This window comes from Engraulis encrasicolus, chromosome 18 (assembly GCF_034702125.1).
Source record: "Engraulis encrasicolus isolate BLACKSEA-1 chromosome 18, IST_EnEncr_1.0, whole genome shotgun sequence".
NCBI classification, from domain to species: Eukaryota; Metazoa; Chordata; class Actinopteri; order Clupeiformes; family Engraulidae; genus Engraulis; species Engraulis encrasicolus.
In genome coordinates this window covers 15,027,228-15,097,227 of record NC_085874.1, presented here as the reverse complement: position 1 = coordinate 15,097,227, position 70,000 = coordinate 15,027,228, and the positions used below count along the sequence as shown (strand labels likewise).

The 70,000-nt window shown below is 43.2% G+C and overlaps 3 protein-coding genes across 6 annotated transcripts in view; 1 reads left to right on the top strand and 2 right to left on the bottom strand.

Annotated features, from left to right (window-relative positions):
- The window catches only part of pkib (protein kinase (cAMP-dependent, catalytic) inhibitor beta), a 46,719-nt gene extending 43,407 nt beyond the window's left edge, over window positions 1-3,312 (bottom strand). For both annotated transcript variants that reach the window (XM_063222373.1, XM_063222372.1), the window contains exon 1: window positions 3,157-3,312. The gene's annotated coding sequence lies outside the window, so the exon portion shown is untranslated. The remainder of the gene's footprint in view (window positions 1-3,156) is intronic.
- A 13,451-nt stretch (window positions 3,313-16,763) lies between these two features.
- serinc1 (serine incorporator 1) lies at window positions 16,764-44,314 on the top strand. Its single transcript, XM_063223091.1, has 10 exons — window positions 16,764-16,875; window positions 23,853-24,014; window positions 25,368-25,561; window positions 28,623-28,702; window positions 30,286-30,423; window positions 31,495-31,664; window positions 31,902-31,992; window positions 34,173-34,320; window positions 40,131-40,358; window positions 42,914-44,314. The coding sequence occupies exons 1-10, from the start codon at window positions 16,837-16,839 to the stop codon at window positions 43,050-43,052; spliced, it is 1,389 nt and encodes a 462-aa protein (XP_063079161.1). The 5' UTR covers window positions 16,764-16,836; the 3' UTR covers window positions 43,053-44,314.
- Window positions 44,315-45,050: 736 nt separating this feature from the next.
- On the bottom strand, window positions 45,051-55,690 carry hsf2 (heat shock transcription factor 2). 3 transcript variants are annotated; one of them, XM_063223087.1, is made up of 12 exons: window positions 55,504-55,690; window positions 54,623-54,731; window positions 54,315-54,442; window positions 53,956-54,080; window positions 50,179-50,254; window positions 49,919-49,980; window positions 49,609-49,690; window positions 48,401-48,525; window positions 47,729-48,004; window positions 47,201-47,303; window positions 46,632-46,701; window positions 45,051-46,132 (listed from the first exon to the last, which is right to left on the bottom strand). In XM_063223087.1, exons 1-12 carry the CDS (start codon window positions 55,594-55,596, stop codon window positions 45,747-45,749), a joined length of 1,635 nt encoding a protein of 544 aa, XP_063079157.1. In that variant the 5' UTR covers window positions 55,597-55,690; the 3' UTR covers window positions 45,051-45,746. The 3 variants fall into 3 exon arrangements, with proteins under 3 accessions (XP_063079157.1, XP_063079160.1, XP_063079158.1); XM_063223090.1 differs by having other exon boundaries at window positions 45,051-46,129; XM_063223088.1 differs by having other exon boundaries at window positions 49,609-49,687.
- Window positions 55,691-70,000: the final 14,310 nt, after the last annotated feature.

The window sequence follows — 70,000 nt, the reverse complement described above, 5'->3', positions numbered from 1 at the left end:
CATTTTAACCTTGTTGATTGTTCAAAAACAGCGGATGATTCATATGCCACAGATGCAAATAGATTTTCACAAGCCGATCTGAACAAAATCGCCGTGCTGTTGCAACTGCTCAGTATCCTATATAAATAAACAAATTCTGTTGTTCTGAAAAAACATAGTCACATGGCGAGCTCAAAAGGCTGCAATACTTGCATGGCTTTGCAGAAAACTCTTGGATGACATTCATAGAGTAGGGATTTCAGCTCTGAGGTCAATTTTAGATGAAAAACAACAAGCTTTCAGGTAGTGATTTTGGACAGAAAACCCCTCAGTCCAGTAGTAGACTAATACTGTTAGTTAAGCCACCACAGCCACCACACTGTCATGGGCCATTTGAACTCACAGGGCTGACGTAGAGTTAAAGGGGATTGGATGGGAAAAGATGGCTGTCACACAGATCTGTGTGTGTGTGGGATGCTGAAGGCAGTTATACTTATGTATGTGTGTGGGTGAGAGAGAGAGAGAGAGAGAGAGAGAGAGAGAGAGAGAGAGAGAGAGAAAGAGATGTGTGTGTGTGTGTGTGTGTGTGTGTGTGTGTGTGTGTGTGTGTGTGTGTGTGTGTGTGTGTGTGTGTGTGTGTGTGTGTGTGTGTGTGTGTGTGGAGGGGAATGGTTGCGGTCATGCGTGGGGGTCACACAGATTGGCGTGCAGAAAGCGGGAAGATGTGAGTGGATGAGTCTGTGCCTGTGTGTCTGTGCGTTTGTGTGTATGTGTGTGTGTGTGTGTGTGTGTGTCTGTGCGTTTGTGTGTGTGTGTGTGTGTGTGTGTGTGTGTGTGTGTGTGTGTGTGTGTGTGTGTGTGTGTGTGTGTGTGTGTGTGTGTGTATGTATGTGCGTGCATGTGTGCGTGTGTGTGCGTGCGTGCGTGCGTGCGCTATAATAGTGCATTGGGTGGGTTTGAGTGGGTGGAGAGGATGGGCATGGGGCATTGGCAGTATGGTGGGTGGTGGGCAGTGCAGTGTAGTGTAGTGTGACGGGGAGCCCAGCCATGGCTTCGACTGTGCCGCGTGGCCGGGCAAACTGTGCCCAAAGCGTACATGAGCTGCAGAATGGGGCTGCTAGGCAGTGTTGCCAGATTGGGCGGTTACCCGCCAAATTGGGCTACTGGGGATGGCCGTCTGCGGGTGAAAATGGGGAAAACTGGCCATTTGGCGTTTTTTTTCTGCCGCTTTATGCCTATAGAAATCAATGTCATTTGCTGAACTTGGGCGGAATTTAGCGCATTTTGGTGGTTTTTGAGAACGTTTTGGGCGGGATTTGGCAACACTGCTGCTATGTTGTCCCCGCCAACTTCTGCTGTCACTACCCATAAGCATTAGCATCCCATCTACTTTTAGCATCTTCCACGGGGAGGCAGAACCGAGCAGTTTCCTCTTGACCTGACGACCACCCACCCCCACAGCCCCCCTCATCCATCTCTTATCATCACTGACTGCCATAACAGTACACATTCCCTCCTATTAACCCCTTAAGACGCGGCTTTATACATTTGTTGTTACCAGTATGGTAATGAACAAGTCGTGGTGCATTACTAAAGGCCCTGTGTTGTGTCATAAGTTAGTATTGTAGTGCTATGGTAGTTACATTTCAATGACTATTACAGCGTGCCACAGGAGGTATGGCGTGCATTAAGGGGCTATAACCAATGAATAATGCAACATCCACAATTTGCAGAATGCAAAGCGCTTCCTTCAATAATAACCTATAGAGTGGTCAGTGTAAAACCCCCTCTGTGACTGGAGCATGCTACTCCATATTTTCCATGTCTAGTGACATTTTCCTGTGTAATGTTTTAGGTTACGATAAAAACAAATTCTCCATTCCCGTGCAGGCAACTGAAGTATCCTTCAACAACAGGACTACACACGAGAGAATTGTAATAGCTTAACACACACAGGTGGCTGTAAGTGAAACAGAGAGGGGATGGGTGTGTGAGTAGGCCTACTCTCAGTGACATGAAAACACGTGAACGGAGTCGCCTTCTTGAACAAAGGTGAACACCAGAAAACATGTTTCCTGTCTGCCATGAGTTTTCTAGGACAAAATGATGTCAGTATGGCCTATACAATATTGTATGGGTGAAATCTAGTGATGGTGTGGCATTTCTCTGTGATGTCGGCTTAAATAATTAGCATTCTGTTGACATTAAAATCCTGTCTATAGCCAAGTCAAGATGACATGGGAGACCCAGCCTCAAGCATTCGTATACCAACTCACAAGACCAGATGATGCCATGTCAAGCTGAAAACAAATAATTGATCTTCTTCAATCGATTCCTCACACTTCCCCATAGCCAATGGACCCCAAAATTGTGGTCCTCCTCCCCTACTGCCACCACAGACAGTCATCTCTCCAAGGTCAGCCAACTACTCAGCTGTCCACCTGCTGTACCCCCCACGCCTTTCCTAAATACCTGTTCTCCTCATCTTGCGAAATGCGTTCATTAGGCTATAGGCTACCTCACCACCCAGATTCAGATAGGCTATTAACCGTGGGGATGTGTGAGGTCGCATGAACTAGTCTGCATGTCTAGCATACGTGTTTTTTATTTCGAATAGCCTACTTTGACTGCATACTGCTTTTAAATAAATGAATGTCTGTGTTGGATTGTATTGCAATTGGGTTGATCAATCCATCGACATCCAGCATATTCTTTTCTAGACGGGACAAATAAAAACGGTCGAATATGCAGTGGCATGCCATGGTGCTCAACAAGACAATTGAGATTTCTTTGAAAATGCATTTGTTGCAACAACCCCTGTGAAGACCACGTCGAATGGCTAATATTGATGGATTCAATACCGTGCGCCTCTCAGTCAACTGACAGAATAAAAAAACGCATTCCAAGTTGCGCGCCACCGACACGTTTTAATTTACGTTTAATTAATTTACGTAGGGGATGCTAAATTGATTGCCATTCAATGCCATTCATTGGATTAATTGGTAGAGATGCAGAATGGGAAGGCAGCCTCGGACAGGCTATGTAACAATGCATCTGGATTTCAGAGCTCTCTCCCTGCAACTTGCAACCTCAATAGCCTGTCTGTGGTCACAAGACAATACTGTAATAACAAAAGGCGCGTACAACACCGCAGTAAAAAGATAGACAATTGCTCACCCAGGACATTCAGAACAGCAGGTGACAACCGAGATGAGATTTCTCTCTCCGATTCAGAAAACAGAGCGACTATCCATCAGGAGGACACTCGGTGCTCCGTCCACACTCCTCGTGAAGCTCTCTCACTCTGCCTGCCCGAGTCTGAGATTAGTGCTAGTAGAGCACAGCTACCCCCACGACCGTGACATCACAGGCACGTTCTTTTGCCGTGGACGCGCAAGAAGCGCCAAACAATGCATTGGTTCAAACGCACATGTGCTACGCTTTATCTATAGACTGCCACAAGCTACACTTTCTGACGTGAATGGTCGATGACTGTCTGGTCACAAAAAATGACTTCTCTCATGAGTTTGTGTTTCCTCGTTCTAAAAATGTCTTCCCATCATCCACCATTGTAGGCCTATCCGAGGCAAATGCTTGACCATGCAGGTAATAATAATGCATGACATCACATAGGCAGGCTGTAGTCCAAATATACAATACAAGCCGCAATATCATAAAATGGTAACACATTGGATGCATAAAAAGCATTATAAAGATTTACATTATCACATTTTTTATTGTGTCCAAGTTTATTCGTGCTTTATAAAATATCTACAAATAATGTGTTCAGGATTTTACAAACCTTTTAACAGAATATGTTTTATTCATTTACACAGGGGCGGATTAAGAAATTATGACCCCCTGGGCCAGACACTGTCTTGGCCCCCCATATCCCTAAAAAAAAACGCATCTTGATCCAGGTAATTGGACGCTACGATACACCCCAGCCCCCAGCAATTTCCTCCATTCTAATCAATTTCAGGGCAAGGAATGGCAAATCCCATCTGACTCACTCTCTCAAATTTGAGATGTTGAGACAAAGTTATTGTCACATGGCTTGGACCTGACTTGGCCTGTGGGACTATGCCAGTTAATTGTACACTATATTGGCTGGCACATGAAGCATCTTGGAAAGATTATTATTGCGAAGGCGGTTTTGAAGACCGGTTTGGGTCGTGGCTGAGGGACCATGTTGGCCTGGCCCCTTGGGGCCTCTGGCCCACTGTGGGTCGAGGCCATGGGGCCAAGCTGGCCTGGCCTCTTGGGGCCTTGGCCCTTTGGCCCCCTTGGGCCCCTGGACCTGGCTTGGCCTAGGGACATCGTATACTATATTGGCTGGCACATGAAGCAACTTGAAAAGATTAGTGTTGCAAATGTGGTTTTGAAGGCTGATTTGGGTCGTGGCTGTGGGGCCAAGTTCGCCTGGCCCGTTCGGTAGGCCCGTTCATTAATCCACCCCTGCATTTACAAAATGTAAATAATATATATATATATATATATAATTTTTATTTATTTTTATTTTTTTTATTATTATTATTTTTTTTTTTTTAAATCACGTCATGGGGGCAGTCATGGGTAAGCGGTTAGGGCGTGAGACTTGTAGCCCAAAGGTTGCCAGTTCGACTCCCGACCCGTCAGGTTGGTGGGGGGAGTAATTAATCAGTGCTCTCCCCCATCCTCCTCCATGACTGAGGTACCCTGAGCATGGTACCGTCCTGCCGCACTGCTCCCTTGGGGCGCCATTGAGGGCTGCCCCCTTGCATGGGTGAGGCATAAATGCAATTTCGTTGTGTACAGTGTGCAGTGTTCACTTGTGTGCTGTGGAGTGCTGTCACAATGTTGTCACAATGACAACGGGAGTTGGAGTTTCCCAATGGGCTTTCACTTTCACATAACGTTTCCCACTCATATACTCATTTATATGTTTTTTGTGTGTCTTTTCAACTTAATTGATGACAGGACAGTAGGAGAGGTTGACAGGAAGCGAATGGGCAGAGAGATGGGGAGGGGTCTGCGAATGACCCGGGCTTGAATCGGCAGGCCACAGGTGTAGCAGCCCAGTGTTAAGGGCCCTGACCGCTGGAGGGGAACGCGCTGGAGGTGGCTACGGGCCTGTGCTGTCTGCTGACGGAGGGCATATCGTCTGGGCTTGTCCTGGCCCCGAAGGTAAGCAGGTCCCCCCTACATTCCATCCACACATTAGTTCACACATTCTTAAGGACACATTAATGCACACATAACATTAGGAGCTAGACAGGGATCTCTAACTACCTAATACCTACCGTTAGAGCCATGCTAGGGCCATTGTTCATCATTAGTTGATTATTTACTATGTTTTTATAATGCCTTTTTAGTTTTTATACATCCATTAGGCCTAGGCTATTATAAACTATACCCATAAATGATACACAATTTAAAAAAAGAAAAAATACTACAACACGTCGCAATATCACTTTTTGGTCCACTTAAAGAGGACTGAGTTTGGTTCACTCAAAGGTGACTAGGTCTGGAAATACCCTATACAACACAACATTAGTCCAACTGAGCAGTGATTGGGTATATGTGGTGTAACGGAGGCTAACTAGCACAGAGTTGGCGTGGAACGTTGGTAAAACCTCCCTCCGATAGCCTCATACAGTCTCGTGCCGTTGGGCCGAGAGACTAGTCTCTTGGCCCAGCGGTATCGTACTGTGTCTCCCATTGCCGAACCGTTGTAGTTGACGAGGTCGCACGTTCGATCCCCGAGGGGGGTGAACAGGTGCAAGATGACCTCCGTCACAGTGGTGCCGCTGACCCGGGATGGGAGTGAGGTTTAAGGGGGGAGAGTGTAACGGAGGCTAACTAGCACAGAGTTGGCGTGGAACGTTGGTAAAACCTCCCTCCGATAGCCTCATACAGTCTCGTGCCGTTGGGCCGAGAGACTAGTCTCTTGGCCCAGCGGTATCGTACTGTATCTCCCATTGCCGAACCGTTGTAGTTGACGAGGTCGCACGTTCGATCCCCGAGGGGGGTGAACAGGTGCAAGATGACCTCCGTCACAGTGGTGCCGCTGACCCGGGATGGGAGTGAGGTTTAAGGGGGAGAGTGTAACGGAGGCTAACTAGCACAGAGTTGGCGTGGAACGTTGGTAAAACCTCCCTCCGATAGCCTCATACAGTCTCGTGCCGTTGGGCCGAGAGACTAGTCTCTTGGCCCAGCGGTATCGTACTGTGTCTCCCATTGCCGAACCGTTGTAGTTGACGAGGTCGCACGTTCGATCCCCGAGGGGGGTGAACAGGTGCAAGATGACCTCCGTCACAGTGGCATATACTGTATAGAGATGTACAGGATCCAAGATCCGGTTCCGGTTCCGGGTCCGGCAGGATAATAGGGTTTTTCAGACTATCCGGATCCGGCAGTATCTTAAGCAGTGGATCCGGTATCCGGCAGTTACCTAAAAATCAGGATGGGGCATCTCTACTTTTTACGTAGCCTAGGCTTTTCAGTCAATCTTTCACCACCCCAATCGCTGCATGGAGAGAAAGCCCTTTGGAAGCGGCCGTTGAAGGCAGTTTGCGCCAACGTAATAAAAAGGGCCCATGTGTGCGAGTTGGCTATGTGTTTCAACCCTTTCGTAGGATCCGGTATCCGGTTCCGGTTCCGGCAGGATCTTAAGCAGTGGATCCGGTATCCGGCAGGATGCTAAAGATCAGGATCTGGGGCATCTCTAATACTGTATGTGTATGTAATCAGGGCTGGATTAAGATGGCCAGGAGCCCTATGGCTTATGTCAAATCAAGTCAAGTGTACTTAATTGTAAAAGTTCGAAATTGTGTTTGACCAGTCTCCACATTACCACAATAATCTCTCTCTCTCTCTCTCTCTCTCTCTCTCTCTCTCTCTCTCTCTCTCTCTCTCTCTCTCTCTCTCTCTCTCACACACACACACACACACACACACACACACACACACACACACACACACACCACCACCACCAACAACAACAACAACAACAACAACAACAACAACAACAACAACGTACATATTCAGACATGAATTGGCATTCTGTCTCTGACACATTCACTCACAACACACACACACAGCGCAACACAACACAATGGGTTCCTCTAGGCCACGGGCTACAAACTCCTGATGGCCATCACAGAGGGAAAATGTCATGACAATATTAGACGGCATCATAATTCCATGCTAGGAATTTAAAACTCTCGACATAGTAGATGAATTTTTCAACATCATATCATCCACATCTAGCCTGTGCGCACTAGTGTGTGAGAATAATGAACTCAAGGGAGATTACATGCACCTGCCTGGCTTAATCGGTGTTGCCTAAAATAAAATGGCAGGCAGCAGAGGCTGCTGGAGACACACTTAATTATGCAGCGCGTTTGGCGACAGCTAGTGTGAAAATTAATTTGCCAAGGTGTAATAGTGTCTTTTAAATATGCATGTATTGCTTAAGATAGCACAGGGAAAGCATACTTCACCATTAGTTGCTTGTTCTCAACATGGGCTTTGTCTTACAGCATTGTCAAGTCAAGTCAAGAGTACTTTATTGTCAAAAATCTATGTAACAGGGTTAACACAGAAGTTTGAAATTGCGTTTGACCAGTCTCAAATGTGCAGTTTAAACTAAACATATAAACATAGGCCTATAAATAAGACATTGACATTACACGCCCCCACGCGCACACACACACACACACACACACACACACACACACACACACACACACACACACACACACACACACACACACACACACACACACACACACACACACACACACACACACACACACACACACACACACACACACACACACAGCAGAAGCCCAATCAGTGGTCATACGGTAATGTGAAGTTGTGTAGATGCTGTGGCATGGTGAAAGAAATGTTAATGAAATGTATGTCAATTATACACATTTTTTACCTTCTGTTCATCTTTCTATTGAGTTTTAAGTTGGGTAAATTCATCTTAACAAAATAATGTCAAAACTCAAAACATGAAAACATGAATTGTTCCTTAGTGTCGTCCAGAGAGAATAGGCCTCATTGTAGAGCATTAGAATTAGAATTAGAGATTAGAATTCTCTCTCTCTCTCTCTCTCTCTCTCTCTCTCTCTCTCTCTCTCTCTCTCTCTCTCTCTCTCTCCATACACACGAGAAGAGCTACACATCCCTTTCCAACAGACATTTCAGTTTTTTTCCCAAGCTTAATCTGAAATTACTTCAAAAATATGGCAACACTTTACTTAAGGGATACATCTATTAGCACTAATATATACAATATCCCTGTATAAGTAACTTGTAAGGCATGTACAAAGCAAAATCAAACATTTGTTAGACATGTATTCGCACATGTCTTGTTCATGCACAATAAGGGATTTATTACCAATTTAACCTTAGTAACCTCACCTTAGCGTTTGCTTAGTACATGCCTTACAAGTTACTTATGCAGGCATTAACATTGTATGTATTAGTGCTAATAGATGTATCCTTAAAATAAAGTGTTACCAAAAAGATTATCTTAAACAAAGGCCTATATAAAACATGTCACATTTGAAACACACTTGTTTGAAAGTCCATTATTTTAAGAGAAAAAAACCATTTCATATCAACTGTGTAATATAACAACTCTGTCATAACAACTGTCACAGCTAATGAGTTTTTAAGTTAGGAAAATTCATCTTAACAAAATGATTATGTCAAAACTCAAAACATGAAAACACGAATTGTTCCCTAGTGTCGTCCAGAGAGAATAGGCCTCATTGTAGAACAAAATTAGAATTCCCTCACTCTCTCTCTCGCTCTCTTTCTCCCTCGCTCCCCCCTCTCTTTCTATCACTCTCTCTCTCTCGCTCTCTCTCTCTCCCTCTCTCTCTTTATCTCTCTCTCTCTTTTTCTCTCTCTCTCTCTCTCTCTCTCTCTCTCTCTCTCTCTCTCTCTCAAACATAGGCCTATATAAAAAATATGTCATATTTGAAACACACTTGTTTGAAAGTCCATTAACAAGTAGCCTATTTTAAGAGACAACTCCATGTCATAACAACTATGTTGTAACAACTCTGTCACAACAACTGTCACAGCTAATGAATGACACATTTGACGAAGGCGTACCACAGTTGACAACCATTTTTTTGTATTGTGTATCAGTATTGTGCTAACTGCAGACCTCAGAGATTTCACCACAAGATATGCCTTTATCAATTCATATTTGATATGCTTTATCTGTATACTATATAAAATCAATTTCTAGATCAGGTTCTTGATTATGTTGAAAAACAGTTGACGGACAATTAATCCTCTTCAACACCATCCAAAAGTATGGATTAAAATATTGAGGAGGTGAACTCAAAACTTACAAAAGGTCTTCACATTACTATCCAAAGAGGTAATGACATTTATATTTATATTCATATCCATATTATATTCATATTGATATGACCAAATCATTGCTGATTTATTTTTGTAAATATTTTATTTAAAAAAACAACGTTTTTTACTTTTCAATATGAAGACATTGGGATAGGACAGCATAAAAAACAGTAATATGCATTCATTTTCTCAGAGAAAAATTACGTTATTTGTTGACTTATTTGTAAATGACCCATAAAGTCACAGATGTCACAAACACTGCCAGACTCCACTTTGCGTCATACCCCAATTCACCTTACTCGTTATAAATCAAACACAAACCCACAGCCTCACGTGGCTTATTACGTAATTAAAACACTAATATGATATTACATAGTTGCAGCTTTGCAACATCATACTATTAGTCAACAGTTCAGAGTTCCATGCACAGCTCCTAGGTCCTAGGGGTGGCAACAGAATCAAGCAACTTTTAAGGAGGGAAGCGTACTGGATTAATGAACTGTCAACTATTGAACCATTGGGACTGATTGAAGCACAGGACTTGAGTTGTTTTTTGTAAATATTGTGTAAATATGTTGGTATATGTAAATTGTGCAGATTTTCATCTTGTAACATTTGAACTAACTGAAATGAAATGACTGGAATTGAGTATGGGTTTTACTGATGGTCTTTTTGATATAATGTTGTCCACACTGGATGGGATTGCTCTGCTTTTCTATTGTAGATAGTTCTATGTATTATATGTATTATATGTTGCATTTGAAAAAGATGACTTTAAGAGAAAACCATGTGACACGATGTTATTTAAGCCACACCTGACAGAGCCCAGGTAATACCTGAGCGAGCCTGATGACGCACTGAGGCGAAACGCGTTGTTCGCTCTAATAAAACGAGCATAAAGTCAAGAATGTGTGCGGTAGACTTCTTTCCTTTGAAGTATCATACTATTAGTGTTGTAATAATAATACACAGTACTCACGTCTACTTTATACAACTCTGCTTTCCAGTACCTACTGTTCATGTCTGTAGGTTTAACTGAGGTAGTGCTAATTGCACATGAATGGAGAGTATACCACGAAGGCTAAATGCAATCATGACGGTGCCTAATATGGCTAGTGAATTAGACTAGTGTGTTGCTAATCTTCCCTGAGTCCCTCTTGTGGTGTGTTCCTAATCTTCCCTATTCACTTCCTTCATTAATGCAATTGGTAACACTTTAGAATAATGGATGCAAAAAAGCATAATAAAGACTTAATAAATAATTAACTATTGATGAACAAAACATTAACAAACGTTTGTAAATGACTAGGAAATGTAAACAAATGCTTGTAAATGACTAGGAAATGCTATGTTAATATTTTATATTCATCAAACATTTACAAGTTGCTTGTAAATGAATAAAATACTCTGTTATAAGGTGTGTAAAATCTTGCAGATATCATTTGTAGATATTTTATAAAGCATTAATAAAGCTTAGTTAATAATAAAAACATTTGTTAATGTTTTATTCATCATTAGTTAATTATTTACTGAGTCTTTACTAAGGAACATTATTATAAAGTGTTACCATGCAATTAGAATGTGCTATGGGTGGATGGAGGGAGAAACCCTTCAGTGCGAACACTATGGAGCCTTAGCGAAGGAATTGCACTCCCTATAGAGAAACCTGTAAGAGACAGTGACAGATTGCATAATAGGCTCACTGAGTGTCTTGAAACATAACATTACAGTTGAAAATGTCAGTAGCCATATGCCTACAGCAGGGCTCTAAATTAACTTTTTTCATCACCAGTCAAAATGGCAAGTAGATATTGATCTTACTAGCCAAACACACACTCACTAATGGGTCAAAGTGGCTAGTCAGTTGGTCTTTTCTATCAGCCAAACTGAAATGTCACCAGCATTTGGCTGCTTGGCAGGTGCAGGCCCTGGCCTACAGTATGGTTATCCTAAGTAATTGGCTTTGTTTGTGGTTGTGGTGATGATGATGATGATGATGATGATGATGATAATGATGACGATGATGATGAAAGTGAAGCCAAAGCGATGATGATGATGATGACGATGATGATGATGAATACAACGATGACAATAACGATGATGATGATGATGATGATGATGATGATGATGATGATGATTACAACGATGACAATAACAATGATGATGATGATGATGATGATGATGATGATGATGATGATGATGATTACAATGATGACAATAACAATGATGATGATGATGATGATTACAACGATGACAATAACAATGATGATGATGAGGCTATTCTGTACAGTAAGATACTGTATACCTTGCCATAATTACTATCACTGAAATGTTGAGTTTCCTTCCACATGCTAAGCTTGCCCAGCGAGGAGGAGAGGATGTCATGGATCAGCGTGTTACGTATCCAAATCTGATCTCTGATGCAGGGCCGGCCTGAGGCAGAAGCAAACTATACAATGGCTTAGGGCCCCCATGCCACCAGGGGCCCACTTGAGCATGCAGCAAACTTCCAGTAAGAAATGAACTTTCCACCATTTTCTCTAGTCACATATTTCTCTTATGTACCACTTACTGCCTCAAAGGAAAACAAAGGAGTCATTATATAACCTATTGGGGGACCCCTCAGTGACTGTGGGTACAATGTCATTTGACTTTTAGTTGTAAAAACCCTACAAAAAACACAGAATATAATGAAGAGTAATAGTTCTGAAACAAAACTAAGATATTTCTTTGTGATAAAATGCTTTCTGTTTGAGAAAATTTGCTCCAAGAAGTGCAGTGCATGATGGGTACACAATCTACTACAGACAGTATAGCTTTGCCTTTATCTCCTACCACTCGTGCAAGTAAATTAAGCTTATGAAACATCTGTTGATGATGAGTAGGCGGTGCTATGGGCCCCCCGGATGAAATTTTGCCCAGGGCCCCATAAAGGCTTGTGCCAGCCCTGCTGATGGCTCAACAGATGGCTCTCAATTAAACAGGAAGTGGCATCTTGGGATATCTTCTCCTCTGCTTACCCTGCACTCATGCCCTTCACTGACAATATGGCTATTCTTTCCCCAATCTTAGAGATGACAGCTTTGTATGGACCAGGAAAAAAATCATTGTAAAGAGCCCCCAACCCCTCACCCAACATACAATGTAAATACAAGAAAATCCTGCCCTCCTTCCCACATTCTGGCAAAAAGCTGCCTGTTCTTTCACACTTAATACAGACATCTTGCTCAAGTCAGGATGCGATGAACACTTTGAGGGCCTCATTGTATCAACGTCTTGAAAACGATTCGCGTGAACACAAGGTTTGCCCTGCCTACACACCGCCATGAAAATGCCTGCGATGTGAAGTAACACACATTCATCCGAGCATGTGCAAGCTGGCATAAACAATGAAATAGCATGGTCTGTATTTACACGTGTAGCATTTGTAATACGTATGATGTGTGTGCAAACAAATGCAAACATCATGCTGAGTTGCAGCAGAGTTGCAGTGCAAACGTTGTCACCATGGCAACAGCTGCTTGAAGCATAGGCTCCTGTGAAGGAGCACGGACAGGTCCAGGGGGCAACTCGAGAATAGAACTCGAGTTTATTTTCCAGTGCGGGCTTGACCGGGATATAAGTATGGTATTGTTGAAAACAATGACATGAGTATTGAATGTGCTGTGTTTGTTTCTGTGGAGGTTTTTCAAGCCTTTATTTTTAGTTTTATACGACAGGACAGTGAAGGTGATGACAGGAGGCGAGTTGGGTGAGAGAGACGGGGAAGGGTTGGCAAAGGGCCTGGGTCGGAATCGAACCCGGGTCGGCCGCGTAGTAGACAAGTGCCCTACCGTTAGCACCACGGTAGGGCTTTGAATGGGCTGTGTTTAACAAGAGCATGCAGACTGCCTTGTGGGAAAAGGAAAACTGAATAACCCCTGCATATGATCGCCCACACTTCTGCACCTGTAGGCCCTACTGTTGTACGAGTGATGGCTTGCACTAGATATGGCACTTGTTATAGGCCTACATTTGCTGTTATAATAATGGAAATGAAGTCATGTTACAACATAAAAGGCATGTTATAAAAGGCTCTGTGTAACGTTACTGATCTTATTCGATATACAGTAAAGATATCATTTAGAGTATTTAGATAGTTGTTTTATATAGGTAGGCCTACTTTAAACTCAGTAAATTGGTCAATTTCCAAATTAATGAATTCTTGCAAGATTTAGGATAAACATTTAAATTGCTGGCCCACCCAATTTCACTGTCATATCAAATAAAGGCAAAGCCCTCCAACTTCTGAAAAACAACCCGTCACCATAAACCCTTCTCCACCAATATTCACACTTGGCACAATGCAGTCCGAAATGTACCGCTGGCAACCTCCAAACCCAGACTCGTCATCAGATTGTCAGATGGAAAGGTGTGATTCATTACTCCAGACAACACATCTCCACTGCCAGAGCCCGGTGATGGCATTCTTTACACCACTATATTTGACTCTTTGCATTGCACTTGGATGCAGCTGATGGGCCAAGGAAACCCATTCCATGAAGCGCTCTGTGTTCTGTACTTGGGCTAATCTGAAGGTCAAATGAAATTTGGAGCTCTGTGGCAATTTACAGTGCAGAAAGTCTCTTTGCACTACACGCCTCAGCATCAGCTGACCCCTCTGCGTCAGTTTACATGGCGTACCACCTTGTGGTTGAGTTGCTGTTGCTCCCAAACTCTTCTATTTTCTTATAAAGCTGACAGCTGGATGTGGAATAGGAGTAAGGACATTTCGTGACTAGATTTGTTGCACAAATGGCATTCTATGACAGATCCTTGCTGGACTTCACTGAGCTCCCGGGAGTGGCCCATTCTTTCACTTGACCAGGCCAAAGTGATTAAGACATCTGATTCTGATCATTTGGATGAGTGAGCAAATATTTTTTGCTAATATAGTGTAGATCTTCACAGGGTTTAGAACAGGGGTCCCCAAACTTTTTTTCTTATTTATCGTTCCTGACTGTGATCAGGTGCCGGGATCAGTCATGTGGCCACTAGGCCACTGCCTGTTATAGCCATAATTTCTAGCACAATATAGTTAATCATTACAAGTGCTTTGCAAAAGAAGTGAGTACTTCACATGTTTATCAATTTGAAATACCACATGTTTTTGGTATTGCTTTTAATTTCTATTAACCATGTAAAATTAGCAAGGACAGGTCAGAAAAATATGGTGATTGACAGTTTATGAGTGATACAATAGTAATGGTAGGCCTGTTTACCGTGAGATGAGAAACTACTAAGACAAGAAACTTTTGGTAAAATTAAACTGTAGGAGGGCCTGTCGATAAACAAAAAAAAATATTTTTAAAATATATTTTGTCTTTTTTTTCTCTGTGAGGATTGCTTCTTTGGGCCAGTTCAAATGGTGAGGTGCAGAGAGGTGGAGGGCCGGTCAAAGGGGCATGGCGGGCCACACACGGCCCCTGGGCCTTAGTTTGGGGACCTATGCTTTAGAAGGTAGCAAAGTTTAAACAGATGTGCTCTGGAATATTCTTGCACATTGCACAAAATTGCCGTGTGTATCAGATAATGTATTTTTGTATGTATTATGAGTATTTGAGTTTTGTGTATGCACCAATTTATCCCGATAATCACTGCTGTCCATCTGTTATAACCTCCATTACTGCTCCTGATGTTCTAACAAAATAGTTGTCTAGCAGGTTAGGCATGAAGGTTATCATGATCATCTCTCAAATAGAATTTATTTTATGGCATGCTCCTTGGAGCACATTCTCATTTCAGTCAAATGTAATAACAATAAAACAAGTAGACAATCAATAAAACAAATGCACATACTATTGTGCAGAAGATCTTTCAGGGGTTAAGAATGGCACACAAACTGTTGTTTTTGATGTGTTCAAGAGCCTAAGGAATGATTGACAGTTCTTTCTTTATGTCTGTCTTTCTTTCTTTCTTTCTTTCTTTCTTTCTTTCTTTCTTTCTTTCTTTCTTTCTTTCTTTCTTTCTTTCTTTCTTTCTTTCTTTCTTTCTTTCTTTCTTTCTTTCTTTCTTTCTTTCTTTCTTTCTTTCTTTCACCATCGTTTCCTGTTTCCAATTTTCCAAGAAATTATTCAACTCAAAGGTGAAATGGGAAAAAAAAGTAAAATAAGCTTATTTCGGGATACGGGCATGCTGCATTATGCCAGCTCCAAGCACTAAGGGCAAACTAGTATAGACTTGAGTCAGGACATAGTGTTGATTGTCCTTATGGAAATGTGATGTTATGTCTGCAGTACCTTTCATATCACCGTCTCTGTCTCTGTCTCTGTCTCTGTCTCTCTCTCTCTCTCTCTCTTACACACACACACACACACACACACACACACACACACACACACACACACACACACACACACACACACACACTCGCACACATGAACGCATACGCGCGCGCACGCACACACACACACACACACACACACACACACACACACACACACACACACACACACACACACACACACACACACACACACACACACACACACACACACACACACTTAGAAGTGGATTTAAGACAAAGTGACCCTGTGGGCATAAGCCTGAACCCCACCCTCACATCTCAATTTCAGGGAGGGTGATTTTATTTGTTTTTATAAACCAAAAAGCTGTTTCATGATATTGCATTTTTACAAGAGTGCTCATCCTCGAACATTTGATGCACACGAAAGCAATTTGCATCCAAACTGTGATGCCGCAAGAGGTCATTGCAAGTTGCTCACGTCATTTTCACTGACTCCTGATGCATGCCCTGTTTTACAGAGCCTCATTTTTTCATGGATAGAGGTGCACTCACTTTGTTTCATTATGGCAGTATTGTTAGGATACTGCAGTTGAAAGTCATGATGCTAAAACATTCCCCTCCCCCCTCTTAGTTTACTTGGGCCTACACACATGCTTCATTGTCCAAAAATATTAATCAGTAGAGAGTAACAATAAAATTTGATTCAATCCAATTTGAATATTGAACCATCATGACATTGCATTGTAGTGAGTGCAGCTTATCTGTCTCAGCCGATAGCTAGACTTAAGATTTTTGTTGACTGTAGCACATGAAAAAAACCCGTCCAGGCCTAGGCCAGTAGTCTATATTTTGTCTCATTATTATTATCTCTTCTAGGCCTATTTTCTATTTTCACATAGCTGCTGGGCTATTTACCATTAGAAATGTGCAATCCCAGAACTTTGTTTGGCGCCAGGTGAATATATGATTGATATTTTATTATTATATAGCCTAGAAACATTTATATACAAATGATAGGCCTATTGATTGATTTCCAATGCATAGGCCTTCAAGTTAGGATGTGAGTCATACTTGGGGGCGTTGCCATTTGGGATTGAGCGGAAGTAGAACTAGAATCAACTTGTAAACAGCAGTGTAGCGGTGGCAAGCAGCATCCATTTTTTACTGAAGAGAAGTCTGTTTTTTAAGCTGTCAACATGGGGGCCGTTTTAGGGCTTTGTTCCATGGCAAGCTGGGTGAGTTACGTTTGTGAAGTAAAAGACGGGATCATTGCCGTTTAACCGTCTTTTCTCCCCCTGAAAGACTTTGTTTCTGTCCTCATACGAATTCTTCAAAGGCTTAGCAGCTAATATCAATCAACCTCTGTGGTGCTATGCTAGCGTCGGATGTTATTGGTTTTAAACGTAAAAAATAACGACTCCAGCATTTCCCTCACCTCTTTATATGGGTTTGATTGTTTATTGGCAGTCTATAGTATTCGGTAGAAAGTATGTCAATGTGAAAATATGATGGCTGAGTAACGCAATTTTATAATACGCCATTACATTGCCATTTCATTGTCTACCACCAAACAGCTAGCTAGCAAGAAAGCTGAACCTAGCATGGTAGCATGCACCGTTGCCGATGACTTTGTATTCATGACAGTCAAAACAGGGTGGATCCATCCCGCATCCATGGCATGCATTACAAATGGGGTTTGGTGGTGATCATAACATATCGTCCATATGAACGTTATGATGTATCGCAAGTGCGATTGGAATACAACGATTAAACTGTCGGAAACCATCAATAACGAAATGGCCTTAACTGGCAGTGTTGCAAGTGTTTTCCACAGCGGCTACCTGGTTGTTGGTACCATTGATATAAACGTTTATTGTGGCACCAGTGGGGCCTACGGAAAGGGATTTAACGAAAATAAGGATACACATTATAAGCAGTGGTTTTACATTGGCCATCGATATCTCTAATAGATTTAATTTGATCAATTGGAATGACTTCCATGTTACACGAGAATGACCGAACGACATGACACGAGGCTGTCAGCCATCGGTTTATTGAATTAGTCATCGACATTATCAGTATTAGTGTCAAATATCAGTTCGTGGAATTGGTGCGTGTTTATAAACTACACTGCTGTGACCAAGCAGCATCGTGGCATTAATTTGCTTACGATGCAGGTTGACGCACTGTGAACAGCACGGTTGTGTTCTGGTAAGTTTATAATAATGACACGGACTCTGAGGTAAGTATCATCACGCAAGTCGTGTATTGCCGGAAACATTACAAAGCCCTACTTCCGGGGTCGGTGTATATCATATTAAGAGTCACAACTAAACTAGACCCCGTAACATCCTCCTTTACAAAATAAGACAATTACAATGGCCAAGGACGATCTGAACATACTGGAGGTATAACGTTTTCCATGTTGTAAACCTGTAAGGAACTTACTGCAAGATGTAAAAGATACACAACATCAATACTTACTGAACACATTGCTACATTCAACATACTGCATATTCAAATGACAATCATATCCTCAAACCTATTGCATATTGGTAGCCTATTCATTAAAACAGTTCATATTCAAGAACAGTGCATATTAAAATAGTGCAAACATACACCTTAAAACAGTGCATATCAAGGACAGTGCATATCAAAACAGTGCATATAGTCACATTCATATGTTACATTCATCTGTTGTCTTTTCTTTCTTTTTTTGGGCTCGAGCATGCATATTTTGCGGATTGTTTTTATTTTATTTTTTGCTCCTGTAATTTTTTTTTATTTTTTTTTTTTTTTTTTTGAACTGTGAGCTGTTGTGTTATGTTTTTTTTGTTTTTTGTTTTTTTGGAGCTCCTGTATTTATTTATTTTATAAAAGTGCTCGAGCATAAAATCATTCACAGGTTCAGTAGCATAAAATCATTCACAGGTTCAGTCTCTGAGGAGGCTTGGACAGCCTCCCAGCCCTAGTGTACGTGCCGACGTGAGGAAGCGGCTGCTGCCCAGGTGGGGAAGCAACAGGATCCGGCGTGGTAGGGCTGGACACAGTTGGTGGTATTTGGGGCCCCGATGCGGGCCCTGAGAGTTGCACTTCAGGTGCCGATGTGTGCGCGGGCCCCTGGATGTCCATGGCCGCCGATGAGGGGGTAGGCTCTGCTACTCGCAGATCCACTCTGTTGCGCCGGTAAAGGGTACCTTCGACGTCCACCAGGTAGGAGCGTGGCGCAACCTGTTGAAGACAAGTCCCCCGTCTCCAGCGACCAGATGCATCACTTGGTAGAGGCTTCATCCTAATCGACTCCCCGATCTCCAGCTCAGGTAAGTCTTTAGCGGTGCGGTCATAGAAGTGCTCTGCAACTTGACGACGGCGGCGTAGCTTCTCCGTGACGCCCCCAGGCACACTTGGCTCGAGAAGCTTGTTTGTAACAGGAATGGAGGTTTTGAGCCTCCTGGACATGAGGCGCTGTGCGGGACTGCTGTCCATGTTCTCTGTGGGTGTGTTTCTCCAGTGCAGAATGGCTTTCCAGGGGTCTGCCCCATCTCGTGCTGCTCTGCGAAGAAGGTTTTTTGCTATTTTGACAGCAGACTCAGCCTTCCCGTTTGCTTTTGGGTGTCTTGGCGAGGAGGTCACATGGTCAAACTCCCATTCGAGTGCAAATCGCTTGAACTGGGAGCTAAACTGCGGGCCGTTGTCTGTGATGACCTTGTCTGGCTGTCCATGACGAGCAAATTGGGCCTTGCAGCGCTTGATGACTGTGTCTGCCGACAGGTCTGGGAGCAGCTCAATCTCCCAAAAGTCGGAGTAATGATCGACGATGAGCAGGTAGTCCTTTTCTCTGTGTGCGAACAAGTCCATGCTGACAATTTGCCATGGCCGTGTGGGTAGCTCATGTGAAAGCATGGATTCTTTCTTTTGTCTCTGGCCAGCCCGCTAGCACAGTTGACTTGAGGGACTGCAAGCATTTATCCCTATCTGTGTGTCGCCTGATCTGTTCAAGTCGTTGGTCACTCACATTCAAGTACTCTGCCTGGTTAATGTGCTGTGCATCGTCCTGTTCCTGCTGCAGTGAACAGATGTCCTGGCGAGTGTAGGTCGTGCCGAGGCCTGAGCACTTGGTCGTTGCCCTGCTGAGCGTGTCACTGATGAACATCTCCACCCCGGGCTTGTAGACAATTCTCAGGTTGTAGTACTGCAGTGTCAAGAGCATGCTCTGGAGCCTCTTTGGCGCGCTCAGGAGGGGCTTGCTGAAGATGGATATCAGAGGCTTGTGGTCGGTCTCAACTGTGACGAGGTCACGCCCATACAGGTAGTGGTGGAATCTCTGACAGGCAAACACAATGCTGAGACACTCCTTTTCAATTTGTGCATAATTTCTCTCTGTAGGGGTGAGTGCTCTGGATGCAAAAGCGATGGGCTGACCTTCCTGCATGAGGCAGCACCCCAGCCCACTCTGGCTGGAGTCGCTCTGCACCGTGACTGGTCGCGTGACATCATAGTACCGTAGTACCGGCATGGATGAGGCTAGGGACTTTAACTCGGACACTGCTGCGTCATGCTTGGGGAGCCAGTGCCATGGGGTGTCTTTGTCCAGCAAGCGCCGCAGTGGCTCGCAGACGGCTGACAGGTGTGGCATGAACTTTGCTAGGTAGTTGGCGAAACCTATGAGACGTTGTACACCCTTCGCGTCCTCTGGGTTGGGCATGTCCAATGGCCTTCACTTTCTCAGGGTCAGGCTTTAAACCCGGAGGCTGACAGAATGTGGCCATGGAAACGTACCTCTTTCAGCTTGAACTGCAGTTTTGTCAGGCTTAGTCGGAGTTTCACCTCCCTGCAGCGCTCCATCACCGCCCGCAGGTTCGCATCATGGTCCCTCTCTGCTTCCTCGTCGGAGTCACCACACCCCACAACTAAGATGTCATCAGCAATGGGTTCAACCCCCTTCAGCCCTGCTAAGAGTTCATGTTGCTTGCGCTGGTAGATCTCTGGAGCCACAGAGACCCCAAAGGGTAGCTTCAGCCAGCGCTTCCTGCCCCAGGGTGTCCAGAATGTGGTCATGAGGCTGCTCTCGTCATCCAGCTTGCACTGTAGGAACGCATGCTTGGCGTCCACTAAGCTGAAAAGCCTGGCCTTTGGCAACTTGTACAGGACATCCTCAAGCGTGGGCATGATGTAGTGTGAGCGTTTCAGGGCTTTATTCAAGAATTTTGGATCCAAGCAGATCCTCAATTTGCCTGGCTTTTTCACAATGACCATGTTGCTGATCCAACCAGTCGGTTCGCTGACATCCGCAATGTGACCATCCGCTTGGTACTGGTCCAGCAAAGCTTTCACATCCGCTTTCATGGCTATGGGGGACGTTGCGGGGCGCACACTGAACAGGGTCGACGGTCGGGTCCAACTCAAAACGAACTACCCCAGGCACGGCTTCTACAGGTGAGTTGAACACATCCCCATATTGCTTGGTCAGCTGTTCTTTGGTGAAAACCGAGGGGTAGGTGTGCTCCACTGCATGCACCTCTGCAGGGCTCATGAACTTGATGAGGCCAAGGCGCTCGCAAGTGGTGCCTGACAGCAAGGGCTTTGAGTGGTCTTGACCACTTCAAATGTCACTGGGTGTGTCTGGCCTTTGATCACACTCTCGGTTTCAAAAATTCCCATGGAGGTTAGCATGTCACCAGAATAGAGCTTTAGTCTGGTTTTTGCTGGGTTTCAGTGCAGTATTGGGTGCCAGTTTCATTTTGTCAGTGTAGCTCATGACATCACAAGTGGCTCCAGAATCGAGCTGGCACTGCTGCGACTTCTGATTTATTTGCAGTGTCACAAACCATTTTTTCCCTTTTGCCTGCACTGCTCCAATTGACTCGTGCATGTAATATGTCAACATCATTGTTTGAATCTGAATCGGATAATTCTTCTACACAGTGCAGCTTTTTGTCATTTCTCTTACTCTTCATGCACATCTTTGCAAAGTGATTTTGTGTGCCACATAATTTGCATGCCTTTCCGAATGCTGCACAGTGCTGCCTGCCTTTTCGGTGCGTGTAGCCGCAGTACCGGCACATCTCCGCATCTGTGACCGAAGGGGGAGAATTGCTCGGTTTCGATTTGTTTGGCCTGAACCGTTGCTTGGCAACCGCATGGACCGCGTCTGCGTGCGATGTGGCGTCGGTGGACACTATCATTTTCATTCGCCTGTCTGTCTGCTCTGCGGCTCGACACGTCTCGATGGCACTGACAAGTGTTAAAGTCTTTTCTCTGAGCAGCCTGCGACGAGTGCCTTCGTCTGAAATGCCCAGTACGATCTTATCCCGAATCATTTCATCCTTCAACTGCCCATACTCGCATGTTCCCGCCTTCTCTCTCAGCCTGGTAATAAAGCTGTCAATACTTTCCCCATCTTCCTGTTTACAGCGCCCAAACACATATCTCTCATAGATTGTATTCTTAGCAGGTTTAAAGTATTCTTCCAGACCGTTGAGTATGGCTACAGGATCATTCTGCTGAACAGCGGTAAGATTCAGGTTATAACGGTAAATGTGTCTGCACTCACTTCCCATCACAGTTCGTAGCATAGCCGCTTGCACATTCTTCGGTCTGACAGATAGCCCCGTGACAAGTGAATAATCTTCAAACTCAGCCCGGAAACACTTCCCAGTTGATGCTCCACTCACCGGTAAAGCTCATTCGGTGACGGCGGGGGGATGTTGGGGGCCATGGCTGTGTTGGCGGGCAGCGCTATGCCCTGCTCGGCGGCTGGCTCGGCGGCTTGCTGCTGCTGTCCCTGCGCGGGTAGGTGGCTTGGCCCGGCGGCGTTCTGCAGACCTTCCGCGGGAATAACCGGCTCACTTGTGCCTTCAGACATGGTGGCTACGCTGACTGAAACTGTACGACGCTTACGTTTACGACGCCTCATTCAGTAACGAATTCACTTCTTACTTTTACTTCTGACACCATGTTCTGGTAAGTTTATAATAATGACACGGACTCTGAGGTAAGTATCATCACGCAAGTCGTGTATTGCCGGAAACATTACAAAGCCCTACTTCCGGGGTCGGTGTATATCATATTAAGAGTCACAACTAAACTAGACCCCGTAACAGGTTGTGCTATTGCGCAATTACTATTGTAAACAAGCGATCACATGTCGGGATGGTGAAATTTATTTGATGTCAGTGATGCCCCTCTTGCGAAAGTGAAATGTTTCAAGATCTCTAAAGGTACGACACTATAAACCAGCGGTCTATACTAAGAAGCTGATTCTTAAACCAGGTTAAGTCAACTTTGTGGTAGAGGTAAACCATCTAGAAGAGCATGGGTGTCCTCATTTTCTTAAATAAATGATGACAGCAGGTACATCTATTAGCAGTTTTACAACTTCCTGTAGGTTAACTTAGTCTGATATATAACTTAACCATGTTCTTAGTATAACCCCCAGGAGTTACAGTTTTGTCCTTAGAGTCATTGTAAAGCCTTGGGTGACACATGGGCCAAATTTAGAAGGGATTTGCTATCTAAAGTTTCTTAACTAAGCACTCAGCTCAACCACATTCGTGATCAGTGAACCTTAGGAATCCCCAAAAAGAACTTCCTTTGCCTCCTCGGTGTTGCAGCCAAGCACACCACAAAAATAGGCTCCTACAAATAGGACCGGTCTTAATTCACTTACTATCAATGTAGAGCTTTATGGAACCAATCTATATAATAGGGGTTTTTGTAACTTGTTATGCAGTTTAACTACTACAGATATACTGTACATGTAGAAACAAAGTTGGGCCGTGGACTAACTGCTCGCTCTGAATGATGGTCCTTGGGCCAGAACCAGTTGAACGCCTCAGGGTAATGTCACATGAAATCAGACATTTTGGGACCCGACCAACACACATTTCAATCATGAAATGACCCCCATGTAATAGGCTACAGGAGGAGCAGACCATATTTGGCGGACTGGACTCTTTGTCCTTGAACCAAGTGAATATTCTGTTATTGTTTTGTTCGTTTTTGAAAGAACATTAAACATTTATTAAGCAATAAGCCACAAGGCCGACGCTCGATTGACCACAGCTATCAGCCAATCAGAATCGAGAACCGGACCGCACAGTGATAGATTGACCATTAAATCCATCAACTTGCTCAGTCGAATCCTGTATTCCTTTGCACTAACCTAGTCTCCCCTTTTCTCTCCTCTCCGCCCCCGCTGCGCTGCCCCCAGATCCCCTGCCTGTGTGGCACTGCGCCCTGTCTGCTGTGCAGGTGCTGCCCCAGTGGCAACAACTCCACGGTGACGCGCCTCATCTACGCCTTCTTCATGCTGATGGGGGTGGCCCTGGCCTGCATCATGCTCATGCCGGGCATGGAGAGCCAGCTGAAGAAGGTCAGACACCACACTGCACCACACCACACCACACACGGATACTGTTGTATAGAGTAAATAATGCACTTTTTAATGTAGGAAATCATGCATAATGAGATAGTAGTAGCAGTAGTAGCAGAGACGGTTTAGGTAGGAGGAGACAGGTCAGTGGTGTAAGCGTCCATAGAAATTAACGTTGAAGATTCGTAACGCAAATATGGCTTCTACCCGAACATCTCCCGCCTTTCTGGTAACAAGAGCCAATGTGCCTGCTGAACTGCGTTGCCATTGATCCAATCATCTGGCTGCATCGGCGCACGTGAAATGTTGCGCATGCTCATTTGTGAAAAGCTGTTGCTCTCGTGCCGTTGTGGAACTACTGCGCCTGCGCTCTGTCAAAAAAAAGGTGAGAAAAGTGGCTTAAAAAGCTTAATTTTGACTCGTATGACACAACCAAGTAGTCTAGATTGATCAGTTTTTCACGGTGGTTTCAACCATATGGTTTTCACAACCGCTGGGTTCCCTCCCATCCTGTACTCAGTTTCTCCATTCATTTTTCCATTGACTCTCAGATCTGGTCTCACTAATCGCGAAATAGCACCCCGAAGGCGTCAACAAGATGGCAGCCTAGTGACGTAACTTATACAGGAAGAACTTTGGTAGTAGCCTTTATTTGCTTGGTTACTATCGTCAAACTTAATGAACAATTATACTCATGTCGGGCATGGATGGCATTGATGACATATACAGCACAACAACCATAAGTTCAATTTAGATCTTCAATACACCTTTACCAAATAGACACATAATGTGTGTAACGAGGAGGCATACAATGTGAAATATCCGGCTTTTGAATTGTCGTGTTATGTGTTATAACATGTTATTCCTGTAAAGTAAGTCTAACCCAGTGTTGTCCTAGGCTTTATGTCTGAATTTTGTACTGATAAGAAGTGAAATACCAATCACATTCTTGTGTCGCGATCTGTTGGTTTGTGCTACATACTACCCTGTGAGTGATAATCTTGCCTGTAACTAAAATTCCAGACTGAAAAAGCCTTCACACATCCATATTAATTCTTTAGAAAACACAAAATTAAACAAACATAAAACGGATCCAACAGAGTAATGATAGACTCCAAAACGCATAATTCCTATGCATTGTTTTATCACACGAATACACATGAGTTTTTGTGTATTCTTTTTTTTTAATCGTCATAGTATTTTTACAATACAATACAATACAAACATGTAGTATTTTTATAGCGCAGTGTCAAAACTATTAAGTTGACTCAAAGTGCTTTCAAAATACACATACCCATACGCACAAACACATTCCCACACCAGCTCATTATGTACATTTGTGTTTGATTGCAGATTCCAGGTTTCTGTGAGGGCGGTATGGGCTCGTCCATCCCGGGCGTGGAGGGCCACGTGAACTGTGACGTGCTGGTGGGTTACAAGGCCGTGTACCGCGTCTGCTTCGGCATGTCCATGTTCTTCCTCCTCTTCTCCCTCATCACCATCAAGGTCCGCAGCAGCCAGGACCCCCGCGCCGCTCTGCATAACGGGTACGGTATATATTCCTTACTCGTCAACACGTAAGGGCTCTAGATTGACACCAGCCAACCGGCCAAATACTGGGGAAATTTCAGTTTGGCTGGTATAAAAGACCAACTTACTTTGACACATTAGTGAGTGTCTGTCTGGCTAGTACAGTGCTTCCCAAACTTTTTGACATCACGTACCCTTTGCATTTCATTTCATTCATTTGCATGTAAGCTCCATCCGCGTAGGAGGTGTGGATGTAGATTAAAACGTGACATGAAGCTAGGGCTTTGGGCAGGGGCCAGCGATTTGATTATTTTCGATAGTTAAGGATGCTTCACGATATGATACGATTCGAGTCGGCCGTACGCCGTATTCACAATCCTATGTCAACACTGGTCTAAGGTCCTCGTTATGTCTGTGTTTACCAGAGCAGCTCTTGGCCATGACCTAGTTTTCCTTCCCCTCAGCCTCCAAACCAGGTCAAGTTTATTACTGCTGCTATGGAAGTTATGTAACTGTCAAGGCACTCAATAATTGAGCTGAAGTCTTTAACTTATGACTCTACATGTAAAATATATATATACAGTGCCCTCCATAATTATTGGCACCCCTGGTTGAGATGTGTTTTTTAGCTTCCAATTATTTTATTTTTTTTCTAAATAATATGGGACCTTAATGGAAAAAAAGAGAAAAATCCAACCTTCAATACAAGTGCATTTATTCAGTGGGGAAAAAATCCCACATAAAGAAATAATTATTTGACATCAAATAATGTGTGTCACAATTATTAGCACCCCTGGTGTTAATATTTTGTACAACCCCCTTTTGCCAACAAAACAGCACCTAATCTTCTCCTATAATGTTTCACAAGATGGGAAAAGACAGAAATAGGGATCTTCAGCCATTCCTCTTTGCAGAATCTCTCTAAATCATCCAGAGACCTGGGTCCTCTCCTCTGTACTCTCCTCTTCAGCTCACCCCACAGGTTCTCAATGGGGTTGAGGTCAGGGGACTGAGATGGCCATGGGAGGAGCTTGATTTTGTGTCTGGTGAACCATTTCTGTGTAGATTTGGCCATATGTTTAGGGTCATTGTCTTGCTGAAAGACCCAGTGACGACCCAGCTTCAGCTTTCGGGCAGAGGGCAACAGATTTTGATTTAAAATGTCCTGGTATTTCAAAGCATTCATGATGCCATGCACCCTAACAAGGTTCCCAGGGCCTTTGGAAGCGAAACAGCCCCACAGCATCACTGACCTTTCGTGGTACGCCAGACCCACTTAGAGTGTTTGTTGCCAAAAAACTCAATCTTGGTCTCATCTGACCAAAGCACACGGTCCCAGTTGAAGCCCCAATACCGCTTGGCGAACTCCAGACGCTTGCGTTTATGATTGTGAGTGAGGAAAGGTTTTCTCCGTGCATGCCTCCCAAACAGCTTGTTGGCGTGTAGACAGCGCCTGATGGTTGATTTGGAGACTTTGTGACCCCAGGATGCTACCATTTGTTGTAATTCTGTAACAGTGAGCTTTGGAGATCTTTTGATTTCTCTTACCATCCTCCTCACTGTGCGTGGTGGCAAAATAAACTTGGGTCCTCGTCCAGGCTTGTTTACCACTGTTCCAGTTGTTTTGAACTTCTTAATTATTCCTCTCACAGTGGATATGGGCAGCTGCAGTTGAGTGGCAATCTTCTTGTAGCCTCTGCCTGACCTGTGAAGGTCGACGCACATCTGCCTCACTTGTATGCTGTGTTCCTTTGTCTTTCCCATGTTTAAGAGTGGATAAGAGAAATGGCCTCGGTGTCACGTCATATTTATACCCCAGGGAAACAGGAAGTGATGAATTACTAATTAAATGTTCCTACATACTCTGGTAAACTTTGTAAACTACTGTAGAAATGACAGAAATGCTTCAATTATATGTATTTCCTGGGAATTGTTAAGGGTGCCAATAATTGTGGAACAGGTGATTTAATGAAAAATAATTATTTTTTAGTCAGGGATTTTTTTTATTTTCTTACAATTCATTTGAGTTGAAGGCTACATTTTCCCACAATTTTCAGTGTGACAGTATTCTTCTGCAATAAACACTGAATTTATTTTAAGGCTTTTAACACATCTCAACCAGGGGTGCCAATAATTATGGAGGGCACTGTATATAGCTCAGCTGTGGACAAAAAAAATTAATTGGTAAAGTCCGCCTGCTGCTGCTCCTTTAGAATCGGTTTGAAAAGATGTACAGATAGAATTTTACTCAGCATGACATTTTAACTTGCGCAACATTGTTATAATAACACGTCTTACCTATCGTGATAGTAATTTTATCAATTTTATACAATTGAATATCATTTAATTACATTTCATGTTGTCACAATACACACTATAAGTTAATGTAACTGTAAAAATAAGAATAGAAAGATCCATTTGAAAGAAAGGTTGTTTTGCGACATGAAAAAATAAAGAGCAAATAAAGAATCTAACGTATGTAATTGTGCTATATCGTGATATATATCGTTATCATGATATAACGTAATCCATATCGTGATAGTGTTTTTTTTCCATATCGCCCAGCCCTATAATATACTGTATATATTTGTATTGGAACAGAAATGTCTGCGCTTTTTGTTTTGGCTAAGCTTTTGGTTAAAGACCTTCCTGACACATGTGTGTATTTTCTGCACCTTTTTGCGGATAACTGGCTCATTAGTTGCCTTACCAAAGAGCAGGCCACTCACTGTGTTCGACAGGTGCGACGGAACATTTCCTGTCTGCAAATTTATGTTTGACTAATCGCTGTATGCTGTATATTTAGAGCAGCTTTTTGATAACTTAGTTTCGCATCTTTCCTCCAAAGGACCCATTTTGTAAATTCACATTTCGTACATTTTACTGGCATTGTAATATTTGATAGTATGTCGTTGTCTTGAGTATTGAGTCTCAGACCGTCCACCATAAAAATATTAAAGAGCTTATTGGCTATTATCGAGTGGCAAGTTAATTGAGTGCTCCTTTGGCTGTCGATTGTAATTATAACATTGATCTCTCTCTCTCTCTCTCTCTCTCTCTCTCTCTCTCTCTCTGTAGGTTTTGGTTCTTCAAGTTTGCCGCCGCTGTCGCCATCACTGTGGGAGCCTTCTTCATTCCCGAGGGCCCATTTACGACCGGTCGGTAAAATGCCAAAAATGCACTTATTTGCTTTTCTGATGGACTGGTGTCTATAATAGAAAAAAGACAAGAAAACAAAACAGGCCGTTGAAGGCCTCTCAAGCTTAGCTTTTTCCCCTGTGCCTCGTCAGCTCTTAATTGGCCGATGTGAATTGATCGAGCCCCTGGAAACTGTTCTCCTTGCACTTTAGCGGTGTTGGTGCGTGAGAAGCATTTTAAGCGGGGCTACCCCACGATGATGATGATGATGATGATGATGACGACAGTGCACCCTGCTGGGCTTCTAGTTGGCTAACGCACGCACACACTCACTGTTGCTTTAATCAAACCATGGGAACTAGTGCTAGCGTGGTGAATCAACTCTGCATACACCACACTGTGCCCATTCACATGGGGTTTTTTTTCTTCTGAAGCAGGCGTCCTTTCTGAGCCAGTGGTCAGAAAGTGTGTGTCTGGTAGTTGTCAATACCGTGCGAGTAAATGAACAGCAGACCCCCTATGATGAATTATAAAGTGTATCCCAGCAGTAGTGCAGCTTGCTTGTTCCCAGTGACTAGTGTAAATCCACTTGGCGTGCAAGACACATCAGAACTGAGAGACAGATTTCGATGACTGTTTTCTTCACGGCGTCTTCCGCATACATGCACAGCTCAGCTGTGGACAAAAAAATTAATTGGTAAAGTCCGCCTGCTGCTGCTCCTTTAGAATCGGTTTGAAAAGATGTACAGATAGAATTTTACTCAGCATGACATTTTAACTTGCACAACATTGTTATAATAACACGTCTTACCTGCTAGTGAAAAAAGTATTTGTTTTCATTCCATGTTTTAAGAATGAATGTGGACATGCCCACCAGTTGAGGCAAAATCCAAATTTGGCAAATATTGGACACAGGCAGCAGCAAACATTTAAAAAATGATGAGGACTACTACTCTATTGTAGTCAATTCAAAATAGTGCAGTTCTACTTTAATTATGTTCTGTTGACTATGTTATTACCGGGCGAATAGAGAAGCAGCGACGCGATTGAAGCGACAGAGAATCGCTTCTGTGCAGCAGGATATCAGCATATGAGCGATTGAAGCGACTAGAGTATGTCCGTTAAAAGCAGAAGGCAAGCCTTCCAACATTCCCATTGGCTGTGGTTACTGACCTCTACTCAGTAATTGGCTGTCGCGGCTTGTTGGCGAGCAGCTTCATAGCTCATTTGCCTCTAGTCGCCTCTAGTCTCCAGAATCGCTTTTGTCGCGCGACTCAATACAAAGTCAATTACTTCCGTCGCTCGCCTTGCTCATGTCGCGGCTGGTGTATTCGCCCGGTTAGGCTGTGCCTTTAGATTAGAACAAGGGTGCCAAATATATTGTACTCTGCATTTAATTTGCTCTTGGGCCTATAACTTAGTTTTTCGGCTCAGTTCAGACCATTAATGCTTGTCCTGTTCAAAGCAAAAGTTTCTTGTTGTCATTGTTGTTCTCTGAACCGTTTCGAAGCCTTATGGTCTACTATAGGCTGTATGAATGGAAAACATAACAGAACGCTGCAGACATATTTGCTTACCTGTTGGTCCGTCTTGTTGTGTGCAGTCTGGTTCTACGTGGGCATGGCGGGCGCCTTCTGCTTCATCCTCATCCAGCTGGTGCTGCTGATTGACTTTGCCCACTCCTGGAACGAGTCCTGGGTGGAGAAGATGGAGGAGGGCAACTCTCGCTGCTGGTATGCAGGTACGTACTACAGTACACCGAAGGAGGCTTTTGGACTCCCCTCCTCCCCGTTTGAACGGGTGCGTTGGATGTAACCAGTGTTTGAAGGCAGGGCTCTAAATTAACTTTTTAAATCACCTGCTACTAAATGGCTACTAGATGTTAATCCTAGCCAAACACACACTTACGGGTCAAAGTGGCTAGTAAGTTTGTCTTTTCTAGCAGTCAAACTGGATTTTCACCAGCATTTGGCCGGTTGGCAGGTGTTCGTTTAGAGCCCTGGTTGGGGGGGATGTACTAAACAAATTTCCCACACACTGTCCATACAGTTTTATCTGCTCACGTTTTGTTCGTTCAGACCTCACGTATGTGAATGTGTTGGTTCTCTTGGACATGCAAGGATTGATTTGTCACATGCATAGAAATACTATGAAAATGTAGTAGACATGTAATGGTGGTATTTACATAATAAAATGCATGAAATACTATACATTTATAGCACACAAGCAAAAATATGACTTACACTGAATAATAGAGACGGTATGTATTCATAATTCAATAGCAACATCAACATAATGGATAATCTTGGCTTTTTTTGTACAATTTGATATGGTAAACATCCCAGAGGTTCATTTTAGTCACCATTCTCGGCGCGTGTTTTCAAGTAACAGTAAGTCTGCAAGGGTGACGAATAGGGATGCACCGATACTGGTATCGGTATCGGCACCCGATACTGCTCATTATACTCGTACTCGTACTCATCAAGCACTTGCCGATACCAGGAACGATACTGCTATTACGCAAAACAATGCAAAATCTTGTCACGTTCTGTGGACTTGAAAGCAACATGGAAAAAAAGTGCCACCTCATACATTTACTAACATTTAAATCTACATGGAAATGGCCAATAAAAATATCACAGGTGGAAAAAAACAAGGCCATGCATTTATTTTCATTGTATTTTGGTGGTAAAAGGTATCGGTATCGGTACTCTGTATCGGCAAGTACACACATTAATGTACTTGTATCGCTTTCCAAAAAAGTGTTATCGGTGCATCCCTAGTGACGAATGTGTTTTGTTCCCTGCCGCAGCTCTTCTGTCCGCCACGGCACTGAACTACGTCCTGTCCCTGATTTCGCTGGTCCTCTTCTACGTCTACTACACCCACAGCGACGGCTGCGCTGAGAACAAGACCTTCATCAGCATCAACATGCTGCTCTGCGTCGGAGCCTCGGTCCTGTCCATCCTGCCCAAGATTCAGGTAATGCAGGAAGGCAGGAGGAATCAGGCATTACATTGTGTTGCATTAACTTGACCTTTTCTACACTTTCTAATGTTTCACATACCAAACAGTAGAGTAAAACATAAGAGAGAAAAGATTAGAAATAATCATGCACTTCAACAGCAAAATGAATATGTTGCATAATAAACTGTCTACATTAATGCACTGTCAATACACTTGTCTTTACACCGCTTTCTTTGGACACCTCTTGTGTAGGAGGCCCAGCCCAGGTCTGGCCTGCTGCAGTCCTCTCTCGTCACCCTCTACACCATGTACCTCACCTGGTCCGCCATGACCAACGAGCCTGGTAAGGACCCTCTCTGGAGATACTTTTACTTTAATTTTTCAGGACATTGCACATTAATGAACATATACATACAAACATATATGTAAATGTGCCAGATTATAGCACAAATGCTAATTTCCATCTGGTGTCCAAAAGATGGGCAGTGCCTCTGACTGTTGCTCTGTCCCAAGGCTGGACTGGTCATCTGGCATACAGGGCATTTTCCCGGTGGGCCGATGACAGTCCTCACAGGCCGTTATTGTTGCTGTTGTCGTTTTCCTGGGGATTGGCCCACAAATTACACGGGAAGGTCCATTGTTCCATCATCAATAGTGGTTTTAGCCAGTCGAGATATAGCATGAAAGTGTTCTGGGGATGTGTTAGTGGCCAGTCTATGCCAAAGAAATGCCCAGGTCATTTTATGACCCCAGTCCAGTCCTGCTCTGTCCTGTCAGCAACTGACGAGTTTCCTCCCCCTAAAAGGCAAAAGGTCTTTACAGCCTCAAGAGGCAGCCAACTAGTATCCTGATTGTAGAACTGACATGGTCAGTTTAAATGGAAAACTGACTACAGTCCGAGTCAGGTCACTAATCGAAGCATATTGTATATCCCGTCATCGCAGTCGAAGTGCAGAGAGGGTTTCCCAATGAGGTTCCATAGTTGGCGCCTGTCAGCGGTGTTCTGTCTGTGCTTCCACTGGGTTTTCCCCGCACTGGAATATAGTCCCCAAACCGAAACGACCCAGTCAAGTCCTCCGTGTTGATGCACACCGTCATTGGGACTCAGTGTGAATGTACAGGACATGGAGAGTAATCGGAAAAGACAAAGAGTAAATTCATTCACTTTCACCAAAATATTTCAATGGCGATGCAAGACTGCAAGAAGCTCCAACACTACACTAAGCTGCGGTCACTCAGTGCTGATAGATTCTTACAATGGCTGCCGGGTTTCACCCACTTGCTTCCACCCACTTATGTCAAGTCTCTGCACTGTGGGGAGACACTCATTTTGACCTTGGCGTGGCGTATCCCTTTAAGGGAGTTTACCCATGACTAAACGCCTAGTCACTGTGATGTGATGTGTACTAGGGGTGGGCGATATGGCAAAAATGTTGTATCACGATTTTTTAACATGAAATCACGATATCGATTTTTTTATCACGATCTTCCATCCAAAAAATAAAAACAACAAAAAACAACTTTCATATACTTGCAATTTGTAATTTGCAGTCAATAAAATGTTAACACACTGATGATACTCTCATAAAGTGTACAAGTGGAATACAATAATGTAAAGAATAAAGTGAAGACAACAACACAAGTGAGAAAACGTCACTCTGATGCTGATAATAAACATCCTCACTGCAAGACGATCTATACGATTTCTCCACTTTGGCAGATTCGAGACGATATTTTACTCAATATCGCGATTCACGATATAATATCGTCATATCGCCCACCCCTAATGTGTACTCTGTGCTGATGTGTAGACCCTGCATTGTTTTCGTAAAGGGGATGTTGAATTTGTCAGGATGTCAGTCAGGATGTTGAATTTGCTTCCCAGACTGCAACCCCAGCCTGTTGGGCATCAGCAAGCGTTTTATTGATCTGCTATGGCGGTCTACTTATACTATGTGTAGACTCTGTGCTGTTTTCAAAACGTGGAAAGCGAAGATGTCACCTTTGCCTCTCAGACACTGCAATCCAAGTCTCAGGGGCATTGATGATCTGCTATAGAGCTTGAAACCAGAAGTGACTCAGTTCCGCATTCACAGGTCCATAGCTGACCATCTAACAGCGTAGCTGGTAGCGAGTAAATATCTTCTGATCCCAGTCATTATATACGCTGGATTACAAATATGCTAAATTTAGATTATTCATGCAGAAGTATCGAGGCGGTCTGCATGAAAAATGTGAGAACACACCATTCTAAATTGTTTGGTGTTTGGTACAAAAACATTATATAAAAATATCAGAAACAGCACATGTGAAGCCCGTGGCACAATTCAAAGTGGAACGAAATACCATTTTAATACCGCCATTGGATTACATGCTAAAATTTTCCGCTAAAACGCTATGAGGTCCCATGAAATCGCAGGATGTGACGTCACTTTCAAGCTCTATAGGGTCTACTGTAATGCGTTGAATCCTGTACTGTTTTCATGACGGGTTAATGTGAGGATGTCCTATTTGCTTTTCCAGACCGGCACTGCAACCCCAGCCTCCTGGGCATCATTGGCGTGAACAGCACCACCCCCGCCGGCCAGGGCCAAGACACCGTGGTGCAGTGGTGGGACGCACAGGGCGTCGTCGGACTCATCCTCTTCCTCATGTGTGTCCTCTACTCCAGGTGAGGGGCAAAACTCAAACAATTGCTTTGTGTCAACACAACAACAACTGAGGCTTGAGGTCGGAATTGCTCTCTGAATAATAATAATAATAGTAACCAGAAAACATGACAGAGAGCGCACCTCTGCCCTCTGGTGGACAGAAACACGCACGTACCCCAAACCCAGTGTAGTCTACATAGAACGCAGGTATACGCCGTATACCCACCTGAAAATGTGAGGGATTTCAGTATACCCACCTAAAATTGATTCAGTATTTAGAATTGCACAGTATACCCACCTGAAAAATGCTCAAATATACAGTATACCCACTTCAAAAAAGTAGGCTACATCACTGCCCAAACCAACAAACGAACATGCAGTACAAACCAGGAAACGAACGTACACACAACTAAGTCGGTCACATAACCTCCTTATTTAAAAAGTCACTTTACATGACCTGTAGTATCAGCATGGTATGTAGTACTGTACATGGGTGTATTTACATGTAGTGTGTAAGGTAGGGAGAATAACAGTCAAAGGCTTCTGTGAAAAGATGTGCTTTAAAGTGATATAGCAGTGTTAATGATGCGCCTTGTTGAATGGCAATTGTGGTTCTGAAGATTATGTACCATAGGAAATGGACAAGAAATACAGGACATTAATTCAAGCAAATAATGTGTAATTTATTTCAACTCAAGTATGATGCTGAAATTCGCTTCAGATCATGGGATGAATATTGTAATTGCTCAGTTTAGTTAATTTAATGTTTAGCTGTGAAATGCTTAAAGGTGGACTGTGTAAGATTTTTACTTGTTTATTTGCATAATTCATGCTACACATTCACTAATGTTACCTTTTTCATGAATACTTACCACCACCATCAAATTCCAAGTAATCATTATGACTGGGAAAATTGCACTTTTCATACATGAAAAGGGGGATCTTCTCTATGGTCCGCCATTTTGAATTTCCAGAAATAGACATTTTTAGCTGCAAAAATGACTACTTGGGCCATACTAGAAAATATTAGTTTATTACTTGGTAAACTTTTATGAAAAGATCAAATTTGGCAATAGGCAACACAGTTTCAATGAGCAGCATAGTTGTTTTGACCATTTCCTGCAGTGTGCACCTTTAGCGATTATCAGTAATGGTCTTCAGTGAATCAGCGCATAAGCTTGGGCAGAACTATTTACATCGTTTGGCCTGTAGCAGAGAATCCCTGATCAAAGATTCAGGTGAAGCCCAAGTCTCAAGTTTAATCCCACCCAGGAGAAATACACTTAAATGCCAGCAACTCCAATGGCATTTACAGGCCAGTATCTTGATGAAACTCAGCCAACCAAGAAAAAGCTCTGCCTTGGTACATTGACTGCTGGGAAATCCACACATCTCCTCTCACTTTAGGACCCTTATAGTTTAAAAAAAAAAAAAAAAACTTTTGAAGTTCTTTTTTTGGCATGCAAAAGTGACTGCATCATAGACATATTGGGTCATTTCATGCGAAATCAGACGCTTTGGGACCCGACCGATCCGGATTTCAATCATACTTGGTGTGCCTTTTTAGTAGCAAGGTAGCACCCCAGAACTGCATTGGTTTGAATCTGACACTAATATTAAGGGAGAAACAGACTAGGAAAGGTTCACATGTGAGGGTAGGACACTATACATTCAGCCTTGAATATATCAGTCAGTGTTAGTCACAAAAAGAGTGGTGTTATTTGAAAGCTCTTTTCTGGCTCTACATATTACACAATCAGCTTGGAATACAACAACTCTCAGAATATGAATTATGATAAATTGAAAAATTAAAAATTGAATATCTAAAAAAACTATATTTTAAAATGGCCAGTTCCTTGTCCAAACGTAGCCGGCAATGTCATTAGCAACACCTCAAATGCTGGTGTTCGGTTCTTTATTCATTTCAGAGAGAATTTGACTCACAAATATGGCATCATACAGACCACTTACTAATAATATGGTAATACCATAGTAGCATCACATGACAAAACAAAAACAAAACAAAAATGGTCAGTTTCCATGGTCCCAGGTTTCAGAAACTAAGGCAGATGTCCATTTATACACACCAAATGATGATACAGTTAGGGCCATAAATATTTGGACATCTGCACAATTTTCATGTTTTTGGTGCTGTACACCATCCCAATGGATTTGAAATTAAACAAACGAGATGTACATTAACAGCAGACTTTCAGCTTTAATATGGGGGTGTTTGCGTCCAAATCGAGTGAACTGTGAAGGAATTATGACATTTTCTATCAGTGCCACCCAATTTTAAGGGACCAAAAGTAATTGGACAGTCTTGTATTTATACATCAAACTTTCAATTTTTAATTATTTGGTTGCAAATACTTTCCAGTCAGTACAGCCTGTAATTTGCAATCCATAGACATCAATAGACACTGGGTTTTATCCCTGGTGATGCTATGGTGAGCTCTCTATTGCAACAGTCTTCAGTTCCTGCTTATTCTTAGGGTATTTCCCTTCAGTTTTGCCTCCAGCAAGTGAAATGCTTGCTCACCCGTACTCAGGTGAGGTGATTGACTGGACCATTGAATAATATTCCACTTTTTGGGAGTAGAAATGGCTAGTGGCTTTCAGATGAAGCTTTGGGTCATTGTCCATCTGCAATGTGAAGCATTGTCCAATGAGTTCAGAACCATTAGGTTTAATATGACATGATAATATAGCCTGAAAATCTTCAGAATTCATCCTGTGGCTTTTGTCGGTAGTCCTCATCATAAATAAATACAAGGGAATAATCGTATTGACAGATATGCATGCCCACACCATGACACTACCATCACCATGATTCACTGATTGGGTGGTATGCTTTGAATCATGAGCAGTTCCTTCCCTTCTCTATATACTCATTTCTTCCCATTACCCTTGTACAAGATGATTTTGTCTCCTCTGTCCATAGGATGTAGCTCAAGACCTATACAGTCTTTTTAAGACATTGTTTGGCAAAGCCAAATCTGGTATTGCTATTTCTGATGCAATCAATAATTTACATCTTTTAGTGAACCCTCTGTATTTCCTATGGTGAAGTGTTCCTCAACTTTCTTGATCTTTTTCTTGATTGTTGCCTTGGACATGTCTCCACCGTTCACCTGGACACTGTTCTACATCTGGCCAACTGTTGGGAGATGGGTTTTTGTTCACCAGATACAGAATATTGCTTGTCATCCACAGCATTTGTCTTCCATGTCTGCAAGGTAATTTGGTGTTGCTCTGGTATTTCTTTTTTCCAACATTCTGAACTCTTGAATTAATCATATTCAATGTTTCCCCATCTCTAAAATGGGTTTGTTTTGATTTTTTTCCACCTTATGATGGCTTGCATCACTGATGGTGACAGATGGACTTTGGATCTCATGGATATTCCGTAAAAATATATGGAAATGCAAATGGAACACTTCAAATGAACTCTAAGACCTTGTATTGACATCTTGGTGATGTTGTAGTATGGGAATAACACACATCTGACTGGAAAATAGCTGAGAAGTCTACTGTCCAATTACTTTTGATCCCTTGAAAAGTGGGCAACACACACAAAAAACGTTGCTATTTCATTCCTGTTTATGCGATATGGATTTTAACACCCTCACATTAACGCTGAGAGTCTACAGTTAATGCACAGCTTGTTTGTTTTATTTCAAATCCATTGTGGTGGGGTATAGGGTGGAAAAGGATGATAATTGTGTTGCTGTCCAAATATTTCTGGCCCTAACTGTATGTGAATGTTTGAACATTCCTTCTCTGTGTACCTGTGCCATCTTCCCTTTACCGTACTTTAAAGAGATAATCAATGGCTACACTCTCATTTTGTACTCTACCAGTGCATTTGAAGCAGCAGCTGTGTCTTTTGTAGATAATGTATAAGTACGTCCCGTTGCAGTTAGGTTCCACTACCAGAAGCACATCCTGATGATCCATGACAAGTCTATCTGGTCTGAAGGGAAAAGTGAAGGATGGAGATGGTCCATGAGGATGCAGGAAGTTCAGTTTCACCTCTTCAGTGCTCAGCATACATTCCTCAACACATGCTAGCCACCAGTTGCCATCATATACAGCTACAACATACCCTTTGATGCTTGGAAATGTAACACATTCCTTTACTGAGCTCACTCTTTCAACTCCTTCTCTGAATGCGGAAAATGGCCTAATGTCCATTGACAATGGGCAGAAGCTGTGTAGTTTTTGAGTACCTGGAATAGTTCTTGCAGATTCAAACCTCTTCAACAGGTTCTCAGCTTCATGATGGTGCATCTCTCTCAGGAACATCCATTGCCAGTTTGCCACAACAGAGATGTACCATCATGAAGCTGAGAACCTGTTGAAAAGGTTGGAATCTGCAAGAACTATTCCAGGTACTCAAAAACTACACAGCTTCTGCCCATTGTCAATGGACACAGTGGAAGTTAGGCCATTTTCAGCATTCAGAGAAGGCAGAGTTGAAAGAGTGAGCTCAGTAAAGGAATGTGTTACATTTTTCAAGCATCAAAGGGTATGTTGTAGCTGTATATGATGGCAACTGGTGGCTAGCATGTGTTGAGGAATGTATGCCGAGCACTGGAGAGGTGAAACTGAACTTCCTGCATCCTCATGGACCATCTCCATCCTTCACTTTTCCCTTCAGACCAGATAGACTTGTCATGGATCATCAGGATGTGCTTCTGGTAGTGGAACCTGTAACTGCAACGGGACATACTTATACATTATCTACAAAAGACACTGCTGCTGCTTCAAATGCACTGGTAGAGTACAAAATGAGAGTGTAGCCATTGATTATCTCTTTAAAGTACGGTAAAGGGAAGATGGCACAGGTACACAGAGAAGGAATGTTCAAACATTCACATATCATCATTTGGTGTGTATAAATGGACATCTGCCTTAGTTTCTGAAACCTGGGACCATGGAAACTGACCATTTTTGTTTTGTTTTTGTTTTGTCATGTGATGCTACTATGGTATTACCATATTATTAGTAAGTGGTCTGTATGATGCCATATTTGTGAGTCAAATTCTCTCTGAAATGAATAAAGAACCGAACACCAGCATTTGAGGTGTTGCTAATGACATTGCCGGCTACGTTTGGACAAGGAACTGGCCATTTTAAAATATAGTTTTTTTAGATATTCAATTTTCAATTTTTCAATTTATCATAATTCATATTCTGAGAGTTGTTGTATTCCAAGCTGATTGTGTAATATGTAGAGCCAGAAAAGAGCTTTCAAATAACACCACCGGCATCTTTTTGTGACTAACACTGACTGATATATTCAAGGCTGAATGTATAGTGTCCTACCCTCACATGTGAACCTTTCCTAGTCTGTTTCTCCCTTAATATTAGTGTCAGATTCAAACCAATGCAGTTCTGGGGTGCTACCTTGCTACTAAAAAGGCACACCAAGTATGATTGAAATCCGGATCGGTCGGGTCCCAAAGTGTCTGATTTCACGTGAAATGACCCTATTACTATGACTGAAACACCAAGTCGGTCGGTTCCTTGGTTGGTCAGAAACAGGACCCCAATTCTTGAAAGCATAGTTGCTAACCAGTCAACATCTTGCATACAATTTCCCATCGGCAACCTGCTAAGTTGCTAACTTTAATTAGTAAGCAATGATGCTGTCAAGAAACGCCCCCTGGTTTGCTTGCTGGTTAACGTGTTACGTTAGTCTGTTGACCTTGGTTGTGTGTGTGTGTGTGTGTGTGTGTGTGTGTGTGTGTGTGTGTGTGTGTGTGTGTGTGTGTGTGTGTGTGTGTGTGTGTGTGTGTGTGTGTGTGTGTCCATCCCAACACAGCATCCGCAATTCCTCCAACACCCAGGTGAACAAGCTGACCCTGACCAGCGACGAGTCTGCCCTGATCGAGGACGGGCCAGCGCACCCCGAGAGCTTCGAGGAGGGCGACGGAGTGAGCCGCGCCGTGGACAACGAGAAGGACGGCGTGACCTACAGCTACTCCTTCTTCCACTTCATGCTCTTCCTGGCCTCGCTCTACATCATGATGACCCTCACCAACTGGTACAGGTGCGTAACGTGACCCTCTCCAACTGGTACAGGTGCGTAACGTGACCCTCTCCAACTGGTACAGGTGCGTAACGTGACCCTCACCAACTGGTACAGGTGCGTAACGTGACCCTCACCAACTGGTACAGGTGCGTAACGTGACCCTCACCAACTGGTACAGGTGCGTAACGTGACCCTCACCAACTGGTACAGGTGCGTAACGTGACCCTCACCAACTGGTACAGGTGCGTAACGTGACCCTCACCAACTGGTACAGGTGCGTAACGTGACCCTCACCAACTGGTACAGGTGCGTAACGTGACCCTCACCAACTGGTACAGGTGCGTAACGTGACCCTCTCCAACTGGTACAGGTGCGTAACGTGACCCTCTCCAACTGGTACAGGTGCAAGGTGCCTGTCCCCAATGCTGAACATCACGGGACTGCAGTCCCTGTGGGGCGCTGGTGTGGGGCATTGCGCTAATGAACCCGGACCATATACAGTGCCCTCCATAATTATTGGCACCCCTGGTTGAGATGTGTTAAAAGCCTTAAAATAAATTCAGTGTTTATTGCAGAAGAATACTGTCACACTGAAAATTTTAGGAAAATGTAGCCTTCAACTCAAATGAATTGTAGGAAAATAAAAAAAATCCCTGACTAAAAAATAATTCTTTTTCATTAAATCACCTGTTCCACAATTATTGGCACCCTTAACAATTCCCAGGAAATAAATATAATTGAAGCATTTCTGTCATTTCTACAGTAGTTTACAAAGTTTACCAGAGTATGTAGGAACATTTAATTAGTAATTCATCACTTCCTGTTTCCCTGGGGTATAACTATGACGTGACACCGAGGCCATTTCTCTTATCCACTCTTAAACATGGGAAAGACAAAGGAACACAGCATACAAGTGAGGCAGATGTGCGTCGACCTTCACAGGTCAGGCAGAGGCTACAAGAAGATTGCCACTCAACTGCAGCTGCCCATATCTACTGTGAGAGGAATAATTAAGAAGTTCAAAACAACTGGAACAGTGGTAAACAAGCCTTGACGAGGACCCAAGTTTATTTTGCCACCACGCACAGTGAGGAGGATGGTAAGAGAAATCAAAATATCTCCAAAGCTCACTGTTACAGAATTACAACAAATGGTAGCATCCTGGGGTCACAAAGTCTCCAAATCAACCATCAGGCGCTGTCTACACGCCAACAAGCTGTTTGGGAGGCATGCATGGAGAAAACCTTTCCTCACCCACAATCATAAACGCAAACGTCTGGAGTTCGCCCAGCGGTATTGGGGCTTCAACTGGGACCGTGTGCTTTGGTCAGATGAGACCAAGATTGAGCTTTTTGGCAACAAACACTCTAAGTGGGTCTGGCGTGCCACGAAAGATGCGCATGCTGAAAAGCACCTCATACCCACTGTGAAGTATGGGGGTGGGTCAGTGATGCTGTGGGGCTGTTTCGCTTCCAAAGGCCCTGGGAAGCTTGTTAGGGTGCATGGCATCATGAATGCTTTGAAATACCAGGACATTTTAAATCAAAATCTGTTGCCCTCTGCCAAAAAGCTGAAGATGGGTCGTCACTGGGTCTTTCAGCAAGACAATGACCCTAAACATATGGCCAAATCTACACAGAAATGGTTAACCAGACACAAAATCAAGCTCCTCCCATGGCCATCTCAGTCCCCAGACCTCAACCCCATTGAGAACCTGTGGGGTGAGCTGAAGAGGAGAGTACAGAGGAGAAGACCCAGGTCTCTGGATGATTTAGAGAGATTCTGCAAAGAGGAATGGCTGAAGATCCCTCTTTCTGTCTTTTCCCATCTTGTGAAACATTATAGGAGAAGATTAGGTGCTGTTTTGTTGGCAAAAGGGGGTTGTACAAAATATTAACAACAGGGGTGCTAATAATTGTGACACACATTATTTGATGTCAAATAATTATTTCTTTATGTGGGATTTTTTCCCCACTGAATAAATGCACTTGTATTGAAGGTTGGATTTTTCTCTTTTTTTCCATTAAGGTCCCATATTATTTAGAGAAAAATAATAATAATTGGAAGCTAAAAAACACATCTCAACCAGGGGTGCCAATAATAATGGAGGGCACTGTATACACGGCCAGTTGCCCATGGGGACTCCGGTTCGAGTCCGTCCTGAGTCATGTGTCATTTTTCTGTTCTCTTTCTTTTCTTCTTTTTCTGAAGATATTTTTTAGGGGATTTGTGTGCCTTTATTGATAGGAAAGTGGAGATTATGACAGAAAGTGAGTGTTGGGAGAGAGATGGGGAAGGATCGACAAATGACCCGGGCAGGATTCGAACCCGGGTCGCCGGCATAGTAACCCAGTGCCCTACTGTTAGGCCACGGCAGGGCCTGTGTCATTTTTCTGACATTTTCAATGTCACCAGTAGGGTGCTTATAGGTATTGAATGAGAAACTACTTACATTCAACATTTGTCTTCAGAGCCCTTAACTTTTAAGTTTCTTTGGTTCGTTTAGAGCAAAGACAAACCTCATATTTTTTTTGTAACCATGTCCTCCTGCTCCCTCTCTCTGTGTGCTTCAGCCCCGACTCCAAGTACGAGACCATGACGAGCAAGTGGCCCTCGGTGTGGGTGAAGATCTCCTCCAGCTGGATCTGCATCGCCCTCTACGTCTGGACCCTGGTGGCCCCGTTGGTCCTCGTCAACCGCGACTTCGACTGATCGCTCCACAGGCAGGCCGGCCAGCCAGCCAGCTAACTACCTATCCTATTAGCATCCCATACGCAGCTCCCAAGTCGAGCTAATCCCCTCCCCACCCCCACCCATGCATCATCCTTGTGAATAAAAAAACAGCTGTGTGTCTTTGGCCAAGGGGTATGTCCCTTCACCTTGTAAATATACTGTATTGTGTATGCGCATTGCATTCCCAGCAGCTGTTTTAACCTTACCTTGAATCATAGTCAGTTTCTTTACAACTGCATGTTCTGTCAAGTGTAGTGGTGTTTTGTCGTGTGGTGGTTTTTGATCTTTTAATCAAAACGACGAGGTCAGTTATTTTGGCGTCAAGGTGCGGAGGTTGTACGGAGAACATGGGAGAGTTTGTGTGTGCAGCTTTGTGTTTTTTGAGGGTTTTAATCCAGCAAAGAGTGAAGGTTGGAGGGAGAACGTAGATGCGCAATAGGGGAAAAGGGTCGGACAAGAATGGACAGTGTATTTTTTTTTAAGTATCTCAGGCTGAATGGTTGAGTTTTTTTTCTTTTTAGCAGCTTTCTCTAGACAAGGGAATTGTTGATTTTGAAATGGCAAGAATGTCTTGATAGGCAAATTTTGGTTTTTATTTCTCTTCATTTTATCTTATACCTTAACAGTATGAGCTTTGGAAATGTGACTGCTCTTTGTTATTTAGTATTTGGAGTTTAAGATTCCTTTCATTTATGAAGAGCAAATCTTAAGTTATTTCTTAGAAGTTGGCATGAAAAACCTCTTCTAACGTGGCATTAGCATGTAACTGCTGCCACTACATAGACAAGTAGGGATTCAGTAAGTATGCTGTGCTTATCTTATTGTTTCGCACCAAAAAATAGTTGATGGGACAGGTTTTTTTTGGGAGGGGAGATTGGGTGTATGTGGACCGATGTCGATGTCACAGTGCTAACCATTTTTGCAACTTGCACAGGTTAGGTAAATGTATGATTACCAATGATTTTAAGTTTATTTAACTAGTGAAGCTATTGTTTTTGTTCTTTTGTGCGTTACAGTTTTGCACTGGAATTGAAATCCTCCTTAACCTAAGCTGTGTTAGCATTAGGCTGTTTCTCACCAACGTAACTACTGCTTTTCGTGTTCCCTTGTGGTTTTGCAGGTGGGCAGGTTCAACAAGCATCACATCACCCCAGCTACTTCTTTCTCTAGTATCGTGTTTTTTGCCTTTTATTAAGTGCATTGTAATCTATTATCTTCAATAAACTGAGAAAAGACAAACAGCCCGAGCCGAGCGTACTTATTTAGGTTTGAATTCAACCTCTCAATGTCCATAAAGCCAGTCCCAGTCTACTGGGCCTTTGAACAGTATACTGGGCCTGGATAACTCATTTGAGTGACATCCTCATTTCAGCCCTGATTTAAATGTTAGATTTCTCTGCATTAAATTTAACCCAAGGACTGTCTGAGTAGAATGTTCCAAACCGATCAGAAAACTATTGCACAGATCTATCAGTAATGGCTCAATTGGATATTTTCGGCAGGATTAAGTTCACTTTTGCATGATACTGACACTGGCCTTCCACAACAATGGTTTTCATGTTTGAATCAGTGTCTAGTAACTTTCCAGTATGTAATTTAGGTCCACTGAGCCAAGTTTGCTTCCAGTAGCCTGCTTTTATTAAATTTACATCCAAATTGGGTGAACTGAACAGGAATTACAACAGTTTGTATATGTGCCTCCCAATTTTAAGGGACCCAAAGTAAACAAAAAGTGTCAAACTGTATTGACACTTGTTTTGCGGAGACGGAGATGCAGACTTTGGAACAACACAACTACAGTCAGTCACTTTGAAATCACATTCAACAACGATAAATGGAATCTCATTAATTCACAATCTATTATCTATAGTAGAGATGCAACCCTTTATGACCAACTACTTGACAAATGGAATACTTGACTTGACAAAGAAGGTCCTCTGCCAATATGCTGAGGGGAAGAAAAACAGGGTGCCCAAATGCAGTTGCAGTTCCTTTAATTGTACAGACAAGCCTGAGAGAGACAATATGCTTGCAGGAAAGTCTAACCATCACACAGACATCTGCCTATTCCTCCATGAAGGATATAAACAAAGTGCTGACTAATTGAAATTCTGAACATTGAGTTGAAGAACACTGGCCATTAATAATCAAGAGCAACAATAATACTAAAGATGATACAAGACGGAGAGGCAGGCACTTCCCCAAGTGTGTATACAGTAAGGGTGTTGAGTGCCCCTCACTGTTAACCGATTTTTCCTAATTTTACAGAAACATAAAACCGTCTTCCCGTGCAGTTTTTTGATGTCCAGTGCACTAGCTCTCTAAAGGCATAAAACAATAACATAAAATAAACTATAGCGTGAGTGCCTTTTTGTTTTTGTTTTGTTTTGTTATTTTTAAAGGAAAATCTTCTGCAAACAGTTGATGGTATGTCATCCATGAGGAAATAATATAAAAAAGTAAGAAAACATCTAACTTAATAACCACACACACACAAAGAAATAAAAACAGTGGACAAGCAGTGTGTACCAAAAGATACTTGGAAATAAATAATCATCATTTTGATGAATATGTACAAAAAGGTCCATCCCTTTTTTTTAAATAATCTTCAACATTGTCGATTGTGTCATTGTCGAACAGTCCCATCCGCCTGCTGTCGAAAGCTACGCTCCCTCACAGCTCCAAAGAGGTGGTCCCGTGCCCCTCCAAGCTCTCTGGGTTGAGCTCGCACATGTAGAAGAGAGTCGCCTCGTTGGCCTCTGCCTCCGTTAGTGGCTCCAGGCGGATGAGTGTGCTGCTTCGCGGTTTGTCGATGCTCTCGGATGGGATGGCCAGCAAATCGGCTGGTGGCTCGTGGTCCGGCAGCGTGCTGGACCCAACCCCCATAAGAGAGTCTGTCTCCAGCAGGCTGGAGGCCGTGAGGGCGGACATGGGCGGGTGGCTGCTCGTGGACGCGCAGATGGGGACGGAGGTTTTGGGCTCGGACGGGGCCAAGGGGGTGCAGCCGTCCAGGAAGGCCAGCAGAGGACAGCTGGTGTACTGGATAAGCTGCTTGTCTGCTAGGGGGGTGGGGTGCAGGGTATAGGGAGGAAGAGATGGTCAGAGGTTAATTAGGATTCAACATGCACTTCACTTCATCATCACCTCCAACTGTGGTCATTTGCTTCCATCAACAGGGGCGACTCCTATTAAATCTTTTGTGATCATGTGATTTTTGTCGCTGTGTTGCACAGGCATAGTGTATATGGCCAGGTTAACTGGATACATCAGAAATATGAGCAACTGTGAGAAGGCAGAACCAATTGTTTTAGGGATTGATTACTCATTTACACAGCATGTGGAGAAAGGAAAACGCCATGAAAAAATACCAGGTGTGTTTTTAAATCTCTACTTCCCATTTTTATTTCTCCTTTGCATATTTCACCAAAGTACACACAAAAAGTGTCACAGTTTCCCTCTTAGGTGCCACTGAAGTGGATAAGGATGGGCTGCTTTACTCGGCTAATTCAACAACATGTGCAATAAACTTGTTTGGAGGATAACCAAAAAACTGTATACCTGCATTGTCGTCATCCACCTTTGCTTCCCTGGACAGCAACTCAATGGTTCCTTTGGATGGGTCTGTTCCCTAAATAATGTGAAGGAGCCATTAGAAATGTGTTAGGTTTTATGCCTGACTTCTACATTACATGTTCATACAATACAATACAATAAAATACAATACAATACAACACTTATATAGCGCAGTATCACAACTATGAAGTTGAATTCAAAGCGCTTTCAAAATATACATACACATTCCGACATTCTCACACCAGTTCTGAAGCCTGCCGCACGGCGCCAGTTGTCCGGGGGTTCACGTGACATACACTCAAGTGATCATAGAAGCCAGACACATATTGAATTCTTGTTGCCACTGACAGCCTTATTTCCTTAACCACGAGAAAAATGTGTTGATGTATTGCCTGACTTCTACTTGACATGTTAATGTATTTGAGTGATCATAGCATAGCATTCTTGTTGCCACTGAAAGCTTCTTCAGAAAGTGTGGAGTTTCTCCATTTCCTTAACCACTTTAACTTTGAATGGTGCTGTACACATTAAAGTTCCCCAAGAAGGAGACCCACCTCCAGAAGATCTGGATCGATGCTGAACTGCTTTCCGTACAGCATGGCCTGAAAATCTTCCAGGCTGCAGTCAATGCTGTCCAGGTAGTCCATGAGCTCCACTCTAGGTTAGAAACAAATCATAGATAGATATTCCCATGTTATGACAGGTAGAACAGAGTATGTGAGCGCAATGGGCAACTTTGAGTATTACTGAACACAACGTATAGAACACTGAAGCACGTTAATTTCTTATCAATTAGTGGTGTGTAATATCTTACCATCTTGTTACATGAACAACGAGCGGGAACAGACTATAGTTCCCGCATCACAGCACTTGAGAGAAGCTGTGGCACCATGATTGTACAAACACCTCACTGCTTCCTACAGTATGTGTGTGCCGCCCAAAATTGAACCTAAATAGCGTGCCTACTTAGCGTGCCTAACCCTGCAAAAGGTTGGCATTCCTCAACCCAAAAATCTCTTGCTCAAACCACATTGACAAAAAACCATGTTGAAAGTTGACAAGCCACAAGATGGTCAACTTACTTCCCGAGGAGGTTGATGTTCTGCGAGATGGCGCCGCTCTCCTTCAGGATGGAGTCCATCATCTTCAGGGGGTCTTCCTGGCTGAGGGCACTGGGCTTGTTGAGCTGTTGCAGGGCGCTGCTGCTGCTGCTGCTGCTGGGGAAGGCGTCTGCTGTTGCAGGACTCCTGGAGAGCTCGTCGGCTCCCAAACCCAGGTCATCTTCGTCCAGCAGGGAGGCGGCGGGTGGCATGGCTGCACTCGTACTGTCGTCAGTCACCTCAATGATCTCCACGTCCCTTTTGAGGAGCAGAAGCATAGTTGAATGAGAAACAGTGAAGAATACTGAAGACCCTGCTGCATTGTATACTGTTAATTTGCTTCATTAAAAAAGAGGAAGAAGGTAGAGAAAACATAACAGGAACCTGATTCATGTAATGGGAGCATACATTACCAACTGACAATCCCAATGGAAATGAAACGCAAGTTTACTGTGAATTGTTACTCAATTCTGAACTTGACAAGTTCTGAAGTGTAACTTTGAACAAGTGGTCTAGGCTCTACACACCAACAATTTTAGTCTGCAACCAACAGTGCTCCGGGACCACAAACAACAGGATTCTAGACTGATTTTCACTCTCAACTGAGCTCTTCCTTTGAATAAGATGAGGAAGGAAGAGGAGGTCTTAGCTTACATCTGCTCCATAAGCCGGGAGGAGGGCACAGTGACCTCGGGCTCTTCGCTGGTCATGTCACAGATGATAATGTCCTCAGATATCTCTGCGCTGTTTTTTGGGGCACTGAGTCCATTGACGGATGCCTGCACAAGCAAAAAAAAGGGGATGCATTGAGAACAAACAACAACAAAAAACACCTGAAATTGCAATATTTAGTTTGTACACACAATTACATGTATTTGTATCCCCCTACAGAACAGCTATTTACTAAACCTTCAACAATCAAAACCTATTCCATATATTGTGTATTTATTAATTCATTCAAACAATTGGATTCTTTCCGACATACTGCACTTAAGAATTTCAATTGTAGCAATGACATGGCAAAAAGGGAATTAATTCACATATTAGAAAAGACCTAGCCTGGTAAACCAGCGCCACCCGCTGGACGCCGAAGTTTTTCAGCTAGCGAGTGGGTCTGGCCTCGGATCTGAGAACGTTTGAACGCTGTGCCCTGAGTCAGGCAAAACCAATCACAACGCAGCAATTTGTTTTGAATGAAAGCGGGCGGGGTTTTGAGGGAGTGACGACGAACCTCGCACATAGCCTCGCAACACCGTTGGGAAAGTACATCAACGGCAAAGATCACAGATTGGTCAGAGTGCCGGCACGGTTTGAAAAACAACAGGTTGTTCTCATCAACAATCTTCGGAGGTATCGTTCATCGGGGCCAGACTAAATTACTCCGGTCTCACATTTAGGCTGGTTTATTAGGCTAGAAAAGACCCATAGGAAACAGAGAGCCAAGATATACTGCAGGAGTTGCATGTAAAATCTGTTCATGTACAGGTCTGCAGAGAGACAATTGACCAGTAATTTAGAAGACTCTCTGTTGAAGGCAAACTAATCTAATGGAGCTTCACAGACATAGTCAGGTATTAACTGTTGGAGAACTGTAAGGTCAAGTGTTCATTCAGCATAAAAGCCTGTCTTGGCAAACATACCCTGTACATTACCGGTTCCCCTATATGAAGCCCATGTTATTTGTGCTTGTATTCATTAATAACAATGTATATTTTTTCAGTACAACAATTGAAAGGACTGAAAACGACATTGTTAAACGACTGAGGAATGCTTGGCCAACGTGCGCCACGTAACATTATTCAACAACAAAGCCAACAACACAGGCCCGTGCTTTTTCACCTACACACAAAAAATGCACATACTTTGGCGTGGTCTGTATGCTCGTCGAAGATCTGATGAATGAACTTGGACTTCTTCCCGTTACTGTTCAGTAGAAGAGGCCTACTGCAAGAAGACATGACAGATCAGTACACCCTCATCGCATGTTCACAGTTTTGCTGCAGCTCAGGGTTTGGGATTCACAACAACTGGATGTGTTGAAATTGTCTGTCCTCTTTTTATTTGTACATTTAGCAATACATACTTAAGCCATTCCTTATTTGTAGATACAGTATGTTGAATGTGTTATAACATTGCACACCTTTAAAAATGTATGGTGTGGTGACATCTTACCTTTTGCGTTTCAAGTTTATGATGCGGTTGTTCTGGACAAGCGTGAAGATGAACTGGACCAACTACAAAAGAAAGGATCTAATTAACTTGCTTAACTTCCAACTTTGTATTTAAAAAAGTATACATTCATGCAATTGTGCATTTCATGCTGGATGAATAGTATTAGTATCGTTTTCATTACAGAGCCTATGCTGCAAAAAAACTGCTAAGATCCTTCAGAGAAAGATCAGAACTTGTGTGTTGTGGTGAGTGAAGTGTACCTCTTTGATGACTTGCTGCTGGTTGGTATGCTTCTGTCGCAAGTCTGACATTTCTCTCCAGAGGGCTTCATTCTCCCTGAAAAAGGCAGTTAGCGCACAAACTCAGAGGGCATTCAATTCAAGTCTAGGTTTTTGAAATACTTTTTCCATTTTAGTTGTTCCCTTTTCATGAATATTAACAGCCACTATGAATGAATGCATTCTACGCATTGCAATTGCTTTGACAGTGATTTAAGAGTTAATGCTCAATAGGGCTGTCCCTAACGATTATTTTTCTCCCGATTATTCTATCAACTATTTTTTTCGAATAGTCGCGATTATTATTTAATTTTTTTGGAAGGCAAAAACTGTGATATGCCACTTAATTTTGACCTGAAAAATAATAGACAAATAAAGCAGAGTGCACCTAGGGCCTATTAGGACAATGATTTCTAAAAAAGGGGACATTTTATAAATTAGTCACAGACTAATAAATACAGGCCTAATATATCTATTTGTTTCAGTTCAAATCACTTATTCACTTAGCGTAAATGCAAAACAATGAGTATAGTATGACATTGGCGCATGGAGAAACTATAGGCCTAGGCCTACATTTCAGCCACTTATATTTTGACAAACAAGGCTACATAAGATTTTACCCATGACATGTGTATATATAATAGTAGTACATTGTCATTTATATTTTAAAAATACAGTACAGTGAATCATTTCTGTTTACAACACAGTTTCATTCGTCCCTCATGCAGGGGTCTATCTATGTAATGAAAAAAATAATAAAACAAAATAGGAGCAGAGATAAGAATTTAAGAGCACTGTGAAATTGTTATCGCATAGACAAAAAGGGTCTAAGAGGGTACGCTATGCCTTCCCCCACACAGGCGTACACATTCTATATGAGGGGTGCTGGTCAGAGGGCCAGTTTTTCAAAATTCCTCCCATTGAAAGGGCTGAACAACATATTACACATGTATGTCTATATTCACATTCATTATTTCTATATGCAGCCCGATGTCTCCTCTGCTGTGTCAATGAAGGCCTGCCACCTAACTCATTAAAACTGTCCCTTCTCTGAAGGTTTTTTTTATATCGCTCCCAAACCCAAGTTAACTACTACAACTTGACTAGACTTGTGATCCCTGTCTTTCAAGCACTTGTGGTTTTCTCTATAGGATGCATTTACTCCAGGAGGAAAATGCTAAGGAAATCGTAATTCAAATCGTTTTCACAAAAACGGAAATCGTTAGGAAAAAAAAGTAAAAAAAAAAAAAAAATTTTTTTTTTTTTAGCGCATATCACGCAATCGACGGTATGTTGAACACGCCGACTTATTTACGCAATCGACGTAATCGAATACGTCGAATAGTCGGGACAGCCCTAATGCTCAATACTTATCTATTTATCTGTCAGATTGTGGCCATACAGGAGATGGCTATCCTGTTTTTGACACAAGGCTTTCAGAGATAATGGATGACATCTTGGCTTTTTTTTAAGAGTCTGAAGACAACCAAAGCTGTACACTACATATGTGGCCCTAGACCAATGATTCTCAAAGTGTGGTCCGGGGACCACTAGTGGTCCGCGACAGAGCTCAGGTGGTCCACAAGGGGATTTCTATTTTTCCAAGACAAGCTAGCAGTAGGCTATATTTGTAACAGTATTGCAATGCTATAGCTGAAGTCTCATTTTCACCACAATAAGACAGACTTGAATAAAAGGTATGTGATCTGCATCGAAATTAGCAGTGTCAAATTAGCACCCGTCAACTGTCAATTCAGTTAACAGGTGGTCCTTGAACATTTTTGGGGGGACTAAGTGGTCCTTGGTCTGAAAAAGTTTGAGACACACTGCCCTAGACCATTGGTTATATTGGAAAAATGTACTATGTACTCCACAATGCATGGCAAGAGAGAGACAGACCTTCAACCCCTCAGTAAGGAAATGTAGAACTGCAGCATTTAATGCATCACACATTACCCAGAGAGCAGCCATTAGAATGCCAAACCTGGAGCATTGAGTGGGTACCCGAGCCTCAAGGGACCAGGCATAGACGTAGAACATAAGATAATTCGCAACAGCACTGGAAAACAAGAAGTACAGCCTCCATCTTGTAGGTCATAACACGACGAGAGGCATAGAAGAATTCATTTTGTCACCCTTCAAGGGCTAAATCTGTAAAACCTAAAAAGTAATTTAGGAGAGGTAGTCTCCATAGTCATCCATGAGTGACTGACGATTCTACTTCCAAGTTGTGGGGCGAACTTCCTCTAACCACTCGGTCAGCACCACCATAGGCCTAAATCACACCACTTTGTATGAGTAGTGGAAACAGGAAGGTGTAATCATACCTGCCCTGTACATTATTTTATATCCATGGAGCAAGTACAGTCAGACACACACTCAGACTGCCGCCAGCAGATCAAATCAGTGGCAACTGTCAATCGGACCATACCAGTACAGTATTTCTAAATACTGTACCCAGGTTTTTTTAATCATCCATTTAAGCATGAGCACAAACTCATCTTTCACTACGGTGAGCTGCATCATGTAAAACGATTATTTATTTTACAATTTATTTTTTTCCCAATGAGCGCCAATGTCAAGGTTCTGGTAACTATACACAATTCATTGCGATTTCAACATGCTTTAAAACTCCAAAGTCATACATGCTGCACAACACGTTTCAGTGCTCGTATGCCGAGTCACTGCTCAACCGCCACTGTGATCTGATTTAGTCAAAACAAGCAGTGTCTCCTGCCACACGCCAAAGAGGAAATAAACCAAACCAAATAAAACCTACTTGTGTTTGGAACAAATGGGGGATTATTACTACTAATACTAATTACTACTGCTACTAGTACTACAATGTTCTTTCAGACCATGAACAGCAATATAGGTCAAACAGTCACAAAAGCTTCAGGACAACTTCTGATAAGCTTACACTTCAGGCTACAGATAAGAGGAGAAACAATAAGCAGAGAGCAAGTCAAAGGCAATAAGCAAAGCTCAGGAACTGCCCCGCTTATCTGAAGAACTAATAAAACCGCAGGACCCCCAGACAGTTGTTGTCTTCAAACACGAACCGTCTATCCTTGCCTCCCGCTCATTCAAAGCCACCCCAGTCCAAACTGTTCTCAGTCATTGCCACCCAGTGTGGTCCTCAAGCTACCAGAGGCTACAATTTGGGGCCCGCGGGCCAAAGTTGACCCTCTGAGCATTTTTTTGGGGCCCTGCAGCATCTTCATAGAATTTACCGCAGTTCATCAGCTGGCCACGTTTGTACATTTAGGTACAATTTCAATAACTACGGCACATTTGAAATGTTAATGGATCTGCTATAAAAACACATGTTAATCAAATATAGGCTGCAAAATATGTTACATGGTACTCATCTGGTGCACCATGGGAAACAAATCGGGCACCCCTGCTCTAAACCTTTAGAGAAGCTAGCCCCCCCATTTTCTGCAATAAACTCTACTCTAATGAACTTTAAACATTTTATTTTGGCCTTTATGGCCTGTGTACTTTTGCATATATTGGGACCATGTCCTCGTTTGTACCTCGCTATGGATAAAAATGCCAGCTAAATATAATGTGATGTAATGTAATGTAAAAGGGTTAAGATCAAGATCCAATTGGTATCACCACATTCACCATATTCCACTTCTTGTAGTGTGTGAAACTTCCTAACTTTCCAAAATGGTGTCTCCTCCATCGTTACATCACCGTTACTGGGCATGAGCTGTACAGCATCAATGTTTTCAAGCATTAAGGACGCACCTTTTCAGAGTAGCAAGTCTGGAGTCCAGGCTCTCCTGTTTTCCGTGAACATTCTGAACACTGGACAGGATCTTGGACAAATCCTCTTGTTTGAGTTTGTTCTCTTCTGGCCTGCTTGTGGAGACCTGAAGTGGACAAGAAACATATACAATGGCATGCTTAAAAAAGAAAGAGGGATTAATGAAAAGAAGAAGAAACACAGTTACTGTAACGTTTATAACAGGCACCAGTCAAGTGTAAGTGTGGGGTCCTGATTGAGATGTATTGATGTTTGCTGCGTCAAGCAGCCAGTTTCATCTGAATGATAAATGAGCAAAAACCACAGCTCTGCGAGTACCTGTTTAAAACACGACAGTTACCTTTCTTTTGATGTTTTCCAGCAAATCATCCTGGCCATGTTTGAAGTATGGATGTTGGAACTCGACAGGCCCATCTCGTTCTTGTTTGACAATACCAGTGTCAATGTGCATGACTTTTCGAAAACCATCTGTGTGTGTGTGAGAGAGAGAGAGAGAGAGAGAGAGAGAGAGAGAGAGAGAGAGAGAGAGAGAGAGAGAGAGAGAGAGAATGTAAGTAGCTGCCACAGCCCATCCTGCAGTGCAGGGAACAACAGCTGTGGCAATGAAAGAGGGGGTGGGTGGGGGATGGGATGCTGGGGTGTCCTTACACATATTCAGCTGTCGGACGAAGCTGGCCATGTTGTTGTGTTTGAAAAACTTCGGCAGTATTTCTTTAGCGAACCGTTGCTCATCCAAGACGAGGAAGCTGTTCCCCTCCTTCATAGGGGTAGGGCAAAAAAATGAAGAAGACGATGGCTCAGATTCATTATATACACATACATCAACAAATGAGCAACCTAATTTTCCTTAGCAACTGGCACTTCCGTCAAAAGCTCCCAACTGTGCACCTGACTCCAGTTTCTCCAAACTAGCGTGCTACCCACCCCCAACACTAGCAACAAATTGCATCATCTTGAATAATGTGCATCAAGGTTAAGCTAGTGTAAACTTAACTTGACCCGATATTAATGTTAGTACAACACAATGAAACTTCTACTTGATAAACCTGCTAAAAGATGGGTTTCATTGTCCAGGCCAGCTACAGTGTATCTGGCTATCAGTCAACTCAGCTAGTTTACAAATCCACCCTCGAGCTACACAAAGACAGGCAACACTACCATACACATGTTTTTTGGTGATAATAGTAGAAGCTAGAGTAGGCAAAGTTAACCCGTCTCTGGAGTAGGTAAGTAAAATACACGAGAGTATTCCTTGTGTAAACAAATGTGAAGTCCAGGATAAACTTCCGAGGCAATGTCCCTTACGCAGGGTAATGCACGCATTTTGTATGTTGATTACAGTCCACACAAAGACAAACTGCACAAAATATGCACAGACGTTAATGACGATATTTTATCAGTATTAACTGGGCCAACATGGATTAGCTAGTTAGCATTTTTTCATGTTGTGTCTAGCCAGCTAACATTTTAGATAGCCTGTTAGCTAAACAGTGGCATCTTCTACGAAGGCATTTTCTTTTAGAACCTACCTGGCTCCAGCAGATGAATTCATTTGTGTCAGAATCCTCCACCAAAGTCCAAAGCTTAGTAAGAAAGGCTGGGACATTGGAATTGTGTTTCATTTCGGCTCAAGTAAGATTAACCTTATATGGATCAGTGGCCTCGTTATTTTCACCCCAAGGCTGATAGGCACGAGCTAAAGGAAATACGGAAAATGCAACGCAGTCCTACAACTTCCTACTCCGTTGAAGCAATCTGATTGGCTGACTGGCGCTGTTTATGTAAGATTTCTCACGTGTGTGCCCATGTCAGTATCTACACAAACTGTTGTGAAAATTCTCCCCAACTCCAGACAGTTTAATTTCCATTGTGTCATTGCAATTGTTCACTGTAGTGTAGTCCCGTTGCAGACCTGTAGACAAACGACTCATACCAGAGATGTTTTAGGAAGAACTTTGCTCATACACACCAATTATCAAGGCACGCGCTATCTGAAGGAATTTCGTTGAAGGTTTACTGTGTTACTGCCAATGACGAACGCAGATTCAATGACATGCAAGCCTTTTATATTGTCTTTAATATTGCTGCTACGCAATTTCCTCCGGTTTATTTTGTTTTATCTATTTATCCATTGAAAGGAAATTGGGAATTCATAGAGCTAAACTATCTGCTGAGGCCGCTAGAGTCCGCTGTTGGATCATATAAAACTGAGGTGTCTCTATTAAGCGAACATCTAGCGACGAGGACTGGCTATAAATGAGCATCGAGTCTCCATTGACACACGTGGGGATTGGAAACGGGCATTAAAATACTCGTGGTTAAATCGCACCTAGAACAATTTTGGTTAATCCTTTGAATCTCATCCTATTTTTAAAATCTATAGCCTACGTGTCATTCAAGATAGGACTGATATCTCATTGAATAGAGAAGTAGCCTCTATGGCCTAGGCGCATGGGTGCCGCTAGGGGGGAAAGGTGTTACAGATTCTAAGGGCCAAAGCGACTGACAGCTGTCAGGGGGCCTAAAATTCTAATCTTTCATGGGGCCAAACATTTCTGGCAGCGCCCTGCAGAGCCAGATCAATGCAGAGGCTAGATATGGCTGCAGTCTAGGGGCCCCCAACTGCCAAGGGGGCCCTGATTGGCCACAAGTGAAATATTGCAGAATTGTGACATGATGCAGTATTGAAAAAAACATCTGTCATGTTGCGTACAGTTGGTAGATTATCCTTAATTCCTAGCAGCACATACTTATGACACTGCAAATGTAAATTTGTCGGAAATGTACCTTCCCGGGGGGCCCACAGACATCTCTAGCCTAGGGGCCACAGGCAATCTTAATCCGGCCCTGGCACCCTGCCTAGGCTATGGATGTCAAACTCAGGCCTAGGTGCCAAATCTGGCCCGCATGCATTTTATTTGGCCCACAAGATCATTTCAAATGTGTATTACAGTTAGCCCACATACCATTAATGTAGGCTACAAGACTTGAACATGAACCTTGGTATGGCACAGGAATATGAGTGGGCCCAGTGAAACAGATAATGCAACACAGTTTGTGCAGGCACATTTGAACTACCATATATGATGGGAAATAACCATTTAACATGTGTACTTTAACTATGAGTATAAGTGCACGTACGCAGAATTTTAGTCCATTTTCGACTTTGTTCCAGATATGCTATTGATGTTTGGCCCTCAGTCAATTTGAGTTTGACACCTGCTAACTATAGTCTCAAGATGGTTATAAGAAAGAATCACAGCTCAATTCTATTCATTATCAAACACCACTGCAAGGCACTGTAAGTTCATGCTTGCAACAGAAACAAGACAACCTAATAAATGCCAACTGCGCAGTAGCACTTTCACCTTTGGAATTCTACCACATGTTAACTGACCATGGAAAACGAGCAGCACACATGCTGAAAGTTAGCATTATAGCTGGGCTCTCAATGGCAAACGAGGTTGACAGGTGCACAGCTAATTGGGAGGGACTGTAATAGAAGATCAAAAGATGTCACGAAGTCCTGTGGAATGGCTATAATTAGGACATTCTTTGACTCCAAGACAGGGAGATTATGGAGGCGGCAAAAGATCACAGTAGGCTAGGTCTATGCTAGATGGAGTCACAGATTTCAGAATATGTTGCCTAGTCATCATTGGAAAGTGTATCAAAATGCCACACTGTTAAAAAAAAGTACTTTGGTTTGACGAGGAATTGAATGATTTAATAATCAATGAAAACAATGGATGAACTGAGAGTGTATAGCAGGACCTGGCGAAATTAAGCCATAGGCCTATATATCCTTTATCTATCTCCACTGTTTTCATGCTCAGATGAACCTGTCCTTCACAACACATAGTCTCCTGGCCTGTTACCATAAGTCGTCTCTGATTTTTTAATGTGATTGCCATTGAAACTGCTGTGCTATATTGTAGCAGACATGCTAAATCAGGGGTGTCAAACATAAGGCCCGGAGGCTGGATTTGGCCCAATATGTGATTTAATCCGACAGATTTATTGGGTGAAAAAAAACAAAACAAAAACAATTTATTTTAAAAAGCCAAATTTGGCCAGTGTGGTCATTTTATTTGGCCTGCGAGATCATTTCAAATGTGGCTACACCATTCACTTGTGGTTTGGCTTGGATGACAATCCCTGGTGCTGAACAAAAAAGTGAGAAGGTGCACACACTCCTTTGGATTTTTTTCCTTTAAGTTCTTTTTGTCTTTTTATTCATCAGTGGCATTATGACGTTTCCGTGGAGCAAACCTGTTAGTAACATGACTTGAGCATGACATTTGGAATATCATAAGAATATACGTGGACTGTAGCCAATATAGCGTCTCCCACTGATGTAACAGAATGGTTAGGCACATGTAAACTTCCATACGTTTAAGAGGGTTGGTGAAAAGTGTGAGCATCGATAATTTTTGGCTCATTTTCAAAAACTATGTTCAGCCCGCAACTTAATCCCAGATTTAAATCAATTTGAGTTTGATAGCCCTGTCCCTGCTCTACCCCATTACAAAGTTGCTGCCTGTGTCTAAGACAGTGGTTCCCAACCTATGGGTCGGGACCCACCTTATGGGTCGCCAAAGATCCACAGGGGGTCGCGGAGCCCCCTTGATTTTAAGGGGTTTCATTTTAAATATATATAGCCCATGTTGAGACTCCTTCTCGTGCGGGCGCTCGCGTGGTTGGTCACCAAAGCTTACAATAGTAAAAACATGGGTCCCTTAAGAAAAAGGTTGGGAACCACTGTGTCTAAGATATCAGGTTTTCATTACTTGAGACCGAATTTGCCTTTTTTTGGTCGCCATTTTCCATCAATGTTCCTCCTTCAGATCATGGACACGCAAGCGATTCCGTCATGAAGCAGAAATTTGGGTTACACTTTACTTGACTGCATAACACATTCATAGCAGCTGTTATACACTTTGCATGAAGGATTCATGACTTTTTCATACCATAACTTTCATAAACATGGAATGAGTGTTGGTATTGGCACAGTTCCACATAGTTTACTTGGAGTGGCGTGCGCTACGTGCCACTAAATCATCAAACCCCCTTTCAGAAATCGAAATCATGGAATGGCCAGAAGAAAACCAGCAATGCTTTGTTAACTTTTATTTTGACAAGTTGCTGTCCTTCCGTCCTTGGGTCATGAAACAATCATGAATATTTCGTGCAGACTTTATATTAGCTCCTTTGAATGTGTTATGCAGGAGCACGTCAAGTAAAGTGTTACCAAAATTTGGGATATGTCACGTGACTCTGTCCGGCCCACTTGGGATCAAATTGGCTGAATGTAGCCCCTCAGCCAAAATGAGTTTGACCCCCCTGCGCTAAATCACAAAAAAAAAAAACATACTTGACCTAATCGATTAATGTCTTCCTAAAATTGTATACTTCTACTCAGATACTATTCACAACTGTCAGACTGGAGTGATGGAGTGGCACAGTGACGGGGTGTAGTGAATACCCTGAATAGATGAAGCCATGAAGCAATGTACAGTACGTTTCTTGAATTAGTCCTCATTTTGACTGGCTGACTCAGACACACACAAACACACTCGTGCACGCACGCACGCGCACACCCACACACTCATGCACGCACGCACACACACACACACACACTCAAACACACATATGTAGTGCGTGCACACACAAACACACACACACACACACACACACACACACACACACACACACACACACACACACACACACACACACACACACACACACACACACTAGAGTAGAGTGAAGTGTGGCACTGTAAATTCTACAGTTTTTTTTCTGAAGCATTCCTTAACAATGCCCATACCCTGGAAGAGCACCAGGGTGCGTTTCTCTCTCTCTCTCCCTCTCCCTCTCTCTCTCTCTCTCTCTCTCTCTCTCTCTCTCTCTCTCTCTCTCTCTTGCCCCTCTCTCTTGCCCTCTCGCTCGCCCTCTCTCTCTAGCTTTCTTTCCCTCCCTCACTCTTTTTTTTGCATCAGAGTTGGAACAAAAAGGCTGGAATGAATCGACATTTTCCATTGGATGTAGAACTTGGACCCTCATTTTATAGTTGTTGTTCTCTCTCATTATTTGATTAATCTTGAAGTCAAACAGAGCAAAAAAAGAAACAGAAAAATATATTAGTGCCAATCTCGGCAAGTTTACTAAGATTATCATACATATGTATTTTACATGAACAATTCATGAACAATTAAGTTTGGATGCGCCGCTCTATTTCTTTGTCGTGGTACACACTACATACTGCCATAGAAGTTGTTTTATTGCTTATTCAAACGTCTTTAGTTAGAGAACCCAATAATGGACCGTACGTGTGTATCAATTATGGTATCATCTCCGTATCCTGGGGGAAAAAATGAAATTATGTAACCAAAAATCTACTCTAAAATCTATATTAAGGCAGGATAATAAATCGAAGGAGAAAAAAAAATGTTTCAGAGTTGGACGTAAGAGACAAACACTCAGCATCTTTTCTCTTTTGTCTTAACTTGGAGGAAGTTCGTTTTAAAGAGAGCTTTAAAACCTTTAAAAAGCCCGCTCGGTTCAGTGAGACTTGGACGGCGTTGGAGACGGTCTACCAGCCAGGGTCCATAAAAGATATGTTTGCACATTTCACATTAGTGCCTCGGCCAGGGCCACAGACAGCTTTGACCGGGCCCGGGACAAAAGCAACATCTGAAAGGGCCCCCCTCTGAATACATGCCATACATGTAATGGGGTCCCAGTTCTGCCCCCCTCCCTTTCTGGGCCCGGGACAACTGATCTGTTTGCCCCCTCCCCTTGTCGGTGGGTCTGGTCTTGGCCTCCTTTGATTCCAGCTCTGCACACGTGCATTACGGGTAGTGCACACCCCCATATCCCCACTTTACCCCCCCATCCCCCACCCGCCCCACACCATCACCCCACCACCACCACCACACACACACAATGATGATGCACATATGTAGCCACTGATACAGTTATACAGGTGGGGTAGAGCATTATATTTTATAATAATATTACACATTATAATTATTGAGTCCAAGCCATGCAGCCAGTCACACCCACCAACACACACACACACACACACACACACACACACACACACACACACACACACACACACACACACAGATTCGTAATGCACAAGACGAGATGGTATACTGCCCATTGTGCCACTAGTAAGCTGCATGGGTTGCTTTGATGTTGAGAGTGGTGGTATAGCCTAGTAAATCCATCCATTTTTGGACACTTCATCAATATCACACACACACACACACACACACACACACACACACACACACACACACACACACACACACACACACACACACACACACACACACACACACACACACACTGCCATGACTACTCTATGACGATTGTCTTCTAAACTGTTTTTCCACACCCCCCCACGTGTGTGTTCTGAATCGCATATACTTTGACACTTGATATGTTAAAGTTGTGTTGCTGTGCTTAAGATCTCATCTCATTATGATGTCCGTAGTGCCAATATCCTTCACTGCAGCAATAGGCTTACTTTAGGCTGCTTCAAGGTATGGGGTCAAGCAACGTCTGCTTTGTACTGAGTGTACCCAGAGCCAAAGCACTGTCACTCACTTTGGTGAAAATTGTCAGTCACACAGACAGAGAAAGCCACAACTTCTGTCATGAAAGCTTTACACAATGGAGAATGAACTGCTGGATAGGGGTGTAAATCACAGCTTCCATGACGATACGATTCAATATCGATATCTTATTATTTGATGCGATACGATTCAATTATTTTCGATAATTACGAATGCCCCACGATACGATAGGATAGGATTCGATTCGATTTTTTTCCCAATTACTTTTCCACTTTTATTAAGTTATTGGGCAGGGGACAGCGATTCGGTTATTTTCGAATGCCACACGATGCAATGCGATTTGATTCAATCATCAGATCATATTGCGACATATTGATATATTTCGATATATTTTTATTTACATCCCTACTGCTGGAATGAACAGATGGATAGTATTGTTGGAGGGAGCTACTCTTTGCATGGTAGTATTTCTGCAGTATTGTCTTCGCTCTGTTCAGATATGTACACTAGATGTCCTCCTCCAAAATGCATGGGAAGTAGAGGTGCTATCTTTGCCTGTGTCTTCGTTATTGTGTCTAGGAAGGGACATTGTGCACATCCTTGGGTGGGGACAGGTGCGGGACAAAGGCTTATTCAAATTTTAGAGGGAGGAATCAGCACACTTGAAATCTCTTTTTTTGTGTTTTATCTTTTATTCCAAGGCAGAACTACATTTACACCATTGAGATTGTCTTCAGATTCTCTACTTCTTGTTCTTGTGTCTTTCAATCTGTCCGTATGAGGAAGTGCAAATTGACTGCAAGTTCAGGTTGATGTCAGACCATTTACATTCACACATGTGTTCATGAAAGTGAGTTTTGTTGTTGGTGTATTTTACACATTTTATTATGTCATGAACAGCCCAGACAGGTGATACTATCCTCATCATCATCATCATCATCATCATCATCATCATCATCATCATCATCATCATCATCATCGCTGTGCTTTAACACAAGAATCATTGTAAACTTAATCCATGCTGTGGTTCAGTTCAGTGTGATCTATTTCAATTGGACAAAGTGGATTCACATGTTTTTTCCAACTGATGAATTTTGAATCAATTACAGTAACATTATTATTATCATAGCTGTTAACCTCAACTCCTCCCCCCTCAGGTTACATGATTTTTATTTTCATTTTATTACCTCAATCTCCTCTCCAAAAATGGAATATTTAATGAGCGAGAGAGAGAGAGAGAGAGAGAGAGAGAGAGAGAGAGAGAGAGAGAGAGAGAGAGAGAGAGAGAGATGGAGATAGAGAGCCCTTAGCAAATATATGATGATTGAGACATATACGTAGGTATGTTATTTTTTGGAGTTGTCTTATAGGCGAAATGTAATGTTGGCCAAAGGCCAAAGGCCATGAAGGTGAGTATTAAAAATTGCTCGCAGATGGTCATTCTCACACGGTGCCTTTCTCTGGCAGGCTATTCGCTCAGCAATTATCACAGTCTGTTGATGGACAAATCACAAACGTGCTTATTTTATGTTGTCAAACCAGCCCTCCCGCACCCTTTAAGTTAACATTCTGTATATTCACAAGTGTATGCCTCCCGCCCCACCCCCCACACAAATGTTCACACATACAGTGTACACACACACACACACACACACACACACACACACACACACACACACACACACACACACACACACATACAAAACAAACACTGTTTGGTTTGAAACATCAAGAGTAGGGAGGTCCAAGCCCAGGTGAGCATGTGGTTCCTATATCCACTGTAGCCAGCTAGTAGACTGGGGCCTGCCTGCATGGCCTGGCCCTCTCACTTCAATTTCCCACCATCTGCCTTGGTGATGACATCATCATTTTATGTACAATGACACCATACTTGTTTCTCTGCTGCGCTGGCTTGGCGGATGACATCACCTGTGGAGCATTGCATTACATCTCTAACCTTTGTTCTAGAGCACCTGTTTCACCCGCCACCTCATTAAGCCGAACAGTGGCGGAACAATTGCACACAGGGCCCCAGGGCAAGACACTTATAGGGCCCTCTGTACAGCTTGCCAAGCTCACAATAGGGCCCCCACCACCAATACAGGAGGGCCCTGGGCCCAGGGGCAAGTGCCCTGCTCGCCCTCCATATAGCTCCACCTCATTAAGCCGAACACTATGGGATCATCTGGCCGCTCTTCAACAATCAAAAGCCGCGCTGGGCTGGGCCCATGACATAACTCCACGGCTAAATCCATGCAATTTGCTCGGCAAAACGCTTTTATGGCCTTTGTGTATCGGAGACTTTTTTTGCGCATGCATGAAGCGAGCAAGCAACCCGTGCTCCATTTTGGACAGAGTTGATTCTCTACTCAGAGTTGAATTGAGTCACCCTCCCTCTTCACCTTCCTCCCTCTCCTTTCTTATAGTTATTGTATCTGTTTTTGGCTCTGTCAATTGCCTCTTTCTCATTGCCGGTTTTCTGGTAGGCCTACAGTTCGACACAGTGCAACTCAGCCGCCAGTTTTTGCTTCACAATTGAGCTGTGTCGTGCCTATTCGAAAAAGAAAAAAGTGGCGACCCAGTCACACTGTGTGGAGCTGTAGGCCTACAAAAAAACTCCAGTGGAAAAGAGGCAACTGTGTCTTTTTCTCACCTTATCACACACACAAGCGCTCGGAGATACTTCACCATCTACCCAATTATCACAATTATCGCTTTCACACTTGCACAGACATATATCTACCCTGATAGGCCTCTTGTTTTCCAATTGTGAGTTTGGGCTTGAAGCTGTTAAAGACATTCTTAGGGTTCCAGAAGTGCAAGGCCTCATTCACGTGTTGATATTCTGGTTTCCAAAAATAAGGCTAAAATAGTGAGTGGGCAGAAGCAAACTCTCCTGGGTTTGTTTCCTGTGGCCATTTTTGAACCACCAGATGTAGCCTACACACTATTAAGTGAAATGTGTGATATTTATAGCGCAGAAGTCCCAGCAGTTGGTGAGAATTTGCATCAATGTGAAGACTTTGTGTGAAGGTGTGTTTGTGTTGAAGTTGTGTAGTCAGGCCATGGTTGTGGCATGACTGAGGCACCGTACTGTTACGGGACTCACTAGTTTCACGCCCGGTCGGCCGGACATCTTACGTCATTTAGTTCATCGCCATGACAGCCGACCCTAACCCTAACCCTAATACTAGGCCTAATACTAATCCTAACCCTAACCCTAAATCGCTTGTTTGAAATGTTTAATTACCATGTTTGATTAAGACATAAGTACAACCCCTGACCGACCTGGCGTGAAACTAGTGAGTCCAGTACTGTTATGGTGGCTGGAAATGACCTCGGATTCTGACTCGAGTTAATTTCCAGATCCTCCCCTTTTTCTGTCTCTCCCGGCTATAGAGTTCTTCAGTAACGCGGAAGCATGTAGTAGATTGTAGTCTTTCATGTTAGCATTTAAGGACTTCCTGGTTCGTATCGGCTTCCTGCCTCCATTGGGAATGAATAGGGGTAAATTTCAAATAAGCTCCGAGTGCAAGCACGCGCTTAGCGAACCCCCGCAAACTGTCGAGGGTGTTAAAAATAGGCTGTAGGTATGACATGGTTGATCATTTTGTGTCAAACTTCGACATAAATACGATGTTGCGTCCATATGCTAAACCCGGAAGCTTTTGGCGACTACAGAAGCGGCGCCTGTATCTAACGGCATGTACGTGCGGAGGCTTGTACCCATGGCAACCAAAGGAAAGTATGTAGTTCGGAAGTTTTAATGATCAGAAAGGGGTTAGCAATATTGAATTATAATCGTCATGATTTAACATGTGAATACACCAACATGATGATACGATCCGTTCCACTAATGAGAAAGGGATGCGGGGACACGCTAATGTTCGTTGTTGCCGTGCAACTTATATTTTTGCCAAACCTGAATCTCTATGGCGTTTTGCAATGTAAAAAATCGCCATCGAACCGGTAGTCCAAACGCCGCATACAAGTTGACGTCAACGCTGAAGAGCTCTGTTTCCTACCCACACCCCCCCCCCCCCGGAAAAAAAACGCACATACAGTATGAACACAAATAAACACAAATAAAATGTATCACTAACCTGACTTACGTCATATGGCTGTATTTTGCCATACATGCAAGGGCGTTGTTGAGGCTTGTTTCCATAGATGGGTGGCGTCATGGCTCTTCTTCCACCTGTCGTTCTCAGCTGTGTCATGGGTCTAGTTCAGTGGTTCTCAACCTTTTTTGAGTAAACGCCCCACTACCTCTTTGACCTCATCATATGCCTGCCAACTACCCTTTAGTATTAAAAAATAAATTGGACTAACATCACTGGCGTAACTATAGGCGGTGCAGCCGGTGCAGTCGCACCGGGGCCCGCAACCACTGGGGGGCCCGCGAACGGGCCCTCCGAAGTGGTTCGCGGGCCCCCCCATGTAGTTCTATACCCGTTGGTTAAGAGTTGAGAAATGGATAGGCATTGTATCCTGTGCGCTACATTAACCTTTTGTCCAGACACTATTTATAGACCGTGTCAGACTCCCACAAGACGGTGGGAATTTAGAGCATTAAATAAATTGCAAATTGACACTTTTAGTTACTATATTGCTACAGGTCATTACATGGGCAGTGAAATTGTTCAGACAAATGTTTCAAATAGCAATAAAGGTAACACATGAACGCTATATTTGTGCATTTTATTTTTTACATTGCGGCCAGGGATTGTGGGATATATATTTTCATACACTATCATTGGCTGTATGTAAACAGGGAGCGCGAGTCGCCAGTGGTAACGTTCTGTTTGGAATTACCACATGATTGATTCCCTTACCAAATTAAATGCATGCTGGTCAGTCGAACGTGGACTCTTTTGTTCTCATCTTATCTATGTTGTAGTTGTAGTGCTATGCGTTGTTGGCTTGAAGGGGGGGCAATCGCTATTCCGACATACCGCTATCCCGACATACCGCTATTCCGACATACCGCTATTCCGACAGCCGACATACCGTAAGGTTAGGGTTAGGGTTAGGGTCAGGGTTAGGGTTAGGGTTAGGGTAACTGTATGCACTCTCCCTAAACTTAGTAAAAGCTGAGCAACGTAGCACAAACCAAAGAAATTGCATAACTCGCGCCGGTATTCCGACAATAGACATCAATGTCGGAATAGCGACATGTCGGAATAGCGCCACGTAACCGGCTTGAAGGCGGAATATAAAATGAGTTTAGTCACTTCATTCGCCAAGAATAGAGATGGCTACTGGCTAGCAAGAACATCCTATGGATATTAGACCTCCTTGGATATTATCTGAGAAGATTTCAAAGACGCTACGAAGAAGGTAAGGACAGGTTTCCCTATAATAATGTCCGCCGCGGCATTATATTGATTTCATATCACTCATCTCCTTCAGGGATTTTCCAATTGTTGTCACTTTCTAGTCCAGTAGTCTGGGTTCGGCAGGGTCTGGCTAAACGAAAGAGACGAGGCACATTTTTAACGGTGTCCATTCTAGTTTGTAATCTGTGACAGCGGTATTGCTGTAGTTATTCCCAGCGTTGACAACTAGTTGTGCTGACTTGCTAACCGCATCTCCACTCCATGTATTTTATCATCTAGCGTTTCTCCTGTTAGCATTATATAAGTTAAGTTCTTCTGTTAGCTTGGCTATGTTACGAAGTGGACTCTGGAGTTGTCAGCTAGGGGAGGGGAGAAAGAAATCTAAATAAGTGGACGATTCTGTGTGCGTGTGTAGAGCTCTATCTGTGTATGTTTTACTGGTGGGCTGTCACCAATGTGTTGTCATGGTTGTCTTGGATGTTGTGTATCCACTCCTTGGTATCCACCCATGCACCGTCTCCATCTTTTCCCATGTTTTTGGTAGCCGGGACCGTCTTCCATAACCAGCGTTGCATATTGTGCCGTTATTTGATGATGCCAAAGGACGCAAAACTAGGCCTACTTTGCAATGGCACCTTGTGTATGTGGGGTAGTGGAATATTGAAATCATTATGAAGGCATATCCTGTTGATTGTGCTATCTATCTTTTAAGTCCTTAGTGTTATTTTTTTATGAAGTTTAAACTGGGGTGCTTAAGATCAGCATGGTTGACTCCCTCGTCTGTGTAGCCTGCTGCTGTCAGCAGGCACCGTGGGCTCGCAAGCACACACGCAGCCCCCTGTCCCTGTCTCAACCGGTCTTTAGACACATATTCCGAAAGCCTTTCTTTGCGTTTGTCCTGTTGTTGTTTTTTTGGGACAGATAACTTAAATACTCTATGATGTAAATGTGCACATCGTTACAGCACTCACAATGCTGTTGCAATTGCAAAGAAAATAGCCCACCCTTTCACCCGTAATGACTAGATAAAATATCCTAAAATTAGCACAACCTCCGGGGGCCCGTGCTGGATACTCGCACCGGGGCCCGTGACCGAGTTGTTACGCCGCTGACTAACATACCCAAATGGCAACGAAGCACAGTCCTCTCTCTGTCTCCTTCTCAACACCCCCCTAGAGCCCCCGTTGAGAAACACTTGTCTAGTTCAATGTGAGTGGCTGAAGTCGCTAAGATTGTTTATTCAATCACATAGAAGGATTTTCGATAAGGAGCCTCATTCAAAAACGTGTTGGTTGTGGGAGATACCCAGATGGTATCATGAAGGTGAAACATAGCTGGCAAGAGTCTGGTTAATGCACCAAGAGAATGTGCGTGAAAACCTGTTGTGAAGTGAAAGCCCAACTGGGAGACTCACAACTCCCAATGTCATTGTGACACAGCACACAATTTTTTTTTTATTTATGCCTCACCCATGCAAGGGGGCAGCCCCAAATGGCACCCCAAAGGAGCAGTGCTGCTGGACGGTACCATGCTCAGGGTACCTCAGTCATGGAGGAGGAGAGCAGAGGTTAATTACTCCCCTCACCAACCTAGCGGGTCGGGAGTCAAACCTGCAACCTTTGGGATACAAGTCTGACGCCCTAACCGCTTACCCATGACTGCTCACGAAGTTTCAAAAGGAAATCCATGCAAGTCTTGGTACATGACGCGCCCCCTTTTGACCAGTCTGGGTGCAGTGACTGAAGATGGATGTTTGAAGCGATGGTAAGACAGGGAATGCCAGGGATGAAATGCTGCCATGATTGTGTTTGCCAGAATATTTATTTTCCTACAGGTTTTTCCAACATTTGTCTTCTTTCTCTGTCATCCTTGTCAGTCTTTCTCCAGCACTCCTCTGTCTCTCATGCACACACACACACACACACACACACACACACACACACACACACACACACACACACACACACACGCACATGTACACACAAACACTGAACACCTGTAAATGTCTGCATGCAATATTTCACCCCCAGCAGAACCCCTTCAGCACCATAAAAGACCATCCGTCTCCATCTCCACTCCATCATCACATCAATCTCACCACCACCATCTCCACTCCCGTCTCTCCACCATCAAGCTCACCTCCACCCATATATATGGACTCTAGATGCATGTTTTTTTTATTTATTTTTTTTACCTCCGCCAAGGAGGTAATGTCTTCGGTCGCATTTGTCTGTTTGTTTGTCTGTCAGCAGGATAATTCAAACACTAATCAACAGATTTGGACGAAACTGTGTTGTTGGTAATAACCCAAGGAACAAGTGATTAAATTCTGGTGGTGATCCAGATCATGAACCGGAACCAGGACTTTTAAAAACATTATTCACCATTGCAGGCCTATAAATCTAGATGCCGCTAGTGACCGCACCTAGTGACCTATAAATCTAGACCCCCTAGTGACAGGGTGAATCTTGATATTCCAGTTTCCAACTCAACAAAAAAGGCAGAGAGATTTGAAATAAAACAGGATATTTTTGGCTTGTTATGTCTTTATTTGAGATACAGGACAGTTATATAAGTGTGACAGGAAACAGGTGGGGAGAGAGAGATGGGGAGGGATCGATAAAGGACCTTGGGCCGGAATCAAACTCGTGTCGCCAATGTAATGGTACGACGTCTTAGTTCATTGAGACACCGCGCCCCCCTAGATGCGAGTTTAGCCTTTTGGCTGGGCACAAACTTGGGCGTCATCATCTTGAGCCAATATCCTATGATTTTCATAAGTGCTTCGTTACTGCCACCTATAGGATAATGTGTGTATCGCTTTGTTGCAGATTGATGGCAGCGTTATACTGGCTAAACATAAAAGTTGTCATTCTGACACAGCACTCCACAGCACACAAGTGTACGCTGAACACTACAAATAGCATTTATGCCTCACCCGTGCAAGGGGGCAGTCCCCAATGGCGCCTGAAAGGGAACTCCATTCATCCTCAACCTAAAGTCTCCAAAGGTCTCTTAACCGAAGGTCTCCTAAAGGGGTGTTCACCTGACCTCACATGGAATGGGCTTGATGTATCTTATGTTCATATCGATGACCA

Coding starts and splice junctions, on each gene's coding strand:
- serinc1 (XM_063223091.1), top strand. CDS start 16,837: ATGGGGGCCGTTTTAGGGCTTTGTTCCATGGCAAGCTGG. Junction 16,876..23,852: donor TTTGTTCCATGGCAAGCTGG/GTGAGTTACGTT, acceptor CGCTGCCCCCAG/ATCCCCTGCCTGTGTGGCAC. Junction 34,321..40,130: donor ATGTGTGTCCTCTACTCCAG/GTGAGGGGCAAA, acceptor ATCCCAACACAG/CATCCGCAATTCCTCCAACA.
- hsf2 (XM_063223087.1), bottom strand. CDS start 55,596: ATGAAACACAATTCCAATGTCCCAGCCTTTCTTACTAAGCTTTGGACT. Junction 54,443..54,622: donor CGTCCGACAGCTGAATATGT/GTAAGGACACCC, acceptor ACACACACACAG/ATGGTTTTCGAAAAGTCATG. Junction 49,691..49,918: donor ATAAACTTGAAACGCAAAAG/GTAAGATGTCAC, acceptor GTCTTCTTGCAG/TAGGCCTCTTCTACTGAACA.